The sequence below is a fragment of the Capricornis sumatraensis genome, chromosome 9, assembly GCF_032405125.1.
Source record: "Capricornis sumatraensis isolate serow.1 chromosome 9, serow.2, whole genome shotgun sequence".
Taxonomy (NCBI): Eukaryota; Metazoa; Chordata; class Mammalia; order Artiodactyla; family Bovidae; genus Capricornis; species Capricornis sumatraensis.
Genome location: NC_091077.1, coordinates 52,701,556 through 52,773,644, shown reverse-complemented (window position 1 = coordinate 52,773,644; position 72,089 = coordinate 52,701,556). Strand labels below are relative to the sequence as shown.

Sequence of the window (72,089 nt, the reverse complement as noted above, 5' to 3'; positions counted from 1 at the left end):
AGGATGGTGCTGGCAGGAGTCACTTTCTAACACGTCCCGACATGTGTTTCCAGTAACGCTGTTTGTGGCCGCTTTCTTCTCTTATCGCTCCTCCCGTGACCTTTACTGGTTACAGACTTACTGGCTGGAGCCAGGTGGATTTGTTTGATTTTTGTTGATGGTTATTAGGAAGAGGAAGTGCCAGAAGGGATTACCTCAAGTTTAAACCTATTTCCAGCAGAGTCCCGGGCCTTTAATTACACATCTCAGGTCTGTTTGGTAAAGAGGTGGTCAAAGATGTGCTTTTTATCTCCCTCGGAATCTCCTGTGACTGGCAGCGTTCCATGTGCGCCTGGTGTTCCTGTAAACTCCAGCCACGGGCTCCTGCGGAGAGGAGGGCGGCGGTGGAAGATGGAGGCCAGTGAGAGGCATCTTTTACATCTCTGTACCTGGGACTCCTTGGTCAGGCCGTGCCATTTTGGGGCACAGTCAGCAGAGGAACTGTACCCCTGGAGAGCTAGAATTTTGTTTGCGGAATTGGAGCTATGGCAGCTTCCAGAGAAGAACCCCAAGTCAGCTACTGCCGAACTACAAGGATGAAGACAGTCAGGATTCAAAATGCCCAGGCCCAGTCCAAAAGCAGACTTCTTTTTTCTTCGTTTTCTTGCAGGTTCGTTTTCACATCTTGACACTGAAATATTAACAGCCTGTCTGACCTTGGGCAGGCTGTAACTGTCTGGAAGGTACCACATCACCTGTGGCGCAGAGACCAACGTCACTTCCGGTACAGGTGCCTCTAGTCTGAGAGACCGGAACCAACTGGTCCCCAAAAAGAACCTTTCCCACTATGACTTCTCCAGGCCGGTGAAAGAAGATAAGACTCCCAGAATCCACCACCCTCCACCCACTGCAGGCCCTCTTTTGTTTTACTTGCCCGTTGAAGGGATTGCCAAATGACAAAGTTGCTAAAAATCCAAGACCGGGAAGTTTAACACATAAACTGCAACTTTATTGGAAGGAGGCGGGGGACGGAAATGGGAATGCTCCATTACTGAGGGTCTTAGCACACTTTTGGCACAACAGTCAAGTCAGGAAATGAAGAATTACTCTTTAGCTGCTTGTATTAAAGACACAACATTGTAGGTCAAATGCACACAGAATATGAGAAATAGGACTGCAAAATTCCCTTTAATTTATGGCCCAGAGGGTTGGAATTTGGGGAGGACATTTGGTTCGAATGGAAATGGGAACAAATGGGGTTTGGTTAGAGGCTTCTTTCATCCGAGTCTGGGACCCCTTACCACCCAAATTCTGCCCCTGGCAAGGCTACTTCTTCCATAATCCCCAGGATCCCAACAGTTTCCTTTCAGCAGGAGCACATAGCGAGTACAGATTCTTGCCTCAGTCTCTGGAATCTTGCAACCCCCTCAAGGCAAGCTAAGTATAATGTTTTTTCTTGGCACACCTGCCTCACTAGAACAATGAAAACAGGCCCTGAAAGACACAGAAGAGCATCTTCCCTGGAGTCAACTCAGCCACTTCTGAGGCTCCCAGCACCGTGCTCTAAGAGGTGGGCCTGGGCGGGAAAGGCTGCCTGGGGTGGGAGTGGAAAGGCTATTTTAGTTCAGTGGAAAGTTTAGGTTAGTGGAAAGGCTAGTTTAGTTTAGCAATTCTGCAGCAACAGAGACACACAGCCTTGACATCTTACATCAGGATTATTTCAAGGTAGGACCCATACCCTAAGGGTACCTTAAATGATGTTAGGTGGGGCATAACATGTTTCATTTTAATGGTTATGATTTATTTTAGTGTGAATTTGAGAAAAATGAAATTAGTACATAAGTGGTTATTTCATGAATGTTGCTTAGGATGAGGCTAAGTGATAACAAAATGAATAATAATAAAAAAAATTAAACTAAATACTAATTTAACAATATAGGTGATATAGAAATAAGACAAAAATCCCATGAAACCGATTTTCAAATAACCAAAGTTTGGGACCATTCTGTGCCAGCTGACAAATTAACCAAAGTATATGAAAAGCTCAGACTAGAAACAGCTTTCCATGATGCTAAGAGCTATGGAATCAGAAAGCCAAGGTTCAGATGCTAGCTCTATCGTTAGGTTAGCTCTGTGACTTTGGACTAATTCCAACTCTTTAAGCTCTTTAAGCAACAGTTTCTTCATCTGTAAAACAGAAATGAACATTCCTTTCTCATTAGATTGTTCTGAGCATTAAATGAGGTAATATTAGTAAAGTCTTTAGCACAGCACCTGGCATATAGCAAGAACTTCAAAAGTAGGAGTAAGGATTATAGCTAAAGCAGGCTACTCATCAGTCTGTCCTGAAGAGTTCCTTCCAGGAAGATGCAACACAAATAGCACAGGAACATTTAGCCCTTTGGGTCATGGATCTGCTCCCAGAGAAATATGCATGCAGACACACATGCAAATGCCCAAACTGCATAAATTCTAAGGTATTCACAGCTGACGCCTCCTTTAGCCATTTCCTGAGCTGACTGCAGACCTGGTCAGCTAAGATGGAGAGCTGGATTACAAGAGCTACCACCACTACTTCTGCCCCAGGTAGGCCTGGCATCATCCTGTTAAGGGAAGCACACTGATTGAAACCACCCACCCTGGCCAGCCACCATAGTAACCATTTGCATGAGTTGTTTCATGACGGGAGATCCTGATAAGGGATACGGAACTAATAAGCCACCACCAACAGGAAGAGTTCGGGAAAGGTCTAAAGGAGACGCTGTGTGTCCGTCCACTTCCCAGAATCCCTCTCGCTAGCATCCATCTTGGCTGAATGATGCGTGCGCCACCAGGAAAGACTCTGAATTAGAATGATTGGCCAAAGACCACCCGGAAACTAATCGCATAAAACCCGAGACTGCGAGCCACGCGGCAGAGCAGTTCTCCTGGGTTCCCTTACCCTACTGCTCTCCAATAAAATCTCTTGCTTTGTCAGTACATGTGTCTCCTCAGACAATTCATTTCCGAGTGTTAGACAAGAGCCCAGTTACGGGCCCTGGAAGGGGTCTGCCTTTCTGTAACAATCCCATTTTCTGGATGCATTCCTAAACAGGATTTTGGTTCTCTCTGCCTGCCTCTTAACACAAAGGGTACCACAGGTTTACTCTCTCCATGGGCAGAATGCAAATAAGATCTCAAGGACCTACACACCCCTCTACACTTAGTAACTGGCTTGTTCTCCCCACCCTATCTCAGTGCAGTACAGCCTGGCCTTGCAATTTTTAACTTGGTGCTAATGGAGCTGGGTAAACTCAAGAGACCAGCAAATGTACATGGAAAACCAGGGGCCCTGATAAGCTGCTGATATGGTGTGCCTGCGCTTCCGCCAGTTCTATTTAAACACTGATAGACCCCTGCGCAAACAAGAAACCCTTTGTGCTCTGAGCATCTGCAACTGCCATCCGGAGTCCATTCTGGACATGGCCAAGGCTCGGAGTAGGCGGAGTGGGGGTGGGAGAGAGGCAAAGCTTTTCCTGCTCTTTATCAGACAAGTGCACACGGCGAGGACCAAGCTGATCTTCAATCCTAGGGCTCCAAATCTTTCCCCTGCCCCTCTCACAGCCATTTCTGAATAACTGAGATTGAGAAAATGTTTTCTAGAAAATTCACTGCAGATCCTTCAACCAGGACATATGATGAGCTGGTTCAAGCCATGACTTACCCACATCACACCAGGGGGTAAGAGATGACTGACTTATCTCACAAAGAAGCAAGGAGTGGGAAGCTGGTGAGTTTCCCCAAGTGCCCTAATATCAATCAAAAAAGGAGTCAAAAAAAAAAAAAGGAGTCAAGATTAAGCCCAGTGAAATTCCAAGAAAGTCAGATGCTATGGAGCTAAAGGACAGCAGCTGTTTCTCACAGCTGTTTGAATTTTGGTTTATTTAGCAAAAAAAGCTTGTAAATTCACATTCTGAGTTTGAATTTCTTTCTTGAATATTTAGACGATAAGAGCCTCACTCCTCAAAGTAGGGTTCTTCTGGATGGGTAGTTTGAGCATCATCTGGGAGCTTGTTATAAATGCAGAAGCTTGAGCCTCAGACCCAAACTTCTAAGTCAGAATCTGCACTTTAACAAGATCCCCCGGCAATGCAGATGCCAGTTACAGTTTGATAAGCATTGGTTAGAGTATTTATAAAGCTCTTGGAAAAGTCTGTTAAAGGAAAATAAACTATTATGGATTGTTTCAAGTTTGCAACAGATTTTAACCTAAATATCAGTATAAAAAATAAAGTTCAAAGTAAAAGAATGAGACTAATAACAGAAGACTTGTTGATATAATTTGTTTTCAGTAATCAGTTCTCAAATCTAAATGAAGACATTTGTTGTTGTTCAGTCATTAAGTTGCGTCTGACTCTTCACGACTCCATGAACTACAACTTCTCACAAATAGCTCAATACATATATCAGTTGGGCAGCTTCAAACACCCTTCTCTGACATGAAAACAGGATTATTCTTAGCAGTCTAAAGATTATATGCTCTTCCCATGAAGGTTCACACCTGTACACATTTGAATTAGTGGCATTTTAAGAAGATAAAAATGTACCTCAGATTTAGTATTAATGACAGAAGGCAAATTTTACAATGTCAGATTGGAAACGTTTCCATAATCAACATAGATTACTTTCAGAAAAAACGAAGCAGAGGAGGTTGAAGATGTATTGATTAGTGGCCAAGAGCGGCTGGGTTTGATGTGGAATCTAAATTTAAAAAAATGATACAAATGAACTTATTTAAAAAACAGAAATAGACTCAAAACATAATAAATGAATTTATGGTTACCAAAGGGGAAAGAGGGGAGGAAGGGATAAATTAGGAATTTGGGATTAACATATACACACTGCTGCTGCCAAGTTGCATCAGTCTTGTCCGACCCTGTGCGACCCCATAGATGGAAGCCCACCAGCCTCCTCTGTCCCTGGGATTCTCCAGGCAAGAACACTGGAGTGGGTTGCCATTTCCTTCTCCAATGCATGAAAGTGAAAAGTGAAAGTGAAGTCACTCAGTCGTGTCCGACTCTTAGCGGCCCCGTGGACTGTAGCCTACCAGGCTCCTCTGTCTATGGGATTTCCCAGGCAAGAGTACTGGAGTGGGGTGCCATTGCCTTCTCTGCATATACACACTACTATATATAAAACAGATAAACAACAAGGACCTATGTATATAGCATATGGAACTACACTCAATATTTTGTAGTAACCTATAAGGGAAAAGAATTTGAAAAAGAATATATATGTAATACATATATTATATGCTATACATATATAGAATATATATATAAAATTGAATCACTTTGCTGTACACCTGAAACTAATACAACATTGTAAACCAACTATACTTTAACAAACAAGAACAAAAACAAAACTTGTAAGCCAAAAAAAAAAGAGTGCCTAGGTTTGGATCCTTGCTTTGTGTGATGTGTGACATTACCTAAGTTATTCAACTTCTCTGAGCCACCTCCCTCAGCATAAGATGGGGATAATAGAACTTTTACTACTGAATTATTGTAGGATTAAAAGATTATTATGCATGAAAAGTGCTATAACAGCACTTAGATACACAAAGTGCTGAATAAATGTAAGCCATTAAGAAGAAATTAGTATGGAAATACTGTCTTAAGATGTCCTTCTGTGTAATCTGAGAGACAGAGTGAAGGGCTTGTCCTGTCTCTGCCTGGCATTAGCTCTAAGAGCCTGCAGGAATCACTTCACTTGAGTAGTAACTAGAAAGATCCACATCATTGGTCAGGTCTGCCTCACTGGCTTAGAGGGGGGATTACAGACTCCTGGGAAATGAGGTGGGGAGCCTGAGGTTAAGGTCAGCCACTGTTGTGTACCTTCAGGCCAGAATCCACCCCCACTCCAGCAAAGGGGAGTTGGCTCGGCTGGGAGCCTGGGGGCACTGGAACAGTAAGTGTAGATCACAAAAGGGCAAGGGAATAAAAAGAGGGAATGCGGCAGGCGCACTCCCAGGACAGAGGCTTCATCTTTGTCAGCAGTTCACTCAACACCACCAACCCAATCAACCTTGGCCTCACTGCTTTGGAGCTCTAAGGTGGAAGTCTGTTAACCTCCCTGGTTAAAAAAGGCCTCTGTTTTTTAAAGTATAAAGTGAGGATAATAGTACTACCCACCTCAAAGATTTGGGATGATTAAATGAGGTAATGTGTATAAAGAATGAAGCAGGGTACTTAGCACATGGTAAATGCTCCATAAATAGTACCCACGACTATGTATCTATGATAGGCGTCTGTAACATAGCAATCTTACAATAGGTTCTATCCTTAGGGCCAAGGAGTTGGATGTGAATATTGGGTGAACAAAGAACTGGAAATGTTTTGGTCACACTATGAGTGAAAGACTAAGATTATGGGAAGTCTTTGTTAAAATTGTTGCAAAATCCTAGTCAGTCTCCTTAGGAATGAAACACTGGAAAGAAGAGGCATTCGAAGTTGGCTTTAGAGACATGTTTTAGGATTCATCAGAACTAGCTGAAAACCAGGAAAAGGCAAGATAATCTCCACTGCAGCAAGACTGTAAAAAAAAAATTTTTTTAATTGCTAACAAGCAGAATGGCTTAATAAGAGACCTCATCTCACCAGACTATCCTGGTGGCTAGTACTACACTATGTGAAAATGACAAAGCCACAAAAACAAGGCTGAAAAACAAAAATCAAAACCAAACAGTTGCCTTTAGGGGGTAGTGGGATTAGAGCTGAATTTTCGATTTGTTGGTTATTTTTGCAAAATCAGGGTATCTTCTGAAACCCTGTAAGATCAGGGTGGGGAAATGTATGATGGTCTGATAGTTTCAGGCACAGTGAGAGATGATTTGCTGCGGGGGGGCGGGGGGGGGGGGCGGGGCGGGGTGTGCAGTGGTTTTCAAGCCCCCTTCCTTTTTTAAGCTATGCAACATTTTTGTAAACAAAATCTTATTGAGATCCCATCTATAAAGCAGACAGAATACTGCTTTTATCGAATAAATCCATTTATAGGTTCAGTTTTTCCTTATTCCACTTAGGTGTAAATGAGAGCACAAATGTGTATTGGTTGCGTACACGTTTCAACAGTCATTTTATTTGATTTTTTAATGGTTAAATAAATTTTTAGAAGATAAAATTCCAAATAAAAACACAGAATCCTAGTATTTGTTGGAAGATGGTTCAGGAACATCGAGAAGACTGTGAAGATAAGGGCTAGGCAACTGCCAGGAGCTTTTCCATCAGGACCACGTCTTCCAGAGATGCATGCGTAAGTCATTTGTGTCCATGCAGAGAGGGGAGGAAAAGTGACCAGAGGACACCCCAATGTCTTCTGTTTAATGACCAAACCAAGCTAATACAGAGGGGCATGGAGAGGAGATGAGCCCATAAAGGCCTCATCTGTGCAAAGTTCCCCAGGTCCTACATGAAAGGAGAAAACAGGCAGACATATGGGGTGGGAGTGGATTGGCTGGAAGCATCTACCTGGGGAGATTCAGGGATGTTAACTGGTGGGATTCAGGAAAGAAAATAAAGTACGTGATCTGGTTGGGTGGGGCTCAGCAGGAAGGTGAAGAAGGCAGAGAGTAACTAGACACCATGGCCCAGGCAAGATGAGGAGGAAGGCAAGGAGATGGCCCTCACTACAGTGGGAGAGAAGAGACTTGTAGGGTTTGGGACAGGCAAAGGTAAAGCCAGGGAGAGTGATCCACAAAGTACTGGAAGCCTTGTTAGGGGGAGGTGCAGAGCGGCAGGTAAAGAAGATCTGGTGAAGAGCTGGGAAAGTAGCAAAGAATTTAAGGCAAGTGCAGAAAGAAATAAGGCAAAGGATAAGGAGTTCAAAGGATGCTTTGAAGACTTAAATCCACACAAAGATAGTGTATGGCAAATCCTGTCACATAATACAAATGGCCCAAGAAAAAAGGAGGCCAGAATTTCAGCCTACAGAACTCAGGAAAGGAAATGAGAATCAGAGTTTATTGGATTTATAGAGTGTTTTGATGTGACTGAGTATTGGGGAGGGAGACTTTGGTGGCTTGGCAGTAAGGAACGTGCAATGATCCCTTTTATAGTAATCTGTGAGGATCAAATGAACATGGATATAAATATAAGGGCCTACAGAAACACATGATGGTATTACCAGAGAAGCAAGGGTAAGTCATACTCTCATCTGGGCAGCAGGAGTCTAGGCGGAGAAGAGCAATCTGATTTATCAGGGATGGTCTAATGACAGCCTTGACAAAGTGAAGGAAAGAGGAAAGGCAGAATATACGAAAGCTATGTCCTCAAAAGGAAATGAATGCCCCGGTTTGAACAACAGGTTTGGGCTTTTAACATCCTGCCCTTGGATCCAGTGCTGTAGCTAGCTGGGGAGCTGTGAAGAGCTGTCTTCTGGTGACTGGCTCTTTAACTACATTATCTTGTTTAGGACTAAAGTGGCCTTGTGAGAAAAGTTTCTGGAACACAGACTAGGAAACCGAACTTTGAATAGGGCAAGCAAATGACCTAAGACCACACAGCTGGCAAGTGGGGAGCAAGTGGACTCATGAGCGCTTCTCCCCTGGCAGTGGTTTTCCAGGTCCTGCTTCACAAGAGCCCGGAGATGCTTTCTTGCCCACCCTTTTTGGCTCCTCCGGTGGTGAGAGTCTCTCTCTGCTTGGAGGGTATTTGGCTTTAAGAAAATCTTTAGTGCTCCTCTGGTGAAAACTAAGTTAGGAGCAGGTCATCATAGCTTGGAAAGTATAGTAAACTTCTTACACCTCTATGCAAATAAGGCAGAGAAGATGCTGGTGTATCATGATTTCTTGCACAGGAAAGCACTTTGTCTTATGTGCTGCCTTCTCCCTCATCAGAACCTCCTTGTGCCCAGGGGCTCCCTTGCACAAATTATGGGTACACCATAGCCAACACAAGGTCATACACATCATGGCCAACTAAGAGAAATGAGTATTTATCAGATGATAGCCTGAAACATCTGCATTCAAGAAACCGGAGGCTTTCCATTATACAGCAGTCCCAGCAATCTGCTGTACAGCATAGTGCCCATAGTTAACAACACTATTGTGTACTTTAAAATCTGCCAAGAGGGTAGATCTTATGTTAAGTGTTATCACCGAAAAAAAGATAATAAAGAGGCAGGAAGAAACTTCTGGAGGTGATGGATATGTTCATGGCACAGACTGTGGTGGTAACAGTTTCATAGATGTAAACCATTCTCCAAACTCATCAAGTTGTATACATTTAATATGTACTGCTTTTTGTATGTCAATCATCTCTCGATAAAGTTGTTTACAAGAAATACAAATTTAAAATCCAGATCAAAAGTATATATAATACATAGAAACCATATTTCTCAGAAAGTGGACTTTATCACTTCTAACACACAGGTGGTTATCTAAATTTCCTCTGTGATTCTTTCCAAGGGGAATAAAATACGCAGATGGAGGTGAAGCCAAAGCCACTTGGTATGTGAGGATGCAGGAAAGTGTCTTGGCTTCCCTTCGGGTGTCTGACGTCACCAAAGCAGTGCTGGAGAAGGCCAGCCTGGGTAAACTCATGACCGCTGCTTTGCCCTTGTGTTCTTAAAAGTTTTATGGGAAGTTCACTAATAAACTAAGTGTGTAAATGCTCCATCATCAAATTAAAAAAATAATAACTACTACTGAAGCTGATTTGCACTACATATTTTCTGCAAAACACATTTATTTACCTTTCCTTCTAATAAAATACACGCGGCAATAAATAACAGGCAGTAAAAGTATCCATGACTTGCTATTAAAACTTGATATGTTTTTAATGACAATTTTTAGTATACTGTTTTTGGATGGATCTGGTACTATCTGAAAATAAGCAACAAGGACACAATTGAGATTGGCACCGAAGTAAAAAACACAATAATTTGTCCTAAGTACAGTGTGTATACTCAGAGAATTTAAATGTCTCCCCCTAAAAGATCAAACTGCACTTTAAAATGGTCATCATACTTCTACCAGTGAGCAACCACCATAAAACACACTAGTCTCTTTTTTTCTTAAACTACAGCCTAATGAATTTAGTTCATCACACGCTTACATAAATCCTACAGTGGAGGGGGGGAAAGAGTCTTTGAAATTTCAAACATTTTCTTCTCTTTTTCTTTCTCTTTTAAAGAAAACTTCTCAAGAAGGTATTCAACCACTTCTTGGAGACATAATCATATGTTTAAAAAAAAAAAGACTCGAATAAAAGAGGAATTAAAAAAAAATTTTTAGTCACTCTTTATTCTTCAATTTAGACCAATCCTCTTTTATAGGGGGCTCCCAGCAATTAGTTGGCAATCTTATCCTGTGAGTTTGAAGGATTAAAGCAGAAGCAAAGAACAAAAGCAATGGATTTGCTACACTCTTCTGCAGGTCCCCTCTTAACAAATCAGACTTCATTTCCTCCAGGGCCCTCCCTAACCACCTAATCTTCTTTCTTTCTTCCTCCCATGGTCCTTTAGGAAAAGGAGTCTTAAAGGTAACATTATGGAATGCCATCTTAACTAAAATCCTTCAGAATATGCAAAGGTTGAAAATGAATTTGGAAACTAGAGTGTGCTTTTTTGAGTCCTCATTTTGGGATTCTGACAAAGTACAATTTTTTGATTACTGATTACTGGATCTTAAACCGTAGCAGCAGGTAAAATGCCACCCAACTTAGGTTTCCCATTAGTTTGAACACAGTCCCTTCTTGCAGGCTATTCAGGACAGTGTTCACAGAAGGTCACGACATTAAAGGGAGCATAGCCTGGGAACAGCAGACGTGACATCTGTCGAACTTACTCTTCCATCTGTCACGGACATAGGCCACATACAAACCTCTGGAGCTCTCGGGAACTTTCAGGGGCCTGCTAATCCATTCCTTTTCCTTCACCCTTAAGCCATTCCAGGGAAGGATTGACCCAATTTTTTAAGACCTCCAAGGAAGAGTCTATGATCACTCTTAGACAGCCAAATATTCAGAAATTATTTTCCCTATGGCTTTTCCCCATGGCTGAGCCAACACATTCCTTCCCATAGTGCTGCCATAAAAAGAAAATATGGTAGCCATGAGCTTTGAGAAGACCTACATGAAGACAAAATAACTCAATTTTACTAACAGTCAATGCCATGAAAATACCCTAATGAAAAATTAACTCATAATTTTAAGTGTAGGTATACATGCTCTGGGCTTCCCTGGTGGCTCAGAAGTAAAGAATCCACCTGCCATTGCAGGAGACATGGGTTCCAACTCTGGGTTGGGAAGATCTCCTGGAGAAGGAATGGCAACCCACTCCAGTATTCTTGCCTGAAGAATCCCATGCACAGAGGAGCCTGGGGGCTACAGTTCATGGGTCGCAAAAGAGTCAGACATGACTGAGCAACTAGACAACAACACATGCTTTTCAGGTTTCTTCCCTGAAAAGTGAAGGTTTGAGATGAGTACTTACCCATTATCCTTATTCGGAAGCTCTGTGGAACTGCAGCAGGAACCAAGCCTGACCATTTGTAAATTCCACAGGATGAGGATTAGAAAATCAAGTTTTAATACCTAAATCTAGAGAACTGCTAAATCACAGAAGCATTTAAGGACAAAAATAATTGGGAGATCTACATACAGATTAAAATGCACCTCACACAGATAGCCACAGGGAAAACAAATACAACTATCCCCCAAAGGGCTTTTCTTATACATAACATGACCATGGTTACAGGGATCCAGGGTTAGACACTCAATGAGCCAAATCCACCCCCTCAAAAAAGAGAAAGCTACTTTTGCTTCTGTAGCCCACCAGTAATCACTTTTTAAAAGAACTACACACACAGTACCAAATGATGCTAGTAATAAAAGGACTGGTGGAAATATTGATCTATCCAGTGGCTCACTTAGTAATTTATTTGCAATCCTAGTTAAAAAGCAAACTGAAAAAAAAAAAAACCCACGAGTATAAAACCCCTCAATGTCGATAATCAGAGAAAAAAACCCAACATTGTGAAACGACCAGAGTGACATTTAGACCTAGTGACTGCCACATATAGCCTAAGAAATGTTCTGTCAAAATAAAATGTGGAATTAGGAAGCAGATGGCAAAATTCTTTCTAAAATCTCACTTAAGGGGACATTTTAGGCATTTCGGACTCTTGTGCAAATGAAAAGAAAAATGTTTCATCATGTGTAACTCTAGCCGAGTTATGATAATAGGTTGCCCCAATCCTCTTTCCTTGGCTCAGGAAGTAACTGGCTTAAATGGAGGAAGCAGCTCTCAGTAGGGGATGTGAATGCAAACCCTAACCTAACTAGCACGGTGAAAAATCAGTGCAGCACGGGACGAATTTCAGAAGAGAGTCAGGCTGCGTTTCAGAGTCAGAAGGCAGCACTCCCTTAGTTCTACAGTTTAGCTGATAATACTTTGCGGCGAGAAATTACCTTCCCTATATCTGAGTTTTTTATTTTTTTAGGTTTTTGACCCACCGGTGAACCTTCCAGATAACTAATGAATAACAATGAATATGGACTTCTCAGCAGTTCCACACTAATCTTTGTGTAAGATTCAGGGAAACTGCTTTTCTCCGTGTTTTGTTGTCTATAAACCTGCAATCACATAAGGATGGGGAAAAGTCTGTGAAATATTTAATTTCTCACATAACTGGTAAAAACGAATCACTTTTAGAGCAGAATGAACAACATACAAAGCAGGGTTGGGAGATGTCTATTTCACAAAACTACATCCTAGTTTCTGACCTGGATGAAATCCTGTATAAACATACGATGACTCTCATTATTTACCATATTCTATATTCAGGTTTAATAAATAGATTTGCCTTTAAGTTTACACCTTACAAATCTGCCAACTGAATTAAAACTCTCAAAATCAGAATGCAATGCTTTTTGGTAAATAAAACAGACTTTTAAGCAAAAAGAGGCATCAAAACAAAACTGAAGTAATGTATCTATACTACAAGTGACAAAATCTGAGACTAACCGGAGGGTTGAGGGGACCAAAATGCCACGAAGTAGATGGGACTATTTCAAATTTCTAGACAGAGAAACTGTCCTCAGGAGGAAAGCTCTCCACTTAGGTTGTCCAAAGAGCAGGTTCTTTCTATAGGTCATAAAGCTGTACGTAAGAAAGGAACTGGGTTATCAAAGAGCCCCTTTTTAGAACACAAAATCACTTTCTGTAACTCCTTTCCTCCTGAAAGTCTTTTATTTTCGACATGAACTTACCTTTCCCTTAAAGAATTTTGGCGTCTTTCTTTGAGATGTCCTGCATTTCAGCAGCAGAACATAGAGAGAGCCAATACTCAGAAGTTCCCTGTCAAACAGCACTTTTTGTGGGTGCTCTAAATGGGGACAACCACACACTGTATACAGGTTACACCTCCGGTACTTACCTTTAGTACTGGGTGCACCAAATGCTCTCACTTATCTCACTTTATCGGCCTTAGAGACTGTAACTGCTATTTAGGCTTAATAATGTGCAAAGCAAGAATTTTTTTAAACGCACAAACCATCTACAGAAACATATTTGCATTTTGCTACACCTCTCGTCATCCCTCAAATTATCTTCAGAAAGCCTGAAAAGGTGAAAATCTAACTTGCTAAAAAAATCAGCCAAACTTGAAAATTAAGCTACATCTTATATTCATACATGGTTTTCCTGTATTCATCATTAAGGTTTCACAAAAAAACAGATTCAGGTAGGTGGTAGGACCCACATTACTTTTTCATAAATTATTCTCTCGTATTTTACATAAATGTAGAGTTCTGTGTCTATTCTTGGCATGTTTTAAGTTAAAATTTGATTATCAGTGTTTACTAGTATTAGGAACAGGTGATTTTTCAATATGGACTATCCAACACCTCAATAAGGTCAGACATCGGTAAGCGGTGGTAGAGTTGGACTCAAAGCTGAGGCCAGCACTCCATTTATTGGGTACATTTTTCTTGATTCTCACCTAGAACCCTGACATCTCAGGCAACCGCTTACTATCATTTGGCCCTGAAACTCCCTTTCAGGAGTTCTTTCTACCTTTAAATATAGTGTGAGCATATACTGAAGGCCAAAAGAAATTTCATCTGGGTTACTAACAACCCACAGCGGGACACAGCTCAAGTCAGATAACTTTGTTTGCATCATTCCAATTGGCAACAGTAAGTGAGAGACAAGAGGGACCTCTGAAGTCATAGAAGAGCCCCAGCTGTCCCTCAGCCCAAGGTCAAAGCCAATTTATTCCATAACCTTGTGCAAATGACAGTGGTTCCTCAGTATTCTCTCTCAAATAATTTAAACACTTCTCCTTTATCTGAAAGTGTTATTCTTAATAATGAACCCACCAAAGGGAGACAGAAGAGAGACAGAAAAATAAAAAGTAATACTGCAAAACAAACATTTCCACCCTAACAGTGAGGACCCCAGGTAACTCGTATATCTGCAAAGACTTGAATGTTTAGAACATTTAAAAAAGAGAGAAATCACCATCCTAATTAATTTTAAAGCATACCAACCTTAGGTTTATGTATAACTAAGTCTTAAGGACTTTGCAAAATATGCAGAAATAAGAATTCCAAATATTTCAGCCCTCAAATACACAAAGTCAAATAAGGCATAAGACCTAAAGAGTAAACACAAAGCAAAACTACAATGTCTTAGTTAATGTGATGTAGGGCCCCTCTATTTTGTCCTGTAAGATAATTTAAATAGCTCTGTTGCAATGTCCAAATTTATTCAGACTGTTAGAACATGATAGGCTATAAACTCCTCCAAAGTCTATGTTTGGTACAATCTAATTCAAAATATTAAAAAAATCTTCAGAGACTTTTAAGACTGTATCTATTGTAAAATATAACTTGTAAACAAGAACATAATGGTATGTTATTACTTACTGTAATCAATAAATGAGTTATACTTACTGTAATCAATAAATGAATTAGAATAAGTAGTCTTTGAAACATTGTTCCAGGAGGCACTCAGTTTTCCTGTTTGGCCTTTCAAATAATGCACACTTCTACGCATTACCTACTGATACCCCTGAACACTCACTTCCTAAGCTGATCCTGCATGTTCACATGCAGCAAACAAATGAACATTTGCAGCTATCATACCATGCTAGTGCTGGATTGTATAGTTATTTAACCATCTTGTTACATTTTTTCTTTATATATTAAGTGGAGGGGAAAAAACCCAAACAACTGATATAAAAACTACTGGTGTCTAAATTTAACACAACTGAGACAAGAACAGAAAACCAGGAGGAAGGAGAAAGCTTTAGCTTCACCTGGGCACTTGCTCACAGGACTTAAACCAGTTGACTCTTCAACTGAGAAAAAGGGCAAATGCAGGGAACATGCAGAAAACATTGGAAATAAATTATCTAAGATTATGTCTAAAAATGAAGCATAGTTGGAATTCCAGAATGACTTACAATCTCTACAACTCCTCCCTTATTTTAGTCCATTGTCTTTTGAAGAACTAATACATTTTTAGGAATATACTGAATATGATATGAAAGTTACATCCCGTGCTAAAAAAGAAAAAAACTGGCCCAAGACCAGTTTTTGTGTTTATTGAATGACTGTGTATGTATCTATATGAATGAAGATTAGAAAAAACTGCCGAAGTGCAAACCAAGAAATTAAACGGTAATCCACAGCAAAAGTTGCTACACAAGAGACGTTTATTAATGTTCTGTTGTATTTACAGCTTTAACATAGCAAACCAGGGTGAATTACCACTTGGCAGAAAGCACATCACTCTACATTTATAACACATTGGTCTCTGCTAACACATTGTAAAAGCAAGTAGTACAGTATGTTAGGGATCATCTCAAAAGTTTCAAACTAATTCTTTCTTTGCTCCTAGTACCTAATCCCCTCTCTACTCCTAGCCCCTGGCCTAATCATCAGGAGACAAAAGAAAAAGAAAAAAGGGGGCAGGGATTCCAATCATATAGAAAGTGTCGAGAATTGCAATTTATTAGTAATTATGCTGCATTTGTCCTTGTCCTTTCTATTTTATACAGTGACAACACCTTTACAATCCCTTAGGTACACAACACAGAATAAGGTACTGCAAAATCAGAATACAGTCTATAAGAAATTAATGCTTATTTTTTACCAATTAAGAACATATTCTTGACCACACTTTAAATGTATTTTGCACTATGAGTTTGCTTCCAGGTGTTCACAGTACAATTAAATAAATTTCTAGATTAATTTTAACAGCAAAATGGATTATGTGCAGAAATGCAGTCATAACAGAAGTTTTTACTTTTGAGAAAACCCCCTTTTTAAATGGCCAGCATTATACATATCTTACACTAAAATATTTAATTCCAAATTCATTTTGAGATGGAGGATGAATAAAAGCAAGATTGCCCCCTACTGACTACAGGGACAAGGCTCATGCTATTTAAAATGACTACAAACAATAGATAAGGCATCATTAATACATCACAGACTTGACTGCGAGAGCTTTTTCAAATATTAACCACTAATGATTCAATGATTACAGAATTTTGCATTAACTATTAAAATTTTACACCTAGGAACAAATAGAGAGAAATGATCTTTGTCAACAGTACTTTATTTTTTTAAAGCAGGTGATGATTCCTCTGTGTTCCGCATCTTGATTCACTTCCTGCAGGTGTTCTCTTGCTTCTTGGGAGAGAATTCATAAATGCAGGAAGGCCTTTGCCAGAAAACATCTGCCAGAGAAGGATATTGAATATTGGAACTCTGGTTAGGTTGTTATTTTGGCTAAAAGAAGGATGTAGTCACAAAAGAAGGCAGGATGTTTGGAGACATGAGAAGTACATTTTAACATAGCTTTAAGATTACTATACACTGACATCATAATATTAAAAAACATTACATTTTTGGTTCTTAAAGTTATCAAGGTCTCCAGAACTAGGAAAGACTTAAATGCTTTCTCTAAATCCCATGAGGCCAGGGATCTCTCTCTCTCTAAACCTAACACAAGAAAAAAATTCAAGGAGCACTTCATCCCACACTTAACACCAATGGCAATGACTGAAACTTGGGGACAAAGAGACAGCACAATCCAAATGCGTAGGTAATTTTCCAAACACACTTGAAGCTGTTTATCCTGCCAGTTCTGCCAGATCTCACATGAAAGATTTCCAATAAGGAGGCCAGTGATCTCACGCTATCCTTGGAGCACAGCAAAGTTAGAAAACAGCTGTAAATTCACAGGAACCACAGGTACTTCTTCCCAATAACTAGGAGGGAAAAAGTTACTGTATTTTGGAGGAGGTATCTCTGGTAGACAAAAAAAAGTGTACGCAGCCCCAATTTTATAAAGCAATTTACATGACTGAAATAAATACTCTCAAAATGATGTCCATCTATTATAAATGGAATTTTCATATAACACTTTGATGAATTTTTATATTGGCATATAAACTGGTTTGGTTCTCATGGAAAAAATACAGATAACTCCCTGTATTAGTGCCAAAAAACTGAGAAACTATGCTGGGGTACCCTACACCAAGTGAAAGTTGGACAGGCTCATACGTAGGCCCTCCCATCTTTCAAACTTACATTAAAAGCCACAAGCAGCCCTTTTATAGACCAATTAGACTGGTGCATACATCTTTAAAAAGTTGCCAAGATGCAGAGAAGCTACAACTCTGGAAGAAATCAACATATTCTTTTTGAACACTAATATTTTCCCAAACTCCAAATTCACTTGGTGTTTTGATCTGAAGCAAACCAATGATACTGATATAAGAGCAACTCTTCTTTAGGGAGATTTCAGAATGTGCAAGGACAAAGACACAAGAATGTAAGGATTCCTGAAGCCAAGTAGAACCAAAAATAAAATCTGTCTGGTAGGCATATGACAAATAGAGATTTCTTCAATGAGGCTAGTTAGACTCATTATAAGTCTAAGTAAATTCAGTTTTATCAGTTACCATTAATAAATAAAAATTGATATAATAATTACTATTAGGTCAAAACACTAGAGTTTCAGAAAACTACCAGGCCACTTAGTTCACGCTATGTGCATGGAGGTAAGTTAGTTTTAGCAGATCCCTCAAAGTCAGAGCCACCCAAAAGACACTAAAAAATCCATTAAAAGGTCCTACCTACTGTATAACAAAAGGAACACTAGTCAACATTCTGTAATAGCCTATGTGGGAAAATAATCTGAAAAATAATAGATATATGTGTATGTATAACTGAATCGCTTTGTAGTACACCTGAAAATAACACAACACTGTAAATCAACTATTCTCCAGTATTAAAAAAAAATCCATTAAAAGGTCCTAGATAGGTCTACTAATGGGTGATCTCATTCACCAAACAAACTCCAAACGAAAAAGATTGCTATAGAGGCATTCACTGTTCTCTATGACTCAGAGGCCTGTTGAGATCAATTTGATTCACAGGTTGTTACAAAAACAATGATGGAATGTAAACTGGAAAAGAGACAGGTTTTAGGGACTGTGAATATCACCACTGAACTTTAGATCAGATCACTTAAGAAACAAGGGAATCCAACAGCCTACACAATTTCTTCTTGGACCCTGTGTGATTTTTTTTAAAGCAAAAATTCCACTGGCAATATTTTCTACTGTCTTGCTACTTTACACAGCCCAAATAAGTGAAACTAACTTGAGGTGAATTGGAAATAAAGATGTATTAAGGAGGAGGGGGAAGATTGTAGAAAAAAAGAAAATGAAAATATTTATCATCATATGCAAAAAAGGTAAGATATCTGATGCCTAGAATGTATAACTCACCAGATCACAGCAATCACTATCTAATTATGAAGGGCCCCATCTCATTAATGCTGTCAGGGCTTATAAACTTTCTTCCCCTCCTATTTCAGAAGTAGTTAAGGTAATAAATTTAAGATCCATTGTACTTTGTATATATAAGTACTTTTGGAGTAGTATTAGGTATCAGGTTAACTGTGTTACCATCTTATAGTTACTATGTATAGCTAACTCCTCAATTATCTGGCAGTATCAGAGGAGGTGGAACTTGATGAAAATTTATTTTCCAGTTAACTGGTAAATAAGATAAAGTATGGACACTTTATATTTTTGACCATTTCAGATAAAGATGTAGGCTAAAAGGTATCTGTTTCTTTTTCATAAAACATAGAAGGAACATATTGTTTCTCCCCCTTCCTCATAGTCACACACTTCTTGATGCCGCTGTGCCTAGCTCTAGCAGTGTCTTTTGGCTTTTCTGGCTGTGAGGCAGGAAACCAGATTTCCTTTATAAGCTTAAATGAGCTCCAGAAGGGAAACCGAGAGCTACCCTGTGACAGTAGTGTATGAGCTTCAGTGTTCAGCTCTTATAATACCTACTATGGCTGGTAAGAAAGATCTTTTGAGGGTATTTCAAGGTTTGTGTGTGTGTATCCCATTTTTGGGGCAGTCTTGTGTGTGTGTACACTATATTTTGGGCAGTCTAAATAGAAAAGTCACTATTCTTATACATTTTTCTAGTACAATGCCAGACCTTAGCATGGGAATTGAATTATTTTTATCTACAGCAAAGTTATTTTAGCAATTTCCTATCTGTGGCTTTCTGGCAAAAGTAACCCCACAGCTAGCTTTTAACCAGTGAAACCTCCAGTAAAGAAAAGTAAGAGGTCTAAGTGAAAGAAAATCTTCATATCTTACACGATGGTTTTCTACCGCATCTTCAAACTAAACTAAATTTCCTCTGAACTATAAAAAGGAAACATTCTAATTTTGGTTCTGGATGGACAGTTCCTACCTGTGTCAATGAATAAAGGAAATTCAGTCCCATGGGATATTATAGCTTTGTGGATTCCTTCTGGGGATACTGAAAATTAGTAAGGAAGTCATTAAAATTCTAAATGCTGCTCTAAGTCTCTAAACCCCTAATTTAGAGCTCTGAGTCCTCTAGGCATGTCAGGGATGATTTCAAATCAACTAGGATATCAAAGTTAGACAGGAAAGCAACGAAACCCCATTATGTAAGTTTCCGACAACTCCTAAAGCACTGTAATGATTCTGACTCCAAAACACAGAGAGTACCAGGTCTATAATACCCCATTCACAGCTCCAACGGCATTACTGCTTAACTAAGGGCTGCCTACTTCAAATCATAACTCTAAAGATGCGCTGTTTTACATTTAGAATATACCCATAAAACACTTTAGAAATTTCAGTAAGTCAAAACAATAACAACAAATTTTACGAACAAAAAAATCCTCCAAGTCCCTAACAATACAGGAAAACTGCAAAGTTCAGGCTTTCTCTCAACTTCCATTGTCACATCAACCTGTCCTGTATTAGATGCAAGATAAAAAAGGTATGCATCCCCTAATGAAGCCAGAGTTGCCTTCCCCAGAAGAATGAAGTGACCAGACAGAGGTGTGGCCTCGGTCATTTAGAAATTCAAAGCCACCAATACACCAGACCTACAGAACCTGTGAAGGAAGGAAGGCAGAGAGGGAGGGAGGGATCTGTCCTCTCAGGGTATTTGTGGGCACCAGTGGATGAGGGGAAATGTGGTGGTGGGTTCAGAAGCTCATCATCAGGAGAACTGTGACTACCCCAAAGACTTAACTTTGAACCTATGGTAGGTAAGAGTTAAAGCTAAGGATCAGAAGTAACTATAAATTATAATCAGACACACAGAAGGAGAAAAAAGATGACAATGGTAACTACATACACGACTAAAACCACACAAAACATCTGACAAGCCTCCTAAAGTTAGGGTGTAACACAGAACATCACAGGGGTTAGGGCCCAGGCGAGCGTGTCGATGTCCATCTGCACCCAGACTGTGTAACCCAATTCAAATTCAGGACACACCACCTCTCAGGGCATTTTGGACATGTAGTAAAACATGCCTTTTCTTGGGAAAACAAAACAAAACAGTCATAAATATAAGTGGTAATCTTAAAGACTAAAACTGTCTCTCAAATAAAAGTACACATTCTTGAAGAAACTGACCTTAACCAAAAGAACCTAGGTTCTTTACATGCTTTAACTTTTATAACAATGCCTTATGAATATACTCTACCGTGCATGTATCTGAGCTTATCTGTCACTAATAACCTTTAGTTGCTTATACAAGCACATTGTACATGTATATGCACAGGTACATGTATAATGCTTAATTCAGTATCTGACATATTGAAAAGCTGGCAAATATTAGTTATTACTATTACACCATGCTTGAAAAAAATTTTTTTTCACTTAAGAAGTTATCGTATTATTCTGTTGCTTAAAGACTTTCAACACCCTCTCACAACCTGGCAAATTAAATATGATAGATATTTTCTTTTCTAGAAGCATATATTCTGAGACTACCATGAAATCTTCGAAACTGAGAATGCTACTCTGCATCTTAAGACCACAACAAATCTTCAAAACTGAAAACTCCACTCGTAGCATATGATTACTTACAAAAACTATGAAATAACCCAACAGCAAATACAGGCTCACATGGAATCAGCCTTGTGTTGAGCCAATATGTGACTGGGTTTAAAGGGCTGCTCTGTGAGTTCAAAGGTTCCACTGCAAATGGGCTTAGTGCTCAAGATATTTGAGAATGCTCTCAGCTTGACTTTCCAGCCTTAATCCTCAACACTCCTTTGTGTTACAAACTGCTTCCTTTGAGCCAGCTGCTACTTCCCTACCTCTCTTCCTATTCAACACTGCCTCAGGTGACTCTAAAAGGGTTCCCCACCCAACATTTTCCATATTACATTTTCTAGGTTTATCTCAAGGTCTATCTCAACTGTTACAACCTTCACAAGCCCTTGCCCAATGTCTTCAACTAGCCTGGCTCTACCTGTCCTCAACAGTCTTAAGGAACAAAGAATCAGTTCCAACGAGGTCCATCAGATCTTGTCACTAGAGACCTCTCTCTGGAGTACTCTTTCTCAAGATTCCCTGTCTCCTCCTTTTTGCAGCTGGTGATGCAAGATGGAGCCAGGCTCTGGGGAAAACCATGGGGGAACCAAACAGCCTTGGCAAGGCTTAGTCCTCCTGTTCTAGGCAGGGAAAAGGCCCTTTTCTCCCCTTCCTTTCCTTGGGTTTGACCTTCCCACCAGAATGGTAACATCAGGATGTGAACCTGAAGAAAAAGCCCAGGAAAGTCCCTCACTGATTTTAGGAGATGGAAGCCTTGGTAGGCTTGTCAGTAGCCAAAAGGAGTTCCTCAAGTACTGTGGACTCTCCCAGCTCTGGGTTTAGGGGCCCCACAAAACAGAGCTTAGTGATTACGCCTGAAAGGCTCCTTCTCACTACTTACCTCTGGAACTAGTACAACCCAAACAGTGGCTTCAGGATTCATGATTCAAAGATTAAGGACCCTGAGTCCTAGTCAAGTCTCTTCTGCATTGTCCAAACATGAGATAATGTTGTCTCCTGCCTTTTAAGATAGTTTTTTCATAGAAACACTGCTTACTAAGCTAGAAACTAAAAGGCAAAGACTATGGCTTCCTTACTGTCTCTATATCCCCTACCACAGGTTGTATATTCTACTCTAAATGTGAAGAGTAATCTACCCATGCATCACATGATTACATTGCGACTGGAATAAAGTTTTTTTCTTTAATACCTTTAATAAATAAAGAGAACTCTGGTCCTGGGGAGATTTGAGAAATTTTCTGGCATCTTCCGAACTTTTGCATAATTGATAAATCCTCTGAGAAACAGGAGAAAGCCTAATTTAAAAAAGAAAAGTCAAGAATGAGTTTATAATTCACATATTAAGCCCAATCCCCAAAAATATCCCTCCTAATACCAAATATTTCATTTTTCTGTTATCAGAAAAGCTATCAAAACATAATTTCCTCTAAAAATTTCAAAGGATTTGATTTTATACCAAGTTTTCTATTTCTCAATGAGAACATATAATCTCAAGAGCCAAAAATAGTCTCTTTTGCACATTCAGAATCTAATTGGTCTAAAAGAAAACAAAAGATAAGATGGGGCCAAACATTTACATCATTTGCTTTTGGAAGCCTCACTGAGAAGCATCATCAAAACCTATTCTCCTTACCCACCCCAGGATCTTTGTTCCTCAACCAGGGACCAAACCTGTACCCTAAGCAGTGAAAGTGTGGAGTCCTAACCGATGGACAGCCAGGGATTCCAAAACATTCCAAAACCTACTTTCTGAGCTCCAAAAAAGTATTCCAAGATAATTAACACTAAAAACAGAGAGGTTATAAACAGTGTTTTTCTCAAATAAAAAAATGTCATCCTTGTTATGGCTTCTTTTTTTTCTGTCAACAGTACACAATGCTGTCCACTAGATGTCAGGCTGTCCTTAACTTTACAAGAATTCTGTCTCAACTCTAAACTCTATTTCTCTATTCTTAATTTAGGAGTCAGCAGGGAAGATGATGAGCTCCCTCCGGTGGTAGCTCACTCACTGCTGGCCCTTTTCCTCCAGAGATGGCCCCTGGTCCAGACACATTTTTTCAAACGGCTTTATGGAGATATAACTGACATTTCACAAAGCTTACCCATTTAATGTGTACAATTCACTGGCTTTTAGTAGTTAAAACTATAACCCAATTTCAGAATTCTTTATCGTCCCTAAAACTATCTGTACCCATTAGGTAGCCATTCCCCATTTCCTACCCTCCTCCCATCTCACAGGCTCTGAGCAATAACTTTCTTTTGGATATATTTTAAAATATACTCAAGCAGTGGAAGATGCTTTGCACTCAGTTAGAAATGATTTCTGGCAGCAACCAAGAGTCATCAGCACTGAGCACAGTGAAAGCTACCCTGTTTGGCATCAAGATCAGCGACAATACAACCTAACTCCAGTCAAAGGATGGGTGCGATGTGGGAATATAGATCAGTTTTGCTAGATATTTCAATTTTAAAAAGGTAAAAAAAATTCAGATAGTTTATGTGAAAGGTCTTGGTTTTTATACGATGTGTGCGTGCTAAGTGTGTGTGTTAAATCGCTTCAGTCATGCCTAACTCTGCAATGCTATGCACTGTAGCCCATCAGGCTCCTCTGTCCATGGGATTCTCTAGGCAAGAATACTAGAGTGGGTTGCCATGCCCTCCTCCAGGAGATTTTCCTGACCCAGGGATCGAACCCACATCTCTTATGTCTTCTGCATTGACAGGCAGGTTTTTTACCACTTGTGCCACCAGGGAAGCCCATTTATGATGACAACTAAAAAAATAACTTCTGAAAATAACTATGGAACATACAAGTCACAACTACAGGCTAGATGTAGCTTATGAGCTGCCAGCTCAAGAACTCTGTATAGACCTGGTCTTTGCAGGAAACCATCCCCCCTTAACAACAACAACAACAACAAAAAACAGCACCAAAAACAGTAACAACAACAACAAAAGATTCTCTCTGCAAGGAGTTCCAAAAATGACTCCAACATTTGATCCAAATGTATTAAGTACATCTGAAGTCTCAGCATTTTCTGCTTACCACTAAGCAGTAAGACACCAAGAATGATCAATTACTAAGTATTATAAACTCATCTCCCATGAAACTTTAATATAGGAAGGAAATCAGCCTACTGGATTTTTAAAAATCATCTATGTTGTCAACAATCAACCTAAAATTATGCTTAATGGCTCTTCTTTGGCTTATTCAGGATTTGCCTGGACTTTAGGCTTGGGAGTAGATGAGGAGTCAGACTTTCTCTTAAAGATACAGTCTGGAGACTAAGCAAGTCAAGGAACTACTTCTCTAAAGTAACTCTCCTGTAGGTTGTCTTTCTAAATTATTAAGTTTCTCAGTAATCAAGAGAAGAGGTAAAAATCACTGTCTCTTTCCCTGGAATGCTGTGACTAAGAGTAGAATAAAATGATGCTGCTGGCGAGGTAGGGGATGGCATCATGAATGACTTGTATTCACTAAGTAAAATTTAGAGTCATCAGTGCAGGACTCTGTTACCCAAGGCAAAGCAGGTAGGCCTTGAATATATTAAGCAGCTTTTGGTCATGGGCTCTGCACTGTGCTAGCCAGACCCATTAGCAACCCTGGGAACCAAAGATCCAAATTGAGGAGATAGCAAAAAGGCCTGAGACAGAAGAAATGTTAGGATAGGAGAAAATGATGCCACAGAAGCAGACTGAGACAATTATACCCTCACAGCCACAAGATGCCCCTTCTATTTTCTTGTAGAATGACAGCAATGATGATGGTCTGCTATTGTATCATACAAACTTTCTCTACAAAGAATGAAGAAGTCAACAGTATTCACCACACTGCTCATTTCTTTAAGATGTCTTGGAAGTAAGTAACACTAATAAGTACAATCTTAAGACCAACTACCTGAAATGGCCGGTATGTTTAAAAAAAAAAAAATCTTATTCTCATCAAGAGCAAACTAAAGAATTCTGGACAGCCAATGGTGGTTCTTCCAGAAGTTATGCAAGACAATATATTTTCTGTTTTCTACTGATATATTCAACTGAAGATAGGCCACATACACCCATGAGTAGTTTAGTAGGTAACAGTATACCTATAAGCAGTTTGGGGTTGAGCTTGTGAAACCTATGTGGCAATAACTCACAAGGGGGAAAAAAATCTAAGGACTATAAAAAGTCATCTTATTGGTACGCCCCTCTGGCTACATGGAAAATGTGAGAACTGTGTATGGATGGGTTAGGAAAAATTTATCACCACTAAGAGACATTCTATGACTACGTATGCTACTCTGATGGTGATAACAGCCTAACCTTTGACATATTTTTAAAATTATACTTATTATCACTAATATGTTACTGTATAGTAAGTGAGATGAAGGTTTAATAAAAGTAATTTTACTTCTAAAATTTAACATAATCTTTTCTCTCCTTTCTTTTTTAAAAGCACTTACCTAGAACCAGGAACACCCACCAGAGCCAGTACTGACCATCAAAATATCCAGGGAAGTAAGTGGAAAACTGAAAAATAAAGCAAAATACTTTAGAGAACCTCTGCAGATATTATTTTACATTTTAGCTTAAGAGTTTACAAAACACAAGATCTTAACTTGTACACAAATGCTGTTGCTTACAAAAATTTCTAAAATTTTAGTCAAAGTATTTTATATAGTACAGATTTGAAATGATTACAATATTTGCTAATATACTTCCTTTCATGGAAAAGCAACCTTGAAATATGGTAGCTTTCAGCTTTACATAGTCCTTGTTTTGAAAGTGCTCAAACCTGTTTGTTTTTTAAAAACTATTTTTCCTCTTTTAGAAATACGTCTTTTTTTAAAATAAATTTTATTTATTTTTGGCCTTGCTGGTCTGTGCTGCCGTGCAGGCTTTGCTCTAGTTGTGAGAGCTGGGGCTGCTCTCCAGTTTCAGTGCAGGGGCTTCTCACTGTTGTGGCTTCTCTCGTTGAGCAGCACAGGCTCAAGAGCACGCAGGCATCAGTGGCTGGTGGCCTGTGGGCTCAGTAGTTGAGCTCCGCTGGCTCTATAGCACAGGCTCATTAGCTGTGGCACATGGGCTTAGCTGCTCTGTGGCATGTGGGATCTTCCTGGATCAGGGATCAAACCTGTGTCTTCTGCATGGGCACGTGGATTCTTTACCACTAAGCCACCAGGAAAGCCCCAGAAATATATCTTGATGATACTTTTATCCTTGCTTACACAATGCCAAACTCAACTATATTTGGCCTCCTTTCTAATGATCCCTGATTTTGTTCCTGCCCTTTCAGCCATGCCTTGACCCTGGAAGCTTTACCATGTACATGATGATAATCCCATTCCTTTGCCAGGGACTCTATAGCACATGATACCATTGTGGCCAGTGGGAACTAAGGGCTGCTAGGAAAGCTTCTTAGCTCTTAAAAAGAAAGGGAGAGGAGAGAGTTTCCTTTCTTCTGCTGAGCACTGTTGTGTTTCTGATGTGATGCTTGAAACTGCCATGGCCAGCTGTACAACAGGTTGAGACACCTGTCGGCTGGCCTTGATTATCAGTGAAGCATAACTGACCTCTGTGTCAGGACTTATTTTCACTGGAAATAAAATTTCCCCAATGTTTTCTAAGCCATTTTTCAGCTACATGTTCTGTTACCCCAAAGACCATCCTAACTGATAAAAGCTGATTAATTCTTTTAAAAATTTAGTAAAAATAAAAAGATTGGTAACTACTTTGATCTTGCTTTCTGTTGAAGACTTTAACACAGTCTAGAGTTTAGCACAGTTTGAGCATTCAAACAGTTTTATTTCTTGATTAATAAGATTTAGAGAAGGAATAAAAAACTTTTTTATGGCTTGAGTTTGTAACCTAAAGGCCATGTTTTAGAAGAGTATATGTTAGTTGTCTAGGAGAAAAGCCTATAATTTTTATCAGATTCTCAAAGGAACTCGGAATTCTAAAAATGTTAACTGCCTTAGAATAAATAACTTTGAAAAACTCCATGGCTCAGTCAACACCCCTTAGTTAATAATGCCAGTTTATGATAAACACCTTGATTTTATATTATAAAGTTAACAATGGCAGTAACCTTATCTGAAATCAGAGGACACTTAAAGAAACTAGATCTTTTACAACTTTCAATTACTTCATGCAACTCTAACTAACTGATAACTCCTACATCACTTAAGATCTCTCTCTCATTTACTTTAGAGATAAGGGCCCCTAATGGAGTAGGGCTTGTTGAATAGTTCTGGCTCTCCAAATATCCTGGCATAACCAATGATGCTACTTAAAACCAATCTTGGAAGAGAGGAAGGTTGAGAGGGAGGAAGGAGGGAGAAAAGAATAGAGGGGAAGAGAGAAGAAGGACTCAAACTTCAGCAGCATTAACGAGAGGAATGTCTGCTTTTGATGAGATACCAGAAAGTTAATAGACTCTTATTATAAAAACAACTAATTTCAGAACAAATACATGCAGTACCACATTATAAACATTAAAAACAGAGAAAGCAGCTGAACAAGGATAGATGTCCTAGGGCCACGAATATTTTGTAGATTGACTACAAAACTTGTGTGTATGAACCAACTACAACTGATCTAGGTTCAATTTCTTGAAACCAGACAAAGACAAACAAAAAGTCATTTTAAATGTTGAGATAATTCTAAAGTCAAATACTCAAAATTATTCCACTCATTCTTCTCCAGAGACTATCACTGCTGGTGTACAACTTAACTTACCCTCACAATCAGGATCCACTTAATTAGAGAGAGACCAAATCCTGAGATGGCCCCATACCTTCCTGCAGCTGAAGTGGTCAGGCAAAAAGACAGGAAGAACCCAATCCAGTTAAAGAGGAATGCCACTGTAAAAGCCAAGAGAAGAAAAGAGGCAGGTCAGACACATCCTGTTATCCAAGGAGCAAGAGTTCTAAGGGTGCACTCTGGATTTACTTCTGCTTAAATGGGTTTCTCAAGGATAAACGAGCTGAGCCCACCCTCCACAACACTTACCTCACTTCCCCAAAATGGCCATCCTCTGTCTTCCTCCCAAAAGCAAACAAGAAAGCACAGTCTCAAAGTATCAGGTGTTTTATTATTACACCTACTGCTATACAATTTAAGAAATAACTTAATATCACCAAACTTCATACTTATGACTTGCACCCTTTACTGTATGTGTTATACCTGAGTAATTAAACATTATTTGAACATTAAATTAATGCCGCTAAATAATCTGATTCAAGTCATTCATCCTCTTGCTTCTGTAAACTTTGATAGGTTACATAATGTGTTACCTCTAAAAGCACTGCATTTCCTTCATATCTTTTTAATACAGAAAATAAAATTTCTGAAATGGTTGCTCACTTCCAAGTCAGGCATATGGAAAGTTAAATGCAAAATAACATCAAGGGGGAAAAATGAGGTTGACTTTGATGTGTTGGAAAACAGAAGTGCTTAAAACAGAATTCATCAGACAAAGGCATTTACTCCCTATTTTATAGGTCAAGAATGAGTAGGAGGAATGCTTAAGGCGTTCTGAAGATCAGAAAAATGAAGCTCAGCTCAAGGAAAAATGCAGCATCCTCCATAACTGCTTTAATTATATTTTCTATAGATATTCACAGAAATTGAAGACAGAGACAGGAAATTAAGATGAAAGTGTACTGTGCTTTGAACATGTCAGTAAAAGGCATCAAATACATATAATTATTAAAATATTAGCTCAATTAGTTCTTTTAATTCAGTCATATTCACTCATAACCTAAAGTACTCTGGTTTGCAGGAAGGGGCTCTGCTGTGTGTGTATATACTTACTGAAGAAAGTTAACATGAAAATCCCATCGTTTCCTATCCTCATCTGGTCGGGATCATCAAACTCCTCCCGACCTGCAAACTCCTCATCCTAAATGAAAAGAAAAGGTAAGTTCACGATAAGTTATTTCAAGGCAAAGGAAAGACATCAAAACAAAATTGAGAAAGGGACAAAAGTGACTTCCAAGGGGAAAATGTACTACTTTGGCTCAATTTAAAACTAAGAGCATTAAGCTTTAGTATATGTTAATTTTTTCACTGGTCTTCTAAGATAAAATTTTTTCTGAAATGAAAGGAATTTTTCACTTTCTAACCCAAGTTCTTTAACAATATATTTCAAAAATTATAAAGTTCACAAAGAACTATTCACTCTTCCTTATATATATACACACACATATATATATAAACATAAAGAAATATACATATAAATAAAAAGAAAATTCTCTTACACATTTGGCTTAAATGCTAGAATATCAGTAATCCAGGGCCTGTTTAGCCCAGAACATTAGTAATCCTGGACCTATTGAGAAGATACCATTGATAAGCTCAAGAGTTTTATAAGACTGACTTGGTGGGGGCAGATGGAAGAAGATACTGTGATCATATATGAAGAGTCTAACAGTGCTGCCCATGCTCAACTCCAGAACTATTTGTTAATACTGGTATATAGGTCTGAAACAACCTCACTTCCAGTCTTATTGGCAGAAAACATAGTGTTGCAAGTCTAGAAGGAACATGATCTTGACCAGCACTGACACCAACATATGTAGCCTACCTTTTTCTTTTTTTTTAATTTTTAAAATTTATTTATTTATGGCTGTGCTTGGCCTTCGATGTTACACTCGTGCTTTTCTCTAGTTGTGGCGAGCAAGGGCTACCGTCATTGAGATGCATGTGTTTCTCCCTGCGGTGGCTTCTCTTGCTGCTTCTCTTGAGCACGAATGTCAGTGTGCGCGGCTTCAGCAACTGGTGCACAATCTTAGTTTGCCAGCACCACATGGATCTTCCCAGACCAGGGACTGAACCTGTGTACTCTGCACTGGGACGTGGATTTTTAGCCACTGGACCACCAGGAAAGTCCCCTACCTTTTCAACTAATTGTAGGTATGTGCTGAAATATTGAAAAAGAAAATGAATACACACTTAAAGTGGTAGACTTGTACACAGTCCAATGAGGGTTCCTCAAGTGAAAAATAAACAAATAAAGAAAACTTCAGGGAGAACCAAAACTTGCCCTACACAGAAGAGGGACTGGGACATTTCTAGTAAGTTGTTAATTCATTCCCCTGAAGAATGGGATCCAAAGAAGTGGAAGTAGCAGCTTCATCTAATTTACTATCTTTCCTCTAATGTTTGAAATTTATACAAGAATGGGCTCTTTCATATATTTTAAAATAAGAAATACCTAGTATTCTGAATTCATATTAGCAGGAAGAACAGGCTTTGCCAAAATAGAAAGTACTGTTTTGTGGGCATCCCTGGTGGCTCAGTGGTAAAGAATCTGCCTGCCAATCCAGGGGACATGGGTTCTGGTGCTAATCTGGGAAGATCCCACATACTGCAGAGCAACTAAGCCCATGCACCCAAATTACTGAGTCTATGCTCTAGAGCCCAGGTGCTGCAACTACTGAGCTCACGTGCCCCAGCTACCAAAGCCCGTGTGTTCTAGAGCCCATGCTCTGCAACAAGAGAAGCCACTGCAATGAGAAGCCTGTGCACTGCTATAGAGAGCGGCCCCCGCTCACGACAACTAGAGACAAGCCAGCACAGCAACGAAGACCAAGCATAGCCAAAAATAAAGATAAATAAAATAAAAAAAGAGAAACTGTTTTGTGCATAACTATTCAAAATAAACTACCAAAATACATGGAAGTAATGCCTAGTAATACTATAAATGTCTTCTAACCATTCTTTCTATCCTGGTACCTCTAGCCCCAGAATTCTTCCTAAAATTGTCGCCAGGTTAATGTTTCTAAAACACCATACTTGTCTTATCATACCCACACTTAAAAACTTTGAAGGATTCAGGATGACCTACATGTAAAGTCTAAATGTCTCAGCCTAGTATTCAGAAGATTCTACGACCTACAGTTCTGGCCAAACTCTTTGCTGAAGCAACACCAATCACTACAACCACAGAAACTGCCCTGTACCTGGCTGAATAACATCTGCTTTCTGAGCTTTCCCCTCTGGAATGTTCTTCTCCATCAAAACTCAGGGCCCACTTCAAATCCCATCTTCCCCATGATCACAAGGTTAAAGTCACAATTTTTAATGCTCACTGCTCTTGTGCTGCCCCTGAGATACAGGTCTTTGTGGGCCTGTTCCCCAGTTGGACTTTAAGCTCTTGTATGGCAGGAGCATTGCCTTATACAAACCCTTCTATCTATCCACTGCAAAATACATAGCAAATTATATATAAAAGTGTTCCATACATATTTGCTGAATAATAAAACCCCTTAAGAAGTTCTTAAATGTGTGTATTTGTCAAATAAAACAGAGTTCTGTGATTAAGCTGCACTAATCTCCTGGTCTATTTCTATGGGACAGTTACCATAATTCAAGAGATCTAGAGAACAGATACAAGGACTTTGGAGTCTAAAATGTCTGGGCTTGACTCACCTCTGCTACTTATTAGCTATATGACTTTAGGCAATTTTTAATCTCTCTGGGTCTCAATTTTTGCATCTGTAAAATGGAGATAATATAATCTCTACCTTGCAAGGTTATTCTGAGGACTGAAAATAATATATACTATATATATATAAGCACAAAACACAGTGTCAACCATGTTGTTTGCTTCCAATACACGTTAACTATATAAACACTGTTTTCTCTTTAGACAATGAGCTCCAGGAGGGTTCTTCCTTGCACCTGTAAGAACTGAATGCATGTCACCATGCAGAATCAGCCTAGACTATGCTTATGAACTGTAACTTCTGCCAAGCAGTGGTTTTAGGACTGTTACCCCCCATGGAAGATGTGATCTGCAAACAGTCTACTATCCTAAGGGCTGAACTTCTGGGCCTTGTGTCATTGCACTGCCCAGACTGAACTTATATCCTTATTCTTATATTTTACTCTAGCTTCCTGCCAGGCCTAGGGTCTGGAGCCCTGACTGCCCCATTTCCAGGGACTGGATCCCGCTCTCCTTTCTCTCAGTATCAGACCCAAGGTCCCACTTGCACCAGCTTCAACCTGAATCAATACACGTGAAACCACAACTGTATCATTTATAGGTCTGACATTATGAATCATGAGTGCCCAAAATTCTCCACTGGTTTCCATTACATCCCACCTCCACTCCCAAGAAGTAACATCAGGCCAGATGAAATCTGAATTCATTATGCCTCCACAGATGGCATCATCTGGACTGCTGGTGGCATAGGGTTCAAACAGATGATTGTTAGAGCCCCTCTGAGTTTAATGTTATGAAGCTGCACTTATTTATTTTCTCCACAAATTCCTAAGCAGCTATCTACTTAACACCAAAATATTAAGTGTGCAGAATCAAGGCAAAATTGGTATATTCCTATACCAAGATGTTTCAGCCATGAAAGGAGACTTGAGAAAGTGAGGGTAGTAGTAGAGATACAGGGGAAATTAGCTGGTTTGACTAGTGATTTTCTGCTCTTTTATACTGTTTACCTCCATCATCTTCAGGAAAAGATAAGAGTCTATTATCCTAAAAGAAAAACGTATCTGATTTTAAAGATTAGTTGTTCTTTTACTAATCAATTTAATCTAAGTAATATCACAAAGTTGATAATGCAAAGAACTTAATTCCCATAAACTAGTACCAAATAACAAGGTGTAAGTTGGACTTACTCTTCCAGGAACCAAAGGGATAGTGGCTTCAGCTTTGGTTCTCTCAGCTTCATCATAACTGGGCAGTGTGGTAGCCACATTGTAAGATGGGGGCTTTGGAAACCCAGACTCGTCTTTGTAGTCAAAATATGCTACAAAATAAAAAGGAAGTCACAATTATCCAATGATTAGCTGAAATGAGGAAAAAGGATTTCTGCTAACTCTGGCAAACAAAAACCAACCATTCCTCTAAAATTTTGCTGTTGTTTTAGTCACTAAGTCCGACTCTGTGACCCCACGGGCCCACTAGGCTCTTCTGTCCATGGGATTTCCCAGGCAAGAATGTTGGAGTGGGTTGCCATTTCCTTCTCCAGAGGATCTTCCTGACCCAGGGATCAAACCCACATCTTCAGAACTGGCAGGTGGGTTCTTTACCACTGAGCCACCCGAGAAACCCTCCTCAAACATTACATATAGAATAACTGAATCAAAAGATGCTTAAAGATGAACATGGGATTGGGAATAATTTTTAAATTTATTGGCTTTTCAATTATTTAAATTCCAGATTCACTTTACTTTCCCTGCCAAGTGCTTTTGAACACTTTTTCTGGCTCATTTTGTGGTGGCTTCTCAGGTGGCATTAGTGGTAAAAGAACTTGCCTGCTACTGCAGGAGACATAAGAGACACAGGTTTGATCCCTGGGTGGGGAAGATCCCCTGTAGGACGGCACAGCAACCCACTCCAGTATTCTTGCCTGGAGAATCCCATGGACAGAGGAGCCTGTTGGGCTACAGTCCATGGGTTCCCAAAGAGTTGGATATGACTGAAGCAACTCAGCATGCATGTGGTGTGTTCACAAAAACATACAATATTAATAACAGCATAAGGTAAAGTGTAAGCTAAAAATAATTCACTTGTGTGTTTGGAAATCTGTACCATGGTTTCCTCCTACTTATAAACATCAAAATAAACTTGAAAACAAGGTTAAAATTAATATTTCATAGATTTCTGCACTTTGCTTCTTTCACATTATTTTTACCATGGATTGTTTCCTATGACATGCCTAAGGCAATAACAGGTTCAGTTAGAGAATTGTTACTGAGTGAAATCTTGCATCCTCTCTTTTTAAATGTACATCTTCATTCTCACTGACTTCTATTATAATAGATTCAATATGTATTATTAGAACAGATCTATTTACAAACGGATTAAATTTTCTACACAATTTTTTTAAAAACTTAAGAACTTTGAAAAAATTCCTATGCTTGAGGATTAACATTTTTTCTCCACCTTGCTTAACTATAATTAACTTCCAATTTTACTGTACTATATTACTGAAATTATCAATCAATAGAATTCACCTCATTAACCAAAAATAAGGAGAAAAATTTATTGTCTTCACATGGGCAGAAGGAAGGATTGATAAAATACCTAAAACTGATTCCTTAATCTTTTCACAAATCTCTATGAAAAATCTAGAGTAAATATCATAATTAATGGTAAGTTATTAAAAGCTTTCTCTCCTAAGATTAGAAAATCAGACAAAAATGGCCCACTATTACCACTTCAATTCAAACATTATCTTAGAAGTACTATCAGGTTGGTGCAAAAGTAACTTCAGTTTTCCATGGTTGGACTTTGCCGTTTGATACTGGAAAGTGGAAGTTGTTCAGCCGTGTCCCATTCTTTGCAAACCCATGGCCTGAATTCTCCAGGCCAGAATACTAGAGTGGGTAGCCTTTCCCTTCTCCAGGAGATATTCCCAACTCAGGGACTGAACCCAGCTCTCCTGCAATGCAGGCGGATTCTTTACCAGCTGAGTCACAAGGGAAGCCCTTGACACTGGAATACATTCTTAAATAAATATAGTCATGTTATACATCATTTCTCATGCATTTCTCGCTTTGGTTTTTTGGTTTTTTTTTTCTTTTTGCTAATGATTTATTACTTGCTGTGTATTTTATATTCACTTTAGACTACGGAAATGATTTTAGACAAAAAGCAAATTCGAGCGATTTTCTTACTTAAGTCGTAAAGCACCAGAGACAATTCATGGTATCAACAATGCATTCAGCCCAGGAACTGCTAATGAACGTACCATATGGTGGTGGTTCAAGAAGTTTTGCAAAGGAGACAAGAGCCTAGAAGATGAGAACAGTGGATGGCTGTCGGAAGTTGACAACGACCTACTGAGAGGATCATCAAAGCTGATCCTCTTAAAACTACACGAGAAGTTGCACAAGAACTCAACATCCACCCTTCTACAGTTGTTCAGCATTTGAAGCAAATTAGAAAGGTGAGAAAACTCAGTTAGTGCCTCATGAGGGGACTGCAAATCAAAAAACTGTCATTTTGAAGTGTCGTCTTCTCTTACTGTACACAACAAATCATTTCTCAATCAGATTGTGATGTGCCATGAAAAGTAGATTTTATGTGACAACCAGCAATGACCAGCTCAGTGGCTGGACCAAGAATAAGCTCCAAAGCACTTCCGAAAGCCAAATCTGCACCAAAAAAAGCTTATGGTTACTGTTTGGTGCCTGTCTGATCCAATACAGCTTTCTGAATTCTGGAAAAACCAATACATCTGAGAAGTATGCTCAGCAAATGGATGAGATGCACGGAAAACTGCAAGGCCTGCAGGCAGCACTGGTCAACAGAAAGGGCTTAATTCTTCACAACAATGCCCAACAGCACATCACAAAACCAACACTTCAAAAGCTGAATGAGCTGGGCTACGAAGTTTTGCCTCATCCGCCATATTCACCTGACCTCTTGCCAAGCGACTATCACTTCTTCAAGCATCTTCACAATTTTTTGCAGGGAAAATGCTTCCACAATCAGTAGGAGGCAGAAAATGCTTTCCAAGATTTCACCGAATACAGAGGCAAGGATTTTTATGCTACAGGAATAAACAAACTTCTCGTTGGCAAAAATGTGTTGATTGCAATGGTTCCTATCTGGATTAATAAAGATGTTATTGAGCCTAACTATAATGATTTAAAATTCACGGTCTGAAATTGCAACTATGTTTGCACCAACCGAAGAATTGATGCTTTTGAACTGTGGTGTTGGAGGAGACTCTTGAGAGTCCCTTGGACTGCAAGGAGATCCAACCAGTCCATTCTAAAGGAGATCAGCCCTGGGTGTTCTTTGGAAGGAATGATGCTAAAGCTGAAACTCCAGTACTTTAGCCACCTCATGTGAAGAGTTAACTCACTGGAAAAGACTCTGATGCTGGGAGGGATTGGGGGAGGGAGGAAAAGGGGACGACAGAGGATGAGATAGTTGGATGGCATCACCGACTCGATGGACGTGAGTTTGAGTGAACTCTGGGAGTTGGTGATGGACAAGGAGGCCTGGTGTGCTGCGATTGATGGGGTCACAAAGAGTCGGACAGGACTGAGCTGAACTGAATACTAGTTGATACAGTACGGCAAGAAAAGAGAATACAAGACAAAAGGACTGGAAAAGATTAAGTCTATTAAGTCTATCCTTAATCATGGAAGACATAATTACATATGTACAAAATCCAAGAGTATCTACAAACAAATGATTAGAATATATGAATTTAGGAAAGTCTCTGAACACACAGTTAATATGAACCATCAATTATATTTTCATGTATCAGTAACAAACAGAAAATAAAATTATACATGGACCATTTACAACAGCAGCAAAACAAACCAAATACCTACGAATAAATCTAATTAAAAAGATTCAAGAAAAAAATATGTAAGAAACAAGATGCAAGGTCTCTATATTGAAACTCACAAAATATTAATCAGAGAAATTAAAGAAAATCTTAATAAATGGGAGGGATTTAACACAGACTGGAAGACATAATATTATAAAGATGCTAATTATCTTCAAATTAATAAACAGATTCAGCGCAATCCCAACTAAACTTCCAGCAGAGTTTTTGTTTATTTCTTCCCATTTTATGGAAACTGGAAGCTGATTCTGAACTGTAAATGAAAATACAAAAGCCAAGAAGTACCAAAGCAATCTTGAACAACAAAAAAAATTAAAGGACCTAATTACCAGATATCAAGATTATAAAGCTCTGGAATTAAGACTGGAGTCTAGGCACAAAGGTGAATAAACAGACCAAAGAAAGTACTGAGTCCAGAAAGCAGATACGCATACACACATATGGTCACCTGATTCATGACGAAGGTGACACTGCAGTACAGCAGAGGAAAATGGTCTTTTCAGTAAATGGTGTGGGACCAAATGGACATCCATAAGGAAAAACAATCTCGACCACTACCTCATACTGTACAGAGAAAAACAATTCCAGACGGAATGCAGACCGATTTAAATGAGGAAAATAAAATATCAAAGCTTTTAGAATAAAATAAGGAAAATGTATTATTGCAACTAAAGCTGCCACCTAATCCAATTCAAGAAACTTGTTTTTCTCTATGTCAAAATAACTACTTTAACATATGCACACATATACATGCCTATATAATTTCCTTAAAATTTTTTTACTTTTAATTAAATCATACTAAAAATCGTATTACAAATTGATGGGTACAATCTGAACTGCCCATAGCCATAGTAATTCTGAATATATGAACAAAACTGATACCTACCACTTTAAGGAAAGCTTAAAGTTTGCAGGACCTCAGTTCTTCAATCAGGGACTGAACCCAGGCCATGGCAGTGAAAGCCCGGAATCCTAACTAACAGGCTACCAGGGAACTCTCCTTACTACCTTAAGTTGAGGGAAATCAAGAATATTTTTATTTCCCCATTTCAAAGGATTTTAAAAAAATGGAATCCATCGATATAGACACCTCACATAAAATTTTAAGTTTCCATGAAAAGTTTAACGACAATTTTTTCTAATTTAGTACATTCAAAACAAAAATCCAGTATTTGTTTCCCACAATTTATATACCACAAATTAAAACAGGTACACTGAATATACCGAACAATGATTTTTGACTTTTTCCCCTACCAAAAGTGTGTGCTCCGCTCTATTTCTAATCATCAGCCACGTACTTGCCACTCTGCCACAGTTCTGTTTCAGAGAATATGGAAGAGGTCCCATCAAACGGGTCAGCTCTCAGCAATTAGAGCAGAACTGGTATCACAAAGATCTAATTACCAAAAGTCCTACACTATCACAATTTTCTTTCTTCTCCCCCATCTCTTTTAAACTTGTGTATGAAAATTATAAAGATAATCTGGCATAGGATGGAAAGAAAAAAATTAATTAAAGAGGGTCTGAACTATGAGGAAGAAAATGAAAAAGCTGGGAGACTTCTAGCTTTTTTTAATTAAGGATCTATCAGCTTTTTATTTATTATAAAAGAAATCGAACATATATTCCAGGTCATAGGTACTAGAATCAAAGAGCAGAACAACTAATAAGAAAACTATAAAAAGAACAAGAGAAAAAACCAAGTGATCACTTGGTTTCTGATTTCTATCCTTATATTAAGAGTCTGTTGGAATGAAATTAAGTTCCGTAAAAAAGCCACCCTGGAATGGGGCTTTTATCTGTTTTTCAGAACAGTACCATGAGTTTTTTTCACCTCAGGCTACAAACTAAAAATAATGTTAGACTTCTTACAGAAAGCTGAAGCAAATACAAACACCAACAAATGTTTAGTAGCCAAAAGTCTCTGGCTAATGCATTTCAAGAACTCAGCAGTCATCTCACCCTGTTACCTACCTGCACTCTCCGCAGAGATGCTGCTGTAAGGTGGAGGAGCATCCCCAGCAGCTTGTTCAGGTTCTCCAGGCTCTTCTTCATTCTGCAACTAAATAAAAATTTCACATTTTAATGCAAGCATAAAGGCAATTAGAGGAAAACCTGAAAACTGGATAGCTTTTCTCGAAAGCTATTTGGCAGTGGGTTTCAAAAGTGTTTAAGTGGGCAGATCCTTTACGAAGCAGTCTACTCCCAGGATTTATCCTAAGGAAATAAATAATCAGAAAGAGGCAAATAAGGTAGTTCAGTTCAGTCGCTCAGTCGTGTCCAACTCTTTGTGACCCCATCAATCGCAGCACGCCAGGCCTCCCTGTCCATCACCAACTCCCGGAGTTCACTCAGACTCGCGTCCATCGAGTCAGTGATGCCATCCCACCATCTCATCCTCTGTCGTTCCCTTCTCCTCCTGTCCCCAATCCCTCCCAGCATCAGAGTCTTTTCCAATGAGTCAACTCTTTGCATGAGGTGGCCAAAGTACTGGAGTTTCAGCTTTAGCATCATTCCTTCCAAAGAAATCCCAGGGCTGATTTCCTTCAGAATGGACTGGTTGGATCTCCTTGCAGTCCAAGGGACTCTCAAGAGTCTTCTCCAACACCACAGTTCTAAAGCATCAATTCTTCAGCGCTCAGCCTTCTTCACAGTCCAACTCTCACATCCATACATGACCACTGGAAAAACCATAGCCTTGACTAGACGGACCTTAGTCGGCAAAGTAATGTCTCTGCTTTTCAATATGCTATCTAGGTTGGTCATAACTTTTCTTCCAAGGAGGAAGCGTCTTTTAATTTCATGGCTGCAGTCACCATCTGCAGTGATTTTGGAGCCCCAAAAAATAAAGTCTCTCACTGTTTCCACTGCTTCCCCATCTATTTCCCATGAACTGATGGGACCAGATGCCATGATCTTCGTTTTCTGAGTGTTGAGCTTTAAGCCAACTTTTTCACTCTCCACTTTCACTTTCATCAAGAGGCTTTTTAGTTCCTCTTCACTTTCTGCCATAAGGGTGGTGTCATCTGCATATCTGAAGTTATTGATATTTCTCGCAGTAATCTTGATTCCAGCTTGTGTTTCTTCCAGTCCAGCATTTCTCATGATGTACTCTGCATACAGTTAAACAAGCAGGGTGACAATATACAGCCTTGACGTACTCCTTTTCCTATTTGGAACCAGTCTGTTGTTCCATGTCCACTTCTAACTGTTGCTTCCTGACCTGCATACAGATTTCTCAAGAGGCAGGTCAGGTGGTCTGGTATTCCCATCTCTCTCAGAATTTTCCACAGTTTCTTGTGATCCACACAGTCAAAGGATTTGGCATAGTCAATAAAGCAGAAATAGATGTTTTTCTGGAACTCTCTTGTTTTTTCCATGATCCAGTGGATGTTGGCAATTTGGTCTCTGGTTCCTCTGCCTTTTCTAAAACCAGCTTGAACATCAGGGAGTTCACGGTTCACGTATTGCTGAAGCCTGACTTGGAGAATTTTGAGCATTACTTTACTAGCGTGTGAGATGAGTGCAATTGTGCGGTAGTTTGAGCATTCTTTGGCATTGCCTTTCTTTAGAATTGCAATGAAAACTGACCTTTTCCAGTCCTGTGGCCACTGCTGAGTTTTCCAAATTTGCTGGCATATTGAGTGCAGCACTTTCACAGCATCATCTTTCAGGATTTGAAACAGCTCAACTGGAATTCCATCACCTCCACTAGCTTTGTTCGTAGTGATGCTTTCTAAGGCCCACTTGACTTCACATTCCATGATGTCTGACTCTAGATGAGTGATCACACCATCATGATTATCCAGGTCACGAAGATCTTTTTTGTATAGTTCTTCTGTGTATTCTTGCCACCTCTTCTTAGTATCTTCTGCTTCTGTTAGGTCCATACCATTTCTGTCCTTTATCATGGGGGACTTATTAAATAAAATTACAGTTCGCCTCACAAAGGATTACTAAGTAACCACAAAAATGAAAATGAAGAAAATTCAATGACTTGAACAGAAAAATTTGTGTTGTACTGTTACATAAAAAAAAAGCTAAAGTTATAAAATCATGCTGCTGCTGCTGCTATGGCGCTTCAGTCATATCTGACTCTGTGTGTGACCCCATAGACAGCAGCCCACCAGGCTCCTCCGTCCCTGGGGTTCTCCAGGCAAGAGTGCTGGAGTGGGTTGCCATTGCTTTCTCCTATCAAACCATATGAATCACATAAGTTGGTTCTGAAAGACAGTTATGTGATGGAAACTGGTGTATGATAGACATCTACAGTTTACACTGTTTATCTCAGGAGATGCAACAGAAGAGATTTTTTTCCTTGTGTATATATATGTTCTAATGTTTTGTAATGAACATCTATTACTTGTGTAATTTTTCCAGTTAGAATAATAAAAATCTGTTAGGACAAAGACAAATCACAGTATAACCAAGGTTTACTCAGTTTGCACAAAGATAGTATCTTAAATAATTGAGATATTTACAAAAACATAAAATTCTACAATACATCTTCCTCTTCTGTATCAGTAACTTTCTCACTGGTCAAATCTATAGCTCCAGTTACTTTACATAACTCACGCTCAAAGTGTCTTTCTGCCACTACCAATCTAGACAGTCTACCCAACTCATCTTCATAAACAAAGACAAGTGATTTAATTTTCCACTGTGACAACAGAATACAGCTCATTTAAAAGATGAACTGGCTGAGAGTCAGTCTACTACTGGTGAGCAGATAAGAATATGCTTCAGAGGTGATAGAAGTATTGTTTCCTGATCTGGGTGTTGGTTTTGTGGATGTCAACTCCATTCATGTTTAGTAAATGCTACATAAATAACATTTAGTAAATGCTACATAAATACATGTGATTTATTCAGTTTTCTGTGTCTATATTTTATAAAAGAATTTTTTTTAATTAAAAACATAAAAATAAAAGACTACCTGGTTGAGAATGGGAGTCAATCTGTAAAGTACTAACATACTATTTATCAGTGTAACTGACTTGGGGGTCTGGGTACCAGATGTATACCATCAAGCTATATAGAGCTGGACTTCCCTGGTGGTACAATGGCTAGGAATCTGCCTGCCAATTCAGGGAACACGAGCTCAATCCCTAGACTGGGAAGACTCCACATGCAGCAGACAACTGAGGCTGTGTGCCACAACTGCTGAAGCCTGCACTCCTAGAGCCCATGGTCTGCAGCAGGAAAAACCACCACAAGAAGAAGCCCCACAAGCTGCAAATAAAGCCAGCATGCAGCAACGAAGACAAAGTGCAGCCAAAAATAAAATAATAAGTAAAATTATTTTAAAACAGCCCACATCTTTAAAAAAAGAATTTTTTAAGACATATAGAGCCAACTGAGCCAATGGTAAAATACAAATCCTTCTAAACCAACTGCTGCAAAGGACTCTATCTTGAATTGAAACCTAAGAAGAGAAAGGCTGACCTGTCCTCACATGAAGCAGATATTGAATCTGAAAGATCTCAGTCTCCAATTCCCACGCTATTCAAAATTAGAAGCAAACAAAACCTTTCTGATTAATACTGCAAAGCATGTGTGCATTTTAAGTTGCTTCAGTCATGTCTGACTCTTTGCGACCCCACAGACTGTAGCCCACCACGCTCCTCTGTCCACATGATTTCTCAAGCAAGAATACTGGAGTGGATAGTCATTTTCTCCTCCAGGGGATTTTCCTGACTCAGGGATCAAACCCGAGTCTCCTCCGTTGGCAGGCAGGTTCTTTACCACTAGCGTTACCTGGGAGGGTAATATTGCAAAGCATTCAATTTCAAGTGAATTCTGCCAAATTTTCAACAACATCTACCATCTGGGCACATTTTTTTGAACACTAGTTATCTAACATTAAACTTAAGGCATTCCCAAAATAACTGTATTGTAATGAAAGATGAATTTCCTTTTCAGAAGTGGTGTATGCATGTATGCTCAATCATATCTGACTTTCTGTGACCCTATGGACTGTAGACTGCCAGGCTTCTCTGTCCATGGGATTCTACAGGCAAGAATACTGGAGTGTGTTGCCATTTCCTTCTCCAGGGGATCTTCCCAACCCAGGGATCAAACCCGCATCTCCTACATTAACAGGGAGATTCTTTAACACTGAGCCACCTGGGAGCTTCTGGGCAAAATAGCTACAGTAAATCCGAATGTTTCTGGGAGACCAAATCAGTAAATTATTCAAATAGAGTTGCTGGGGCCAGGTTCACTTGGAACAGTTTTAACACCTGCATACCTCCAGACGAAGCATTCTCGGTTTACTCCCAACTTACTACTCTTGTGCACTGCAGAAAGTGCAAAAAAACCCAGTGAAAACAAAGCTGCAAAAAGCAGCAAAAGTCAGCAGCAAAAGCAAAGGCAAATAAGAGTTTTACGAATGTTGCCTTCATTTACTATAGCCAGTCGTGTTCTTTATTTAAACCTAGTTTCTCATTTTTGATTTGATTTTTTTTCTATTTCTTGAGGTTGGTCAAATAATCCTGTTACCTCTGCATAATTAAGATTTTAGAAAGAAAGCATGACAATTCTAAATACAGAATTCTAAGAAATAAAGCATAAAGGAGTTTTAACACCTGTATCTGCAAGATAGGTTGCTTGTCTCCTAGCAACCTGGAAATGTGAAAGCTGATCATCCCTCACCAGGTAACAGATAACAGAGCAAAGAAATTCCAATTGAGTCAGAAACCCCCATTTTCTCTTTAATGAGGAAAAAAGAAACATTTCCAGGTAAAATTTTTTATTCCATTAAAATTCAACACTTTTGAATCATTAATTAATAAATAGTAAGTAATTATTAGTAATCAATCGTACTAATATTATTTCTAGCTGAAAAAACAACCAACAAAAAGACGCCTACTATGATTTAGGAGGCTCGACGTATTAGGAAGATCTCAAGCCCTCACTGTACAGAGTTTGCAACTCTGACTTCTTTTCTATAATGCTGGTGATAAATTTAGGCTCCATCAAGAAAGGTGTTTAAAATAAAACACTACAGTGTTGGAGGGAAAGAGGCAATCACCTTCAAGAAGTATTCAGTGACCACCAGAATGTGAATAATAACATGCTATACAACAGAATCCCTAGGTGTACATCTTTTTACACTTTGGGGGCATCTCCTGCCATTAATTCGGTTCTGCCAGCCAAACAAGCCACACGCTCACTCACAGGGATTGTGGGGGGACTGGGAAATACTGCACTAGAACTCAAGCGGGCCTTATCTATAAGGCTGTGAGACTGGTTACATGGTTCCACAATGTGTTCTTAAGGTTCTCCTTTTCTGTCCTTGGAAACCTTTCCTATGCAGTCCTAACATATCCCTGGGGCTCGGGGATTCTCAGGCTCTCCCAGGGCTCTCTAAGAGAATAAGTGTCATTGTCAATTTGAGGCTGCCACTGGAAAGATGCCCAATCCCTTCTAGCAACTGGGTCAGTGGAAGCCTGATTACAACCTACCTGTTACAGGTTCCTTTGTAGGGGTTATGGAGAGACAAGTTTGAAAAGTGGTGGGACTTCTGCCCTCTCCCTGCACTATGCTCCTGCAGGGGAGGGTGGTTAACTGTATAAATGTGACAGTTAATAAATACCTTTTGGGCTCTGGATTCTTTTCTGTCACATAATTTTTTAAAAACAATTCTCATCAATTTTACTTATCTCCAAATAAGATTTAAACTGTGGTTTTCCCTTGGTTATACAATTACCTATACATGCCATATAAAGTACTGAGTACAAAATTGCGTCTTCACTGCTGATCAAGGAATAATTGAATCATGTGAAATTTCAGATGGTCCTTCTCTTCACCACACTCCTGACAGTGCCCTCACTCCTATTTCCTGATTACTTGCATTCCTCCTTATACCATGAGCAGATTTTGTTATGGCTCCCCAGAAGATCCCTAAAACTCTTCCACGTCCCCAGTTTATATACATGGCACAATCTTCTAGGTACTTCTTAGCCTTGATTGTTGTTCACTCGTTAAGTCGTGTCCAACTCTTCAAGACCCCGTGGGCTGTAGCACGCCAGGCTCCTCTGTTCTCCACTATCTTTCAGAGTTGATTCTATCTAACCATCCTCTGCAACCCCCTTCTCCTTTTACCTTCAATCCCTCAGTTAAAAAACAAAACAAAACAAAACACCTACCAACAGGAGCTGAAATGTTTTGTCCTGTATATTAAGCCTGTGAAATACAGCACAACTAAAATAAAGGATGTTTTTCCTTGTTACTACCTTCCTCTGTATCCTATCTACACTGTTCCTATTAGAAATAAATACACAGTGTTTTAGTTACAGAACAGAATCTCCCATAAAGAAATCATACATAACTCAAGTTCTAACAGAAGGAAACTTCAATTAACAAGTTTAAAGACACAAACCTTACAAGTTTAAATTATTTGAGCTCCCGCCAGAGTAAAAAGGCTTCTCGCTACCCTCCCAAAAGCAGTTCTGAAGCAAGTGTTGGTAGCTCACTCATGTCCACCTCTTTACGACCCCATGGTCTGTCCATGGAATTCTCCAGACAAGAATACTGGAGTTAGTTGCCATTTCCTTCTCTAGGGGACCTTCTCAACCCAGGGATGAAACCCAGGTCTCTTGCATTATAGGCAGATTCTTTATCATCTGAGCCATCAGGGAAATCCCAGTAGTTTTAAAGATGAGCTTCAATTTAGAAATGAACTGTTTTTAAGCAACAGAAGAGCAAGGACTTAGATTAGGCCAAACTAAGGTCAACATTTACAACTGTACAGGATGGCAGCACCTAAAGACACACTAAAGTCATTCTTGGATTCTCTCTACTAAGAATGGAAGAACAATTAAAAAAAAAAATCTACTAAACATCAAAGAGAAGATCAACCCCAAAACTCATAAATCCATGAGAAGAGCTATCAAAGTACACCTCATAATTCACACAAACACAAGTATGTGGAAAATAATACTGAGCTTATCCAATAAACTCGTAAAGTTACAGTATTTTCATGACTCATTTTTTTCTTGGGTGAATCCTATTTAAACAGCAAGAAAATTCTGGTAAGTTTAGATATCTTCTGTAAGTAGTAACAGTCTCAGAAAATCCTAAACTTTAGCTTTAAATGCTATTTACACTTCTAATTTTAGCATTAATTTCAAAAACATTTACCTCAAAATGCAATATTTTAAACCTCTAATGATCAACCCACTATTTTTGCATACTCTTTAAATCCCAACAAATGAGACAGTATAATTACCAAAAAGTAAAAATACATTTCTCTAGGTAAACCACTGGGGGTGCTATTTTACTCTGTTGTTCAGAAACAGCCAAAGTTTATGAGAACTAAAAATTTTCTATTGTATACAGACTATAGTTCTTTTTTTTAAATTGAAGTATAATTGACATTCAACATCATATATTAGTTTCAGGTACACTTTATAGTAATTCAGTATTCATATACATTTCAAAACGATCACTGATATCTAGCTACCATCTGTCACCATTCAAAGTTGTTATACTACTACTGACTGTATTCCCTATGCTATATATCATTACATCCCCATGACTTGAACTCTGTACCCCTTAATCACCTTCATTTATTTCCAATCCACCTGCCCCCCAATCCACCTCCCCTCTGGCAACCACGTTTGCAGATCGTATATCTGTATATAATATACTGACTATAAATTATTCCACCACCACCAAATTCTATACATTCAAGAATAGTTTTCTACTAACTTACTATTAACTAGGGGATGATATTTATATAAGGTAATTTTGACAACAAAATTCAATAATTAAAAGACCATCTAATTTTAACAGACATTTCTTCAAAGAAGATATATAGCCAGTATACATGAGATGTTCAACATTATTAGTCATCAAGAAATGCAAATCAAAACCACAAGATATCACATTGCACCCAAGCATATGGCCATAAACAAAAGGAAAAAAAATCAAGATCAAGTGGTGCTGAATATGCAGAGAAATTAGAACACTCTTACACAAGATGGAAAATAGTTTGGTTGTTTCTCAAAATAAAGTGAAACACAGAATTAAAAAAGGATCCAGCAAATTCCACTCCAAGACATATAAGAGAACTGAAAATATATCTTCACAGAAAAACTTGTATATAAATGTTCATAGCAGCACTATTTATAATAGTCAAAATTATTCATCAAATGATGAATGGATAAATAAAATCTGGTATATCCATTCAAAACGAAGGGCTTACCTGGTAGCTCAGATGGTAAAAGAATCTGCCTGCCAATGCAAGACACCCAGGTTCAATCCCTGGGTTGGGAAGATCCTTGTAGAAGGAAATGGCAACCCATTCCAAAATTCTTGCCTGGAAAATTCCATGGACAGAGTAGATTGCGGGGTGCAGGGTGGGGGGCGGGGCTACAGACTATGGGGTTGCAACACATGACTGAGAGACTAACACACACACTTTCAAAAGGATGGACAGAAATAAATAATCCTAACCAAAAAAAAAAAACAACCAAGAAACAAAAACGATGAAGCACTGATACATTCTAAAATCTGAAACCCTGAAAACATCATGCAAAGAAAAAGGAGCCAATCACAAAACACCACATAGTGTATGACTCCATTTATATAATTTCTCCAGAAAAGGCAAATATAATAGAGACAGAAAGGTTGGCAGATGCCAAGTGCTAGGGAACGGAAAAGTGTGGAGTTGCTGACTGCTAGTACTCTGTTTCTTTTGGGGGTTGTTCAAATGTTCTGGAATTAGACAGCAGCAACAATGACAAAACCTGTGAATGTGGTAAAAATCACTGACCTGCTGCTAAGTCACTTCAGTTATGGCCGACTGTGCGACCCCATAGACGGGCAGCCCACCAGGCTCCCCTGTCCCTGGGATTCTCCAGGCAAGAATACTGGAGTGGGTTGCCATCTCCTTCTCCAATGCATGCATACATGCTAAGTCGCTTCAGTCGTGTCTGACTCTGTGCGACCCTATGGACAGCAGCCCACCAGGCTCCCCTGTCCACAGGATTCTCCAGGCAAGAATACAGGAGTGGGTTGCCATTTCCTTCTCCCATAAAAATGAACTATATAGCATGTGGATTACAATTCAAAAAAAGGAAGAGTATTTTCTAATATTAAAACTGCAAACCTATATAATGTATAATTTATTTAAAAGGACTCTAAAAATCAACTGTTCTGAATGAGTACTTCCTTGCTAAATCAATGTCTATGTCCCTTAATGGGAGGGGGTGGGTCCTGATCCCATCAATATCTTCAGAGTTTAACACAGTACACCTGTAAGTGAATGGATAAAAATAATAAAAAATAACACATTGAGTTGCAAACTAATCACGCTTTTAAAAAATCCCTTAATATTTTCCTTCCCTGAAAAGAAAAATATTAGGATCAAGAAATTAAAAGAGTTTGACTAACAATCTCTTTTAAGAGCGAAGAATAAACATCATTATTTTTTTCTGTTGTATACCTAAAGATAATTTAAAAAACAAACCACCACCAGATCTAGACTATCCGTAACATATTTAATGTCAGAGGAAAAAGACAAAATGCAAATCCTCTTACTAGGAAAATAAAAACACAATTAAAAAATCAAAATTCACCAAAGCAAAGGAAAAGCAAAGTAATTAGGATAATGTTTTAAATAAGACAATGGCAATAACATGAAAAGAATACCACAGTAAATTTCCTTAGAATGGCCACCAGTTTGTTAACCTATTTAAAGATTTTTGTGGTTATCACCATTGAACTTGTATAAGTACAACTGATGAATACAATTTGGTTTGGAAGCAGAGAAAATATTTCAAGTCAATATTTATGTTAGTCCTTAGAAATGAGAGCAAATGCTACAAACTATGATCATCAATTCGATGGCTTTTCTTCTCTTTTTCACCTGAGGTCCAAGTAACACGTGAAGGTATACCATGGAGAGAGGAAAGAGGAAAGCAAGATGGTAGCCACTCATCTCCAACTTCAGCTTTTTTTTTTTAACAATTCTTTTCTTAAATTAATTTAGCTGCAGCACACAGGATCTTCGCTGCAGTGCACAGACTCTCTCTAGTTGTGGCGCATAGGTTTCAGAGTGTGCCTGCTCAGTGGTTGTGGGGCACGGGTCTAGTTGCTCTGCATAATGTGGGATCTTAGTTCACTGACCAGGGATCGAACCAAGTCCCCTGCATTACAAGGTAGATTCCCAAACACAGGGCCACCCGGAAGTCCCTTCAACTTTCTTAAGAAGCCAAGGCACTGGGAGAAATAACTCATTCATTAAGGCACTAAACTAGCCAACTATGGCTAGGATACTGGCACTGTGAGATTTCTGGGAGGCACCAGAAAACTGCCATCAACCTGTCCACCTCTGGGATCCATATCTTCTCTGTGCACTGTCATGTTCCAACTCTTTGCAACCCCATGGACTGTAGCCCACCAGGCTCCTCTGTCCGTGGGGCTCTCTAAGCAAATATACTAGTATGGGTTGCCATTTCCTACTCCAGGGGATCTTCCTCACCCAGGGATGAAACTCACATCTTATGTGTCCTGCACTGGCAGGCAGGTTCTTTACCACCAGCACCACCTGGGAAGTACACGGTGAGATTTTTGGGTGGCACCAGAAAACTGCCATCAACCTGCCAACCCTGGGGTCCACATCTCACATCCAACTGAAATATTTTCACCACTGATGGCTTCATCAAGACCCTGTCAAGTAAATGGTGCACAATGTTTCCGGTCACCTAGCTTAGGCAAAGTCTACAGCTAAGAGCTCTCCAGGTTAGTGATAAGTGCCCCCACTCCTTATCACTCTTCATGATTTCATAAAGATTGGGGAAATAAGGAACAATCACACAGCTTTCAATTAGGTAAGCCCCTCTACCTCTGAACATAATATCCTTTAAGAAGTGGCATCCAATCCATGTCTTGAGTCTTACCTCTTCTCCACTTTTTAGTTCCATATGAAAACTCGGTTCTTAGTTCAGAGCTCCAGAACCTATTTGGAGAAGGAATTAAAAGCCCCAGCAAAGGTAAGTTGAATTGGAGACTAAGCTCCTGCCTGTTCTCCTTGCCTTTGACAGGACAGTTCATCTTTTGCTTACAGAATAAACAATACAAAAATAAGAATTAGACAACAGTCATTTTAAGATGGGCTTTCCTGGTGGCTCAGACAGTAAAGAATACACCTGCAATGTGGGAGAGCTGAGTTGGATCCCCGGATTGGGAAGATCCCCTGGAGGAGGGCATGGCAACCCACTCCAGTATTCCTGCCTGGAGAATCCCCATGGACAGAGGAGCCTGGCGGGCTACAGCCCATGGGATTGCAAACAGTCGGAGACGACTGAGCAACTAAGCACACATTTTAAAATAATTTATATAAAATCTAGTCTGTGAATGGTAAACATTCTTTTGTGTTTTTAAAATCCTCATGTTGTCTCCTAAGATATATTAAAGCTCTAAAATACAATCATGAAATAAAAAATGAACTCTTAATCATTCATCATTTAATATATTAAGCAATGCTTTATGAAAAAAACTGTCCCAACAGAATACGGATTATAACTGGCATCTATTTAGATTTCAAGAACAATTTTTAAAAATTATTTGTTCCTATTTATAAACTCACAACAGAACTGAAAGGATTCTGGACTTGGCATACAAAACATTTCTATTCTCCATTAAGATTTTATACACACACATGTATAACCAGAACTCTCAAACTTGGCATGTAAATTTATAGAACCACTTTAGAAAACTGTTTAGCAATAGCTACTAAAGATGAATTCATATATACTCTATGGCCTAGCAATTCTACTCTAGTTATATATCCCAACAGAAACACATACATTCACCAAAAGATGTATCAGGGTATTCAAAGAAACAATATTCATAATACTGGAGACTACTCAAATGTCCATTAACATCAGAATGGGTTACTAAATCATGTTAACTTCACACCATGGAATATCACACAGTCACATGAATGAACAAACTATAACAACATATAATATCACAAATGAATCTCATAAACATAATTATGTTGAGCAAGAGAAACCAGACACAAGAGGTTTTATTGTATGACTACACTTTATATAATAAAGATCAAAACCAGGCAAATCTAAGCTGCCAGTTGAGTCGTTACCCTGGGTAGGGGCACAACTGGAAGGGCACCTGAAATGAGCTTTTGGAGTGCTGGTAACGCTCCTGCTTGAGCTGGGTACTAGCTAATGTGCATGTCCATCTTGTGCAAATTCACTGAGCTACAACGCACACTTATGATTTGTGCATGTTTCTTCAGATAAATCACACTAACAATTCTAGAAAGGTTGAGAAAAGGAGGCTAGCAGAGGATTTATGAAACTGAGTCCCCCTAAAACTGAGTGCCTCTGCTCAGTTTATGATTAATCTCTCTCCTAAACTTTAATTCATTTGTTGTCCTGCCCCTATTCCTCTCAGAATTGAGGGCTATCAAAAAAAGGGGGGGAATGGAACAAAGCAGGACCCTGTGGGGCCTTTCTAGATACAAAAGCCCCTCTCTGTGTCCTGTTTCTTGTTTGTAGAAAGGTTTTAGTCTCCCAGATCTTCCCAAAGTTCCAAAGACCAGACTCAAGCATTTAATGATTAGAATAGTCACAGGACTCCTAGTTCCTCCTGAAGGAATATAGGTAACAATCTGATGCATACCTTTGAGCTGTTCTGCAGAAACTAGTAGAGTTTAGTGACTATGACATTAGAGTTTGTGATAGTAGACCCCAAACCAGTTGGAACAAGAAGGTTGAAATTCCCAAAATATCACTGTTACCTCACCACCAACCGATCAGAAGGAGGTCCAGGATCTAATCACAAACATATCCTACCACCCTTCTACCTAACACCTATCCTTAAAAAGCCATTCCTGAAAGCCATCAGGGAGTTTGGATCTTTTGAGCATGAGCTGCCCAGTGCTTCTTGCTTGAAACCTGCAAATAAATCTTTATTTTTCTGTAAACACCAGCTGTCAGAGTCTCACTTTTTGCACCACAGGAACATGCACCCTTGCTTGATTAACAGTTAATAGAGTAGACTGTGAGCCCTCTGCAGACTGGGACCTTTGCATGGTTCACTACTGTATTCACCCCAGCACTGAACAGGGAGTGGCATAGCGTGGATACTTTATTAGCACATGCTGACCAAATCAGGCATGGAGGTGTAGCTTTAACAGAAACCTACCTACAGAAATGGCAGCTAATCTTAATGCCATCTTATCTTACTAGTTTGCATTTATTTAAAAGTATTCATATTACTTTATAAATCACCAAATAAATACAAAGCTAGGTATTAAGCCATATGGGGCTTCCCAGGTGGCTCAGCAGTAAAAATCCACCTGCAATGCAGGAGACACAGGTTTGATCCCTGGGTGGGGAAGATCCCCTGGAGGAGGGCATGGCAACCCACTCCAGTGTTCTTGCCTGGAGAATCCCATGGACAGAGGAGCCTGGCAGGTTATGGTCCACAGGGTCGCAAAGAGTCATACATGACTGAAGTGACTTAGCATGCATGCAACAAAAATAAGAAACAAAGGAGAAATAACTGCTCCAATCTTTGGAAATAAAATATTTGGCATAGTGTACTGGGTACAACTAGGTATTCAATAAATGTTTATGGTACATATGAAGGAAAATTGGTATTTTAATTGATCACACTGTAATTCCTAGAAAGTCTTCCGTTCTAAAAACAACCAACTGGTATATCAAAAAATGGAATTAAATTAAAATGGATTCTAAATTAAAGAATATAGTCAAATATACAAACGCTGAAAGTGACAGACATGTCCAGAATCCAGAGACTCATGCTAACTGCAGCCTTCCTGGCTCTGCTGGCCCCATGAGCTACCAGAGTTCTCTCAGTTATGCTTGCTTATTATCAGATGATGATGCTTAGAGTAGAGCACAATGGGGCAGAAATTATGGATGGGAAAAGAGTTTGCTGTAATTTAGGCCTCATCTGGAGTTTCCCTTCTCTTGGAAGAACAATGAGAACCAACAGGGAAATGCATTAAGCATTTCATATCTTTCCTTTCACCTCATTACAGAATGTTCTACTATGCAAGTGTGTAACTGCTTGCATTTTATAATCAACATCACTCAAAGACTTTATCAGGCCATGAGTGATGCTTTTGACCTGATTAAATTAAAAACTTATCAAAGAAAAGATATCAAAAGAAGTAATTACAATCATAAGGTTCCAGTTAAAAATTGAACACACAAATCTGCCTCTTATCCCTTCAAAAAAACGTTCAAGTGTTAGTCGCTCAGTCATGTCCAACTCTGTGACCCCATGGACTGTAGCTCGCCAGGCTCTTCTGTCCACTGGATTCTCCAGGCAAGAATACTGAAGTGGGTTGCCATTTCCTCCGCCAGGCGATCTTCCCAACTCAGGGATCAAACCTGCATCTCCTGCACTGCAGGCAGGTTCTTTACCATCTGAGCCACCAAAGCAGCCCCTTTATCCCTTCCAAAACCCTCTCAAATGTAAATGATAGTCATTTTTAAATTTCTTTTTTGCCTCAAATTTAACAAAACTTTACTAACAGGAGAGGAAGCAGCAATAAAATCCTGCAAGTTAGAAGCAGGATAGGTGACAACTTACACAGCAGACCCAAGAAACCTGAATCCTAAACCAGAAAGCAGGAAAGCAACCTCTCTTGCACTGTACCCTCTCAAGGCTTAAGAACTGGTGGTAGCAGGTACCAGAGAAAGTAAAAGTAAAAATGAGATTTAAAAGCAGGAAGAGAAGTTGGACCCAGTTAAACACACACAGCCCCCAGAATCCCCATTAAGAGACTGGAGGTTTACTCTCTGGAGAGTGTGAGGCAGTGGAAGTCTGAACTGGAGACACCAGAGATTTGGAGAAAGAATGGATTGTTGGAAAGGAGTGATTAAGTGAGAGACTTAGGTACTAAACCTTGAGATCTCCTAGGCTACCTCTGCCAATCAGCTCTTAGAGTAGTAGCAGTCAGGCCTAAGCTCTGGGGAAACTGACCAGCCCAAGAGAGACAGAAATACACTGTCACTCAAAGAAAGAATCTAGTTAGATTAAAAGGCAAAAAGGCCTGTCAAGAAGCTCCATCAACCATAGTGAGCTTCTAAATTGCTCTACCAACTGTGTACTTTTAACCAAGCAGGCAAAGATCACCTACTTCTAACTCAAAGATCATAAAAGACCAAAGCAAGGAGAATAAATGCAACACAGAGGAAAGAACTATGTAGGAAAGCATAAACTTTAAAAAGAAAAAAATTTCAATAATTTCAGAGAAACAAGAGAAAAAAATTAAAACCATAAAACATGGACAGTGTGCTACTAAAGGAAAGATTCTAACATTTACTGAGCATCTACTATTTGCTGAACTCCATTCTCTGTCCTCAGACACTGTTGTGCCCAACTCTGTGATTCCATGGGCTGTGGCCTGGCAGGCTTCTCTGTCCATGGGATTCTCCAGTTAAGAATACTGGAGTGAGCTGCCATTTCCTGCTACTAAAAAAAAGGGGAGGGGGCAATTAAAGAGTTTTGAAAAATTTTTTAAAATATTAAAATTTTATCAAAGAGTTAGAAAATTGAGACTATCTCATAGAAAGCTGAGAAAAAGGTGAAAAATATGAGATTTAAAAAATTTTAACAATCAGTATAAAAGAGTCAAGATTCAAAGAGAGAAAAGGGGGGAAAAAAGGCAGAGAAAAAAAAGTCAACCAAATACTTTTTAAAATTTCCCAGAACTGAAGGACATCAGGTTTTAGACCAAAAGGGCTCACTGAGTTCCTGGCACAATGGACATACACAGATCTATCCCAAGGTACAACACAGTGAAATTTAACGACACTGGGAACAAAAGAAGTTCCTAAAGGCTTCCAGAAAACAGGAAGTAGGCCACATTTAAAGAACCAGATGTCACAACTGGCTTCAGTCTTCCTAATAGTGGAACCCAGAAGGCAATGGAACAAATGGCTTCAAAATTCTAAAGGAAACTGTTTTTAACCCAAAAGCCTAGAAATCAAGGTTAGGGTACAGACTGAAAACAAAAAAATTCTTAGATGTTCAAAGTCTCAACAACAACAACAACAAAGTTTACCCCATGCATTCTTTCTCAGTAAAGTACTAGAAGGCGTGTTCTATAGAAATGAGACAATACATCAAGGGAAAAAAAAGTGTGAATCAAGGCAAGGGGCTTCAATTTTAAAAACTGGAAAAGGAAATCTTAGGATGACAACTGAACAGCAGACCCTGAAAGCAGTCTTATAGTACAGGTCAAAAAAACAGGAAAGGGGGAGTCCCCTTGTAACCCAGTAGTCAAGACTCCATGCTCCCACCGCACAGGCCTGGACCTGATCCCGAGTTGGGGAGCTGACATCTGCATGCAGCCAGAAACACCCCAAAAAGAGCCGCACCCCCCCACCCAGCAATGGAATCAGCAAGATACCTACTGTGTTTGAACACATCAAAAATTGAGACTGAGTGAGAGTCTGAGGATGATTCATGCGATAAGAACTTATGGTATATACCCAGAAAATTAGGCAGACAAAAAAAATTGTGGTTAACTTTAGGGAAAATAAGGTACTCTCAAGCAAGTAAAACTAATCACAACATACAATGTATCTCAGCTGTGAACATTATTTATTAAATTACTGTAAATATTGAATATTGATCTAACTATAATATGGATATACTAGAAAGTGGAGAAGGCAATGACACCCCACTCCAGTACTCTTGCCTGGAAAATCCCATGGATGGAGGAGACTGGTGGGCTGTAGTCCATGGGGTCGCAAAGAGTCAGACACGGCTAAGTGACGTCACTTTCACTTTTCACTTTCATGCACTGGAGAAGGAAATGGCAACCCACTCCAGTGTTCTTGCCTGGAGAATCCCAGGGACGGGGGAGCCTGGTGGGCTGCCGTCTATGGGGTTGCACAGAGTCGGACATGACTGAAGCGATTTAGCATACTAGAAAGATATAGAGACAGGAAATGGGAGCATATGCAGTTGTGGTAAACGAGAGGTAAACCCTCAAATCTCCTAGTGATCAATTTTTAAAATGCTGAAAACTGAAATCAAGAAGTAATATCTTATGTTTTTTACCTTCACAAATAGTAACAAAACAGCAAAAGAAAGAGCTAAGAAACAGGCAAAAGTAAGCAGGAGACTGCTATTTTTGGTAACAAGCCTGTAATATCTGTAAGAATAACTGTATGTAAGATATGAAAACAAAATATTTAGGTTGGTGCAAATGTAACTGCAGGGCTACATTCTTGCCTGGAAAAACCTATGGACAAGGGAGCCTGCTGTGCTACAATCCACGGGGTCGCAAAGAATCAGACACAGCTGGGCACACACACAAATGTAACTGCAGCTTGGGACTGTGAATTTTAAATTATTATAACTAAGTTCTATATAGTTATATGTCATTATAACTATGACAAACCTAGACAGCATATTAAACACCAGAGACATTACTTTGCCAACAAAGATCCATCTAGTCAAAGCTATGGTTTATCCAGTAGTCATACATGGATGTGAGAGTTGGACTATAAAGAAAGCTGAGTGCTGAACAATTGATGCTTTTGAACTGTGGTGATGGAGAAGACTCTAGAGAGTCCCTTGGACTGCAAAGAGATCAAACAAGTCAATCCTAAAGGAAATCAGTCCTGAATATTCATTGGAAGGACTAATGCTGAAGCCAAAACTCCAATACTTTGGCCACCTGATGTGAAGAACTGACTCACTGGAAAAGACCCTGATGCTAGGAAAGATTGAAGGCAGGAAAATAAGGGGACGACAGAGGATTAGAAGGTTGGATGGCATCACCAACTCAATGGACATGAGTTTGAGCAAGCTCCGGGAGTTGGTGATGGACAGGGAAGCCCGGCATGCTACAATCCGTGGGCTCATAAAGAGACATGACTGAGTGACTGAACTGAACTGATAACTAAGTTCAAACACATCTTTATTAATCAAAATAGGAACCATTATAATCGGCACATTTTTGTCAACGAGAAATAAGTTTATTTATTCATGTAGCATAAAAATCTGTGCTTTGGGATTTGACAAACTCTCAGAAAGCATGTTCTACCTCCTGCTGTTTGTGGAAGCATCTTTTCTGCAAAAAAAATTGTCAAGATGCTTGAAGAAGTGGTAGTCAGCTGACAAGAGGTCAGGTGAATATGGCAGATGAAGTGAAATTTCGTAGCCCAATTCATTCAACTTTTGGAGCATTGGCTGTGCAACATGCAGTCAGGTGTTGTCATGCAATAAAACTGGGCCCTGCTGACCAATGCTGGTTGCAGGCACTGTAATTTTTGGTGCATTTCACCGATTTGCTAAGCATACTTCTCAGAGGTAATGGTTTTGCTGGGATTCAGAAAGCTGTAGTGGATCCCACCGGCAGCAGACCATGAAACAGTGACCATGACCTTCTTGTGGTGCAAGTTTGGCTTTGGGAATTGCTTTGAAGCTTCTTCGAGGTCCAACCACTGAGCTGCTTACCACTGGTTGCATAAAATCCCTTTCTGTCACAAGTCACAATCTGATAGAGAAATTGTTTGCTATTGTTGTGTACAATAAGAGAAGACAATACTTCAAAAGGACCATTTTTAAATTTTCAATCAGCTCATGAGGCACCCACTTTCCAAGCTTTTTCACCTTCCCAATTGGCTTCAAACGTTGAACAACCATAGAATGGTCAACACTGAGTTCAGCAACTTCTCGTGTAGTTGAAAGAGGACCAGCTTCAATGTTTGCTCTCAGTTGGTCGTTGTCAACTTCCAATGGCTGGAAACTATGCTCCTCATCTTCAAGGTGCTCATCTCCTTTGCAAAACTTCTTGAACCACCACTGCACTGCATTCATTATCAGTTTGTGGGTCAAATATACTGCTGATGTTGCAAGTTGTCTCCAATACTTTATGACTCATTTTGAACTCATATAAGAAAATAGCTCGAATTTGCATTTTATATAACATCATTTTCCTAGTCTAAAATAAATACAAAATAAACAGCAAGTAATATCATTAGCAAAAAAAATAAAGTGCAAAATGTACATTAAAATGATTTATAACAATCACATTTAAGAATGTATTCCAATATCAAACAGCAAAGTCCAACAATGCAAAATTACAATTACTTTTGTATCAACCTAATAAACAGAAAAAAGGTTTAAAATGTGGTTATAAAATGTGTCATGAAAGGGGAATCTAGTATTCACGGGAAACTAACCAAACTGAGGGAGAGGGGAGGAACTCAAACTCCCCTTAGGACAGACTACCTAAACTGAGAGGGTCATTGGGAAGGCAGCATTCCAGGCAGAGGAAGAGGAGGGTTCCCGGCCAGAAAAGGAGAGAGGTGATTTTTCTAACAAGTGAGACAAGTTCCCCAGGGAAACAACAACCCATGAGAGTCCACCTCTACCCTCTTCTCCCACGTCCTGGTCTCCCCACCTACCTCTTACCCGTCCTTCAAGGCCAAGCTCAAGCTCCATCTTCTCAGAAGCTTCCTGCAAGTCTCCGGAAGAGATGATCTTTTCCATCTCAAAATGATGCCATTTATCCACCATCTTATTCTCTTAATTAATGTAATTAATATTACATACCATAATACAGTATCAGGGAATTACTATATGCAAAAAAACTGTGCTGGTTACTAAGAGTAAGGGAAGGATGAAAAGGAAGGAAAAAGGACAAAAAAAGCAGCAGTCTCCAGGTGCAATGAACACAGACCGTGGTTTCTAACATCATTCTCCAATAAAAGGAACCAGGGTTCTTTGGAGAAACAGCTGATTCCAGTATGGCTCAGGAACTATACATGGTAAGTCTGGTGCCAAAAAGTTAAGAAGTGCTTTAAAAACCACAAAGATGGAGCTCTCTCAAAGGGATACAAGTACCAACTGAAGGAGATCCCAATGGCAAAAGCTAGAACAACCTAACAAAATAGTGCTAGCTTATAACTCAAATAATAACATTAATGAGCCCATACCAGTATCAACGAATAAATAAAGTAATGAAAAAGAGACAAATGTCGCACGCAGAAAAATTCCAAATAACTTAATGTAGAGAAGGCAATGGCAACCCACTCCAGTCCTCTTGCCTGGAAAATCCCATGGATGGAGGAGCGTGGTAGGCTGCAGTCCATGGGGTCGCTAAGAGTCAGACACGACTGAGTGACTTCACTTTCACTTTTCACTTTCATGCACTGGAGAAGGAAATGGCAACCCACTCCAGTGTTCTTGCCTGGAGAATCCCAGGGACGGGGGAGCCTGGTGGGCTGCCGTCTATGGGGTCGCACAGAGTCAGACATGACTGAAGCGACTTAGCAGCAGACACATTACCCTCAATGAGGTGGTGGAACTTAACTCCCCCAATCCTTAAGTATAAGCTGTACATAGTGAACACAGTGACTTCCTTCCAAAAAGCACAGTACAAAAGGGGAGGGGGAAGGTGGAGTCATTGTATATAGAGAGATTTGACAAACACTACTTTAGCCAGGTGAAATGGCAAACCCACTCCAGTATTCTTGCCTGGAGAATCCCATGGACGGAGGAGGCTGGTGGGCTACAGTCCACAGGGTCACAAAGAGTCAGACACGACTGAGTGACTTCACTTCACTTCACTTCACTTTAGCCAGGTGACCAAGGTCAACATCAACCTCGATAAGTTGTTGACAGTATGCTGACATACTGTTGACAGTATGCATTCTTGATATGATGTGATGGAAACAGCAGTTTATCTTTGTGTGGCTTCTTCCCCAAATCTAATTATGAGAAAAGCATCTAACAAATCCCAAAGAAAGGACATCCTACAAATAACTGACTAATACTCCTTAAAAATGTCAAGGTCATCAAAAACAAGGAAAACTTGAGAAACTGTCACAGCCAAGAGAAGTCTACGGAGATATGATGGCCTAATGTGATGTGGAATCTGTATAGACTCCTGAAACAGAAGACACAGATAAAAACAAAATCTTAATAAAGTATGGACTTTAGTTAATAATAACATATCAATATTGGTTCATTAATTGTCAACAAATGCACACTACTAATATGTTAGTGGGAAAACTGGGTCTGGTGTATACAGAAACTATACTACCTTCAATGTTTCTGAAAATCTAAAAATGTTACAAAAAGTAAAGTTTACTTTTTAAAAATATTTTTAACTTTTTTTTTTTTAAGGAAAGGAAAAATTCCTAAAGAACACACACCAAACTTGCAAAGCAGTCACACCTCTGGGGAAAAGAATGGGAGGGAAGTCAAGCTTTCCTTTACAAGTTACTATTTGACTCTAGAATATGAAGACTGTATCTGTGTGCTATTCTATAACAAGAAATGTTCAACGTTATTGCCACATTTAAGTACTGAATAACAAATAAAATGAAATTGTTATTAAACAGAAACCACTCCTTAAACCTTTGTACTTTCTTTATTTGGCTGCATCATGTCTTAGTTGTGGGAAGAGGTATCCTTGCTGCATCTCAGGAGATCTTTCGTTGTAGCCTAAGGGCTCTAGTTGTAGCCTGCAGGCTCAGTAGTATCAGTGCGCAGGCTAAGTTACTCTACGGCATGTAGGATCTTAGTTCCCCAACCAGGGATCCAACCCACGTCCCCTGCACTGAAAGGCACAGAGATAAACTCCTGTTTCCACTGGACCACCAGGGAAGTCCCATCAACCTTTATGTTTCTATTCATAAACTATCCAATCTCCAGAAAGACCTCCAAATCACAGTCAAGCCACTGATTAACTACCAACTGATAATACTGCAATACACAAATTTAAAAGAAAAACTGTCAAAGATTATACTAAACTGCTAGGGGAGAAATATATAATACAGTAAGAAAATATTTCACTAGAAATGTTCTTAAATTTGATCAATACTGAGAGCTAGTATCTAAAACTTTAAATTGTGGTATTCAGAAAAAAAAAGTCCGTCTAATTGTAACAGCAGGACATGCAAAGTGAAGTCTGTTTAACACTCAGCTGGTGAAGGCAACATACACTACACATCTATCTACACAGCCATGAGAAGCAATTAATTACAACTGGACTGTGTAAAATTCAACAGATTCAATACATGATATTCACCAACTGCCTGGTATATTGGCAAAAGTAACTTGAAAATAAGGATGAGATCACCAAGTTGATTCTTTCCATTAATCTCTAATTAAAGTGTTAAAAGTTGTTTTATCTAAATGAGCATTATCCATTACTACAAGAATATGGTTCCCCTAAACAGTTATACTGTTCAAATATAAGAATAAATTATTAAGAAATCAAAGTAATCATTTTAAAGCCCTAAGAACAAGTAAATCAGAGAGTGTCACTTGAATTTCTCTAAGTCTGACTTCTTTTCATTAGCAAAATACAATATTACTCTCATGGTAGGGTTATTTAACAATCTAATTAAATGTAGAGTAATGTAATATTGGTGGTATTCAGGATAAAGTAATTTGAAGTTATATGAAGGGAAACCAATGGGTGGCATCAGTTTAGACAATGCTCGATTTTCCTAGAGCACTTCACTGAGAGTCAGACCCCACAGATAGTTGAAGATCTGCAGCTCCTGTCACTCACAAATCCTGGTTCTGCATTCATGACGAATTATACAAAAGTGCTTTCATGACGTTATTTCCTGATGTGATAATATCTGCTTAAAATATCATACCATTGCCTTTTAGAGTTATGCACAGAAATATTTATGGATGAAATGACGTGATTTCTAAAATTTACTACAAAATAATAGTATAAATGAAAAAGTTAACTATTTGTTGATTGTTGAAGCTGAGTGATGGGTGCATAAGTTTTATTACACTAAATTTTTGTAAATGCTTGAAATTTTTCAAAGTAAAAAGTTGAAAATATAAATAAATACTAACAAATTACTCCTAGAAGCAACCCAAGTGCTCATCAACAATTGGATTAAGAAGATGTGAGATACAAACACACACATCCCACACCTTCTTAATATATACACACAATGGAATATTATTTCACCACAAAAAAGAATGAAATACTGCCATCTGCAGCAAGTAGGTGAACCTAGAGAATAATATGCTTAATGAAGTAAGTCAGATAAAGACAAATACTGTATATCACTTACATGTGGAATCTGAAAAATAATACAAATGAATGTATATGCAAAACGAACAGACTCACAGATTTAGAAAACAAACTTGTAGTTACCAAAGAGGAAAAGGAAGGAAGCACCAACTAGGGGTGTTAGATTAATAGATACAAACTACTATATGTAGTAGTAAATAAGCAACAAGAATATACATATACAGGGAATTATACTCATTATCTTGTAATAACTTATAATGGACTATAATCTAAGAAAATACCAAACCACTATGCTATACACCTTAAACTAACACAGTATTGTAAACCAATTACAATTTTAATAAAGAAAGAAATTACGCCTACAACTCAGTAACAAAAAGCAAACAATTAAAAAATTTGAATGTTTGAATTTGCCCAATTCAAAAATTGGCAAATGATCTGAGTACACATCTCTCCAATATGTACAAATGGCCAACATGCACATAAAAGATGTTCAGTTTCACTAATCATTAGGGAAATGCAAACCAGAATCATTACGAGACGCCACTTCATACCCAGGCTTTATCAAAATCAAAACACAAACAGAAGGCGTACATGTTGATGAGGAAGTGACAAAACCGCGATTCTTATGCATTCCCGGTGGGAATATAAAACCGTGCACTGCTATGGAAAATAGCATGGCGGTTTCTCAAATAACTAAAAATAGCAATACCATAGTGAAAGTGAAAGTCACTCAGTCAAGTCCAGCTCTTTGTGATCCCATGGACTGGAGAGGGTAGCCTTTCCCTTCTCCAATGGATCTTCCCAACCCAGGGATCGAACCCAGGTCTCCTGCGTTGCAGGTGGATTCTTTACCATCTGAGCCACCAAGGAAGTCCAAGTAAAGTGGAGTGGGTAGCCTATCCCTTCTCCAGGGAATCCTCCTGAACCAGGGAACAAATTGGGGTCTCCTGCACTGCAGGTGGATTCTTTACCAGCTGAGCTACCAGGGAAGCAATACCACATAAACCAACAATTCCACTTCTGCGTATATATCTAAAAGAATTCAAAGCTTGGACTCTTTTGAAACTTATTAACCCATTATTCACAGCAGCATTATTCACAATGGCTAAAATGTATTGACAGATGAAATAAAATATAGTATACACACACAATGGATATTATTTAGCTTTAAAATGGAATGAAATTCCGACACATGACCCAATGTGGATGGACCTTGAGGACATTATGCTAAGTGAAATAAGCCAGTCACAAAAGGATAAATACTGTATTACTCCACCCATATGAGGTACTTCAGAGTAATCAAATTCACTGATGGAAAGCAGAATGGTGGCTGTCAGGGGCTTGGGGAGGGGGAAATAAGACAGTTACTGTTTAAGGGGTAAGGATTTTCTGGAAATGGATGGTGGTGAAATGAAGGCTGCACAACAACGTGAATATACTAAACAAAATAAAAATTAAAAAAAGAGCCACAGGGGCACCATTCACTCCTTCCTCTAGAATCCTGACGTCATCTAACACTTGAACATGCAAAATGTTTGGCCTGCCCAAGATGAAATTCTTTCCCTCATTTCTCAAAACCTTCCTTCACAATCCTGAAAGAACTTACCCAAAGCTGATCTACAACCCCAGCAGACTGCAATACAAACTTATTAGTGATGCCACAAGCAACTCACTTATTTAGCAGACAGGGAGTCATCTAAAACAAACATTCTGCAGCCTGTTTTTAAGCAGATACAGCAGTGTCATCATTGCCTACTTTCACTGGTTTTAAATCCAAATATCTCAAAACATTTCAGGAAGTATGTATTTGGGAAAATGCACGATATAGCCCATGATCTACTACAGTGAGGCAAAGGTAGCTTGGAATGGATGAACAGGGTAAATGGCCTCAGAGAGGGCAGCACACAACAAGGTTTTCAACACTAGGCCTCCCTAGAGCTTTCTGAAACAGCGCTTCAGAATGTATGGACACACAAGCTCACGTTTCAAATCGCAAAAAGAGAAAAAAATAAAGCCACAGGAAATTTATGAGCCCAAACTATCTGTGTAGTTTGGGGTGATGCTAAATTCCAATTAGGGACATATTGCTCTTCCAATCAAAAGACCATAAAGGCAAAACCATTATTTGCAGTTATAAATGAATCATAGTTTTCTCCTACATTTACTTCATTAGAAGACCAGCTCACTTTGACTAACCATATCAAATAGAAGTCAGAGGTCCCTTTGTGACAACCAGAAAGTACCATGCTATCAGGCTGCCTAGACAATTCAACAACATTCCATAATTCGAAAGCCTTTTAACTATGTATATTCTCTGACCAAGCATTTCCACCCACTAGAAATTTATACTAAGGAAATAGTTGAAGACGTATGTGACTGAAAAAAAATTATAAACACCCTTAGAGACCAACGATAGGCAACTGATTAAATTACGGTCTAGCCGTAACTGCATGCTATGCAGATGTTAAAAGATGAACCCATCTCATTATACAGCTATAGTGTCTGCCTTTCTACATATATGTGCTCAATACACACACATGCAAACTTGAGAAGGCAAATGTGTTTCAGAACATGTGGGTATGTAAACATACATGTACACATATGCACAAAATATGTGAAAGTATCATCAGGGGCCCATAAAACTGCATGTATGTACAAAGATGTGCCTGTGTACGTATGTATGGGTGCATAAGACAATACAAATGTATATGTATATATCTGCTAATGTACATGCTTATATTTGGGCCATAAGCCTGTGTTTAAGTAGTTGAGTGTGTATTTACCCTTGTAATCACTACTTAGAAGCGGTGACCTTGAGCAAGTTACCGAGCCTCTATAGAGTCTTGACTTCGTCATTTAACGTCATCTATACAACATCAAACACTCTCAAAGGGGTTCTGTGAGGATTAAGTGAAATAATGGATGTAAAGGTACTTAGTACCATGACTGGCACAGAGTAAATGCTCAATCAATATTAACTTTCCTTATCTGGACACATACACTGATCTACCCTTGTGTATATTTACATAGCTGTAAGTACACAAAGATACACACAAAATGTTAACTTTGGTTATCTATAGGTGATAGGTTTTTGGTGTGGGGTTTTGGTTTTGTTTTGGGTTTTTTTTTTTGGCTTTCGTATTTTGCAAATTTTCTAGGAATGTCAGTTCTTTTTTTCATTCTTTTTTTGAAGATTTCTTCAAAACAATGATTTTTTTTTAAGTAAAAAAGATGGCCTGTCCTTAAGATACCTCAATTTTGCATATTTAAAGCTATTAACCACTACACCAAGAAATACGTAATTTTAATACTTCACCATTTTTTTTTTGTTTCTAGCAGTATGTCAACATTACCTAATAGCTCAAGAAGATGGCAGTACAAAGGAAAGCCTCAGCTTTTTGCTTGTTTGCTTTATCCTAGGCAGGATGAAAGAATGAACTAGATCACAATATGGGATACATGTGATCTGTGAACACCTCGGTGACAGTTAAGTGACACCTGTCATTCGTATTTCCCTAAAGCAGAGAGGAACCCAGACCCTTGCCCAAGGTCATACAAAAAAGCACATAGCCCAGGCTGTGAGAGAACTAAGGACTAGACTGCACTGCCACAATTTGAGCGTGCTTATGAAACCAAAAAGCTAAATTCTTAAAATTAGTCATATGAGGAGTCAGGCTGTAGGAGGGAGGAAATTACAACACAGAGCTGATGACAGTAAAAAAAACCCAGCAACTGGCCCCACCAGGATTAATCTACATGTTTTAATCATACTGGTTTTCCTCACTTATAAAACATAAAACTGTAGATCATCTATGATAGGACATTTAATTTCACAAAAGCACAATTCCATTTATATGCAAATTAAACTGAAAGCATCTGAAAAAAATGCACGCAGATACCTGCGGTTCCAGTCAACATCAGTTAGCCACCTGGATCAGTTCCCACAATTACGATGTGTTAAATACCTCTAAAAACCCTGCAAAATGTCTCCCTCGAATTTCCGAGGGAAATCAGGCTACAGCAGGCGAGTAAAACAAGCAGGTTTTTCCCCTAGGGCTTCAATTAAGAAATTATACCCGAGATAATAATCCACCCATCTCCTATACATTTTCTCCCCAGCTATGCTATTCAATTTCTTTAAACGTCATTTCCAAGCTTGGAAAACACACAGCGGGCACACGCCCTGCAGCCTGCAACGTTACGTAGTTCGACATTTTAGGGGCATCACTAGTTAAACATTGCGTTTTCCAAATCTGCGAACTGGGACTTGTCCCTCGAATCATTTTGACTTCTGTTTTTAAACACAGGCGAGGGGAATGGGTTTTGACGAGCAGACTAGGCTCTGAAACCCTGAATAATCGCATCTCACTGCGGAGAGCTGTCGGCAGCAGCAGCAGCAGCGACTTTAATCTTCTCTCCACCTAATTTCCTTTACATTTCACGTTCTTGGTTTGGTTTTGGTCCCCCCCCCCCCCCCTTTTCCAGTGACATCAAATTCAAGGTGGAAAAAGGCAAACTGAATGCCCTCAGGTCAAAGCCTCCGGAGAGTCTCGGCTTCTGAGCCGGCGACCCGACCGCCGTGGGAAATGCGGCAAACACTGCAGGGCGGAGGTTTTTCCACCTCCGACTCCCGCCCCGCGTCGCGGAGGGACGGTCCCGGCCCGCGGCCGCCTCGAATCCGAGCCCGGGGCCCGCCCGGACGGCCCAGGCCCAGCGCGGCCTGGCAAGCCGCGGCGTCGAGTTGGCTACAGGCGGGGCCGGAGAGCAGGCCTGAAGCGGCCAGAGGGCAGGGCCAGACCGGGGTCGGAGGCGGGGGGGCATTTGGGCGCTGCTCACCTGCTGGTACCGGTTGCCGCAGGCTGGCTCCACCGCCGCCAGAGCCGCCAACGCCAACGCCATGGCGCAGCCGGCTGCAGGGAAGGAGGGCGAGCGAGCGAGCTGAAGGGGCGCGGGCGCTGCTGCCTGGGGGCGTCGAGAGGCCGACTGGGACGCGCCTCGGGTGGGTCTCGGTGGCCGCCGCCGCTACCAGGCCAGCCGCTCTCCTCGGTTAGTGAGCGCCGCCGCCGCCGCCGAGGCTCAGACGCGGTCCCTGGGGAGGAGGCGGGGACAACGACGACGACGCTGCGCCGCCGCCCCGCCCCCGACTCGCGCAGCGCAGCCCGGCCCGTCAGGCCCGGCCTCGCCCGGCGGTGCTGCTGCCCGCCGTGGGCTCCGCCTGTCGTTCCGCTCCCCGAGGCTGAGGCGTCGGAATCGGTTCCTTCCAAAACAGGTTGCAGGTCACCGCAGAGAGGGCGACGCTGGTGATGGGTGCCTGGTTCTAAGCACCAAGCTTTCTCTGCTTGCTACTTTGAACCCTGCTCACACACCCCAGACAGACGCCACAGCCTCATTTTAGAGGTCGTTGGTGCCCAGGGAGATTGACAGTCTCCCACAGCAGCCATCTGACCCCTAGTATCTATCTGGGTGCAGCATCTCAGTTCTTATCCACTTCCTTCTTGTCTGCCATCCCCTAGACTAGGGGTCAGTTCACTACAGGGCAGAGGCTAAATCCGGTTCAATGACTGTGGAAAGCATGTGAAATTCACCTTTCTGTGTCCATAAATTATTTGGAACACAGCCGCTCCCGTTTGTTTACTATGGCCTGCAAATCCTAAATTACTTACTATCTGATAAGTTTGCTGATGCTAAATCCTGGAAAACTTCTTGACCCCTGGGTGATCATAATAGCATCCACTATTTTTATGTAGTCCTTTCGTGTTTTAACAGCCTCTGTGGATACAGACACGATGTTTTCTGAACCAAAGCTCTCTGAGGAGGTGTCGTGAAAGGCAAAACTTCAAAGATGTAGACTTGTGAAGAGCTTTCCAGGGAAGAGGAACATATATGCAAAGATGGTGAGGAAAGTGAGAGGTTGCCTTGTGGAAGAATGGAAAGGAGGCATGGAAAGGCCATATAGGAGATACAATTATTGATGTTTCACAGATGGGGGGAGTTATGCTTGAAGACATTAGATATTTTATTCAAGAACACAGAGCTGGTAAGGGGTAAAGTTGGGTTACAAACTCATCAAGCTAGCTTTCTTAACCATTATCATACAATCAAATTATAAACTTTGTAAAGATGACACTATTTATCTTTGAAATATTTTGGTGTCTCCCACAGCATCTAGCACAGTATAGTTATTGATCCTGGAACAGGCATTTGAAGTCTGCTGTTTCTATCATACCCAGCCATCTGGAATTGCTTCTACCCACATGGCCAACACAGAAAAATACTTGATCTCTGAAGCTTGTTGTTTTTCCTATTTCTTCTTGATTGCCTTTCCAAGTTGGCAGTCTAGAGTTGGCACTACTATCACTATTGTTTTATCTTCTAATATTCACATTTAGGTAACTACATGTTTTAAACCACAACTGTGTGTTTTGAGCCTACCCTGAGGTCTCTGTATGTAGGAGCCAGTCATAATCAATAAAAATTCTGTAATTTCTCTTCCTCACTTCCAATTCTGTGTGTGTGTGTGCACGCGTGTGTTGTTTGTGTGCTCAGTCGTGTCTGACTCTTGCTACTCCCATGGACTGTAGCCCACCAGGCTCCTCTGTCTATGGGATTTCCCAGGCCAACAATACTGGAGTGGGTTGCCATTCCCTTCTCCAGGGTATCTTCCCAACCCAGGGATTGAACCTGCGTCTCTTGTGCCTCTTGCCAGTATCCAAGCTCCAAGAAGTCAGTCCCTGTTTCCAAGCACTGGTCTCACAAATTTTCACTGTGGGAGAGTGAACAGATCCAGCAAAATGCCAATCTGAGTGTTTCCAAGTGGTCTGCTCCTTAGTCTGTCCCACAGATGTTTATTTTTTATCTGGAAAAACAACTTTCAAATGTAATGATGTACAGTGAATCAATCCAAACATAATCCTACCTTGTGGTCTTATATAAGGGGGAAAAAAGAGTCTAATTTGAAATTAAAAAAAAAACTCATCAATGGAAAGGAGAAATCCAGACTTCTTTGCCCAGATTTTCTAAATTTACATGTGAGAAGGAATTAAAAAAAGAAGATGTCTGTGCTGAAACATATGGCTATTGGAGCAACAGCTGCCATCTTCATGCGTGTCTGCAGCACTTTTGTGGCTTTTGTTGAAAAGAAGTTGCTGTCCTTCCCATCTATTTCTTTCCTAAATTACTTTCTCCTTCAACAGCTATTAATATATACTCCCTGCATGTGGACATACATATTTATCATAAGATAAATACTGGGTTTTCTCACAGGAATATTTTCTCTCAAAAGAAAAAAAAAAGTTGATATTCAGCTTCCAATCTACCTTTCCTACTCTTTTTCTGATGTCCTGAACTAAGATGTTTTGTGTTAACCATTAAGATGTTTTTTTTTTTTTTCCTCTGAGTTCCCCCAAAGCCCTTTGTAAGTAAACTGGGAGCTCCCTGGAGATCCAGGGGTCAGGACTGCATGCTCTCACTGCCGAGGACCCAGGTTTGATCTTTAGAACTAAACTCCCATAAAAGGAGCACGGTGTGGCCAAAAAAAAGAGAAGACTTTTGTAAGTAAACTGAGGTGATGTGTGTTGATTCAATGGCGGGGTGAGCTGGGGAACTGAGGAATTGAGTCACCGCTGTATAAGGTCTGCAGTTGGCAAGCAAACTGTACAGTGAAGGGGAAAACTCTGAATTTCTGACTCACCAATCCATGCCTGCTGCCAGCCAAGCAGACAGAAAAGATAATCCAAGGCTGTAAAAATTGCAGTCTTTGGCTTTATCTCGAGGTGTTGTCAAGAGAGTTTCCACACAGAAAGTTATTAATTTCATATTGCTGCAGTTAGAAGCTTATTTCCCCACAGAACAGCAGTAATACTTTCCATGTGCAATACTTTTTATGTGAACTGCTGGTTCTGAATCATCCATCCTGAGAGAGAAGAGAAAGATTATGGACAAGTAAGAACACAGCTCATGTCTGTTTCCCCACCCCTACCCCAGTTGGACAAGGAGGCCTGGCGTGCTGGGGTTCATGGGGTCGCAGAGTTGGACACGACTGAGCAACTGAACTGAACCCCAATTTGAACAAAAATCTCCACGATATAGTCTTCTGTCTTTCACCTGAGGCCTGTCCAAGGCACTACTGAGCTCAATGAGTAACCAAGAAGGGTTTGTTAAATTTTAAACAAAGTCTCACTGGTCTAATATCTCATTTCAGGCCTTGAATATCTCCAGTTAATCTTTTCAGGGCTCCAGCTGAACAATGTGTTGCCATTTCTACTGACTTACTATTTCTTTTAATTCTCACTACATCACAATGAGTTTCCTTAAGGGCAAAGGTATTGTCTTGCTATTGCAAATAAAGAAATTATCCACTGATAATTACTACTGCTTGTGGAGCACCTCCTGGGTCTTGGACCTTTTCATACATCATCTCTGTAACCTTCATAGCTAAACCCTCAGCAGATGAAGAGATTCAAGAAATGTACATCACTTGCTCAGCCAAGGTGTTGTGGAAACAAAATGCAAATTCAGATCTGTCTGACAACTAAACTTGAGCACTGCTCTGTGTGTGGAATGAAATACAGGACATAGAAGAACCTTGGAGTCTTCACAATGAGATAGAGAAGATAGGAAACACATATTCAAGACATAGTTTTAAATATAAAAATCTCAAGTTAATTATAGTTGTGTTGGCCTATATTAAACAATGCCAAGAGTTGAGGAAGAGAAGTGTGTAATCAGGTGTGATAATAAGGTAAGGATTGAGGAGAAAGGTTTTTGAATAAGAATAAGGATTAGTCATGATGGAAAGAGGGAAAGGCGTAGAAAAGTCATGAATATGCTAAATACAAAAGCTTAGGAACAGGAGGACACAAAATAATAGTAATATGGGCTAATAAATATTTGGGGCTTTGTGACAAGCTTTCTGTCACAGCTACTCCACTTTGCCATTGTATCATGAACACAGTCATAGACAATACTGGACAAATTGGTGTGGCTATGTTCCAATAAAGCTTTGTTGATGGACATTGAAATTTGAATTTATTATTTTCATGTGAAATACAAGATATTCTTCTTTTGATTTTTTTCAACAATTTAAAAATGTAAAACCTATTCTTAATGCAGGTCATACAGAAGCAAGTTGGATTTAACAAGACTGGATTTAACAATCAGGCAGTGGTCCAATCCCTAGCTTCACAGTAGAACAAAAAAAAGTTTCTGTGCTAAGAACTTGAGTAGGAAGTTTAAATCGCAGAGTAACGCAGAAGACCCAATGGGGAAGAAAGGGAAAGAGTGAAGACGATGGGAATTTATAAAAGCTTTTAAAAAGTAAATGGCATATGAAAAAAGTAAGTCAGAGGAAAAGGGTTAGTCAAGGAGGAATCTAACATGAGATATACTCCCGATTCCTTAGTTTACCTTCTGGTCACTGGAATGCAACTGATTGATTCATTCAACAAATATTAATTTAGCACTAATATGGGCAAGTACTGAGGCTTTCTGCCTAGAACTTGAAACTATAAAAGAATAGTTTTTCATTTATTCTCTAAAATGATATTAAGAAATGCTGCTGCTGCTGCTGCTAAGTCACTTCAGTCGTGTCCGACTCTGCACAACCCCATAGATAGCAGCCCACTAGACTCCTCTGTCTCTGGGATTCTTCAGACAAGAACACCTAAGTGGGTTGCCATTTCCTTCTCCAATACATGAAAGTGGAAAGTGAAAAGTGAAAGTGAAGTTGCTCAGTCGTGTCCGACTCTTAGCGACCCCATGGACCGTAGCCTACCAGGCTCCTCCATCCATGGGATTCTCCAGGCAAGAATACTGGCGTGGGTTGCCATTTCCTTTTCCATAAGAAATGCTAAGAGTGGTTATTTACTTATTTTAGTTAACAGCTAATAAGTTTTGGTATGTTATGGCTTTATTTTCATTCATCTCTAAGGATTTTCTAATTTCTCTTGTGATTTCTTGGACTCATTGGTTACTTAGAAATGTGTGGTTTAATTCCTTATAATTGTGCATTTCCCAAATTTCTTTCTGTTACTGATTGCTAATTTCACTCCACTGTAGTTGAAGAACATACTTTGCCTTATTTCAGTCCTTTTAAATGTATTGAGATTTGCTTAATGCTGAACCCATTCCAGTACCCTTGCTTGGAAAATCCCATGGATGGAGGAGCCTGGTAGGATGCAGTCCCTGGGGTCACTAAGAGTCAGGCACGACTGACTTCACTTTCACTTTTCACTTTCATGCATTTGAGAAGGAAATGGCAACCCACTCCAGTATTCTTGCCTGGAGAATCCCAGGGAGAGAGGAGCCTAGTGGGCTGCCATCTATGGGGTTGCACAGA

At 39.6% G+C, this 72,089-nt stretch overlaps 1 protein-coding gene across 1 annotated transcript; it reads right to left on the bottom strand.

Annotated features, from left to right (window-relative positions):
* Window positions 1-15,676: 15,676 nt before the first annotated feature.
* On the bottom strand, window positions 15,677-66,821 carry NDFIP1 (Nedd4 family interacting protein 1). Its single transcript, XM_068980272.1, has 8 exons — window positions 66,590-66,821; window positions 38,683-38,770; window positions 33,014-33,144; window positions 29,189-29,276; window positions 28,112-28,236; window positions 25,837-25,903; window positions 22,581-22,686; window positions 15,677-16,705 (listed from the first exon to the last, which is right to left on the bottom strand). Exons 1-7 carry the CDS (start codon window positions 66,650-66,652, stop codon window positions 22,583-22,585), a joined length of 666 nt encoding a protein of 221 aa, XP_068836373.1. The 5' UTR covers window positions 66,653-66,821; the 3' UTR covers window positions 15,677-16,705; window positions 22,581-22,582.
* Between the last annotated feature and the right edge of the window lie 5,268 nt (window positions 66,822-72,089).

Coding starts and splice junctions, on each gene's coding strand:
- NDFIP1 (XM_068980272.1), bottom strand. CDS start 66,652: ATGGCGTTGGCGTTGGCGGCTCTGGCGGCGGTGGAGCCAGCCTGCGGC. Junction 29,277..33,013: donor TCCCTTTGGTTCCTGGAAGA/GTAAGTCCAACT, acceptor CTTTTCATTTAG/GATGAGGAGTTTGCAGGTCG. Junction 28,237..29,188: donor TTTCATGTTAACTTTCTTCA/GTAAGTATATAC, acceptor TGGCTTTTACAG/TGGCATTCCTCTTTAACTGG.